This window comes from Gouania willdenowi, chromosome 2 (assembly GCF_900634775.1).
Source record: "Gouania willdenowi chromosome 2, fGouWil2.1, whole genome shotgun sequence".
Classification (NCBI taxonomy): Eukaryota; Metazoa; Chordata; class Actinopteri; order Blenniiformes; family Gobiesocidae; genus Gouania; species Gouania willdenowi.
Window position 1 is genome coordinate 11949591 of NC_041045.1, and position 72089 is coordinate 12021679.

Here is a 72089-nt window from a genome sequence, read left to right on the forward strand (position 1 = left end):
TCCTTTTCCTCTCCTCAGTGTCTCCGCTGAGAGCTTTTTCTTCTCTTCGTCGGCTGTTCCTGGTTCGACCTGCGATTTCTTATCGTTTCCTTTAATTAGATGCCACCAAATAAATAAAATAAACAGCCACCCAGAGGTGATCAGACGGCCACAGGCGCCTGGCATCTGTTTTACGGCCCTGCCATGCGATAATAGGGAGATAAAAACTACCAGATTTTTAAGGGAATGTGTATTTTGTCAAAGGTAAAGAGAAGAACAGATGTAAATGTAAAATAATAGGGTGACCATACGTCCGGATCATCAAAATGTACGGGTTTCCCAAGGACCCTGAATGTATGTAAGGGAACACGTTAATTTAAATGACCATAACTCCGCGAATCAGTTTCTGAAAGCTAAGGATCAGTATGTCAATATCGTAATTTTAGGAAAAGAGAAGAGACTGAAGTCCAAGACTGGGGACTTGTTGCTATGTGCAAAGCAAACCAAACATAGTGGTCTGGTTGCTACTTGCTAAGCTAACCAAACATGTGGGTATGGTTGCTACTTGCTAAGCTAACCAAACATTTGGGTCTGGTTGCTACTTTGCTAAGCGAACCAAACTTGTGGGAGTTGTCGCTATGTGCAAAGCTAACCAAACATGTGGGTCTGGTTACTACTTGCTAAGCTAGCCAAACGTGTGGGACTTGTCGCTATGTACTTAGCTAACCAAACATATGGATCTGGTTGCGACTTGCTAAGCAAATCAAACGTGGGTCTGGTTGCTACCTGTTAGGCTAACCAAACATGTGGGACTAGTCGCTATGTGCTAAGCTAACCAAACACAGTGGTCTGGTTGCTACTTGCTAAGCTAACCAAACATGTGGGTCTGGTTGCTATGTGCTAAGCTAACCAAACAAATGGGTCTGGTTGCTACTTGCAAAGCAAACCAAACATGGGTCTGGTTGCTACTTGCTAAGCTAACTAAGCATGTGGGTCTGGTTGCTACTTGCTAAGCTAACCAAACATGTGGGTCTGGTTGCTACTTGCTAAGTTAACCAAACATAGGACTTGCAACTGTATGCTAAGCTAACCAAAGATATGGGTCTGGTTGCTACTTGCTAAGCAAACCAAATGTGTGTCTGGTTGCTACTTGCTAAGTCAACCAAACATGTGGGTCTGGTTGCTACTTACTAAGCTAACCAAACATGTGGGTCTGGTTGCTACTTGCTAAGCTAACCAAACGTGGGACTTGCAACTGTGTGCTAAGCTAACCAAACACGTGGGTCTGGTTGCTACTTGCTAAGCTAACTAAACATATGGGTCTGGTTGCTACTTGCTAAGCTAACCAAAGATATGGGTCTGGTTGCTACTTGCTAAGCAAACCAAATGTGTGTCTGGTTGCTACTTGCTAAGCTAACCAAACATATGGGTCTGGTGCTACTTGCTAAGTTAACCAATATGTGGGTCTGGTTGCTACTTGCTAAGCTAACACGTAGGAGTGGTCTCTAGAATGGAGCTCTGTCCCAGTATTGTTGGTAGAAGCACATTTACCATCTACAATACGCAAAGAACAAACAAAAATATGAAACGGACACGCCACAGACTGTCAGAAAAAGCACTGAAAGACGTGAAGGAGACATTTTAGGTTCTTACAAACCCAACCAGCTCACAATAAGTAATTACTTTTTAAAGAAATTAAACTTTGTGGCTAAATTTGATTAGAATTCATCTATTTTAACTTGATAAATAGGATACTTAAGTAAACTAATTATCACCAATAATAATTCTTACACCCCAGGGTTGCTTTTTTTTTTTTTTTTTTTTTTTACAGTGCATACCTTCATATTTATTTAATGAAATGAGAGAAAAGAAAAGGAAAGGAGGAAGGAAGACAGACAGCAAGGGAGAAAAAAAAAAAAAAAAAAAAAAAACTTTCCTGCATATGGAGTGCTTCTTACAACTAATCAGCAGACTGTTGGTGATTGGGGCCGCGGGCGCCAGGTTGGCTGGGGCCGTGGTTAGCACGCTGCCCAGGTCTTTGCTGCAGACTGCACAGGTTGGCCTGCGCTCTGCTGGGGAGCAGATGGCGAGCCAAAGCTTGTAGTCACACTTACCTTCCCCACTAAATCCCTAATCCCTCCGAGGACGCTCCTCCAAGGCAGGTTTTTGGAGGCAGAAATAGGGGTTACAATCTGGACCGCCGCGACGCCTGCCAAAACACTCACAACACAGAAATGCAAATTAACTTATTTGTGTTGTCCGCCGGCCAAGGCGCCGCTTCTTTGGCGAGTAATTAGGATACCTTGAAAAATAGTTGTAAAAGATCAATAATTTGAAATGGATAAATAACAATGCTAAAAAAAAAAATGCTAAAGTGGGAGCGCCGTTCGCCCGGAGCGCTTTACCACGCTGGCAGCTTTTCACCTGGAGGTCCGGCCGCCAGGTGTGGCATTTGATCCGTGCGCAACAGCGTCTCTGTGGAGGCGCTTCAAATACGGCAGCTTGAATAAGCAGCAGCAGCAATAAATAAATAAATAAATTAAAGAAAGAAGCGCCCCCTGAATCAGTAACTGTTAGAGGAGGCGGAAGAGCCTCGGTGACACCTTTCAGCTGTGCTTGTTGGCTGAAGACACACACACACACACACACACACACACACACACTGTTATTACCCTGGTGTCAGCAGCACTCGATGGGCGGCAGATGTTAATGCACTGTTTTAGATACAGAGGCAGTAATAGAAAAAGGAGAGAAAGACATTGATTAGCCAAGAATACACAGTCACTCAGAGGTGAGGCCTTACGCACACACGCACACGCTGTGAGTGGAGTTTATGGCCTAAAAAATGCAGAAAGTGTAATTCAGAAATTAGGTAAAGGGCCCCTCAAAACATTGTTGTACTAGAATTACTACAAAGTTTTGATATGGATGTTTTTATCCTAAAAAAAATCACTAGAGTACAGAAGTTATGCTAAAAAGGCCAAAGTATGGATTAGAGTTTTAAATCTTTGCCCGAGGTCGAGATCGGACGCTGGCGCGGTAAATGAACGGTGAGGTGATGTGTTTCGATTAGTGCAAGAAAGACGCACAAAAGACGCAAAACGGGTGACTATAGTAAATAAAGCTGAGTTATTAAAAAAAGTCGCCTCCAATCATTCTACATGTGCACGCATGGATTTGAATCGTGTCGGACTCGAAAGTGCAGCCAGGCTGGCAGCAACAACAGGAGCTGAGGAACCTCAGGCCACCCCCCGCCCCCTGCCCCCCCACCCGAGAATGCCCCAAGGACCAAGCGTGCCCAACCACCGCCCCAACCCCTCACCCCAAGGCACCCGTCCAGCGCCCATCCCCGCAACCACGCCCCAGCACCCAACCAGCCCAGGGAGGCCACCGCCCAAGACCCAAACAAAGGAGCAGAGGACCACCACCGTGCCAGAAGGAACCGGAACAGAGGCAGCACCGGCAGCCCACCGCAGGTAGACACCCTAGATCACTCTTCATCAATATCCTCAGTGGAATGAGTCTTAGTTATTGTCAAAATCAGGCCCACCTAGGGGCCCCAGCCAAACCGTCATACCGGTATGTGGCGTGTACACGAGCAAGGCGGCGGAGCAGCAAACCCCAGCAATGCAAGGCACCAAAGGGGGGGGCTGCCCTGCGTCACACCCACAGGCATGCAAGGGAACGGAGGCCCAACACCACCCCCAAATGACAGGTCCAAATGTGTGATCCCACCAACCACCCAACCCCTGTGTGAATGCGTGTGTTTAGTGAATGTATGAGATGCAATTAAAAGGGGATGGGGGGTAGTGGTGCATCGTGGATGCACGTGTATGTGGTGCATTAGCTCTGGAGGGTACCTGGATTCCCTCTTCCCTTTCCCCTCACCTAGGTGTAACACTGCTCTCTCTTTTTATATCCTCCCTCTAATAAAGTTTTTCTTACCCTTCCTTAGGGAGGGCTGGTGATGGTCACAATTATGCAATAAAATTGACAGGTGAAACATGTCAGTAGATCAAAGTAAATTCTGTATAAATGAAACCATAACACATTCAAAAAGAAGTAGCTGGAACTAAAATCGATTTTTTTTTTTTTTTAATCAGAAAAAGACTAAAGTACAGATGTTTTTTTTTTTTTTTTTTTTATCCTAAGAAGACTAAAATACAGATGTTTGGTTTTTTTTTCCGAAAAAGTTCACGATGAAAAGACTAACATCCCCATAGTTTTTATCCTAATAAGACTAAAGTATGAATATTTTAAATCCTAAAAGCTTAAGTATAGATGCTATCATCAAGTACAAATAATTTTACAATAAAAAAACTTAAGTAAAAAAGTTTTTTTTTTATCCTAAAAAGTACAGACAGAGATATGTATATATTAAGATTACAGATGTTTTTTTTAATCTTGAAAAGCCGTATAGATGTTCACATCCTAAAAAGGTCAAATTACTAACATTTTTTTTTTTTTTCAATTAAAATAAAGTCCTGATGATTTTACCATAAAAAGAGGTTATTGATCTTGAAAGGATTAAAATACATATGATTTTATCATCAACAATATTTTACATTACAGTATAGATGTTTATATCTTAAAACAAAAAAGCACAGATGTTTTTACAATGAAAAATACAAATGTTTATATCTTTAAAATACTATTGAATAATATTGAAAAGGCAAAAGAAAATATGTTTTTAATCTTAAAAAAAATAAAGTACAGATGGTTTTGTCTTGAAAACATCAAGATGTAACCATTCTAATCATGGAAAAATTAGTGTGCAGATGTTTTTACGTCGTAAAGACTGAAGTTTGGTTAAAGTACAGATGTTTAATAATCCTGAATAATCCTGAACATCTAAATATATGACATTTTCTATTCTTTAAAGGTTGTAAGTTATGAAATAAGTGAGATGTGCATCCCGAACGGGTGTTTCGAGTGTGTGCAGAGGCAGAAAACGCTCTGCTGGGAGCAGCCCGCCAGATCGCAGCCCTCTCTGGTGGAGCAGCTGTCCCCTCCCGGTTGGTTCAGATGGTCCCAGCGAGGGAAAGGTCAGCATCACACCGAGGGTTAAACTGGACTCATTGGGAATCTGCTCCGGCTGCGTCGGCAGGGATTATTCCAATTAAGGCTCACGCTGGCTGAAGGCGGGATTACAACGGGATTCACACGTGGGCTGGGCATGGATTATCTGGCTGAGAAATGACAGACTGGCAGCTTCCATGGCAGCCAATAAAATGGAGACCGAAAACTCACAAAGCAATAATAAATAAAACACAACACCAGTTTAAATAATAATAATCAATCAAAGTCTGTGTAGTTTTCACATCTATTTTACAAGATGTATAATGGCTTTCAAAGATGTTTTGTTAGATTTTGTGTTTAAAATGAATCCAGGATCAAGATTAAACTAATTTATTGTTCTCCATCTGTTAGAATTTATGATAGTACATGTTCCTTATTTTAATACATTTTTAACTATTAATTCTAGTCGTTATCCACTCAAAATTTAAGTTTTAAAAAATGTGTCGCATAACTTTTAAAAGAAAATTGAAATCTGATGAGGAAAAAACATTTTTTTTCTTCTTTTTTTGTAAAAGCAATGACGTTTTTTCTAAAATCATTAGGTTTAGCAGCTTGTGTACTCCTGTCAGCAAACTTCCTCCAAATTAAATTAATATTATGTATTTGCTAAAATAAAAATTAAATGTAATTAAAATAAAATCAAGTTAAATCAAATGTATGTGAAGGGTGAGGATCAGATGTTCAAACTCAGTTCATTTCGCGGAAAAACTAAAAAAATATATATACATACAAAAAGCAATAATAGACAAAAGTACGGACTAAAAATTAATTTTAAGATCAACCAACGGAAAAAGGAAAATGAGAAGCACTCTAACAGCGATATGAAGCACTCGCCCAGTGCGCAAACACTCCTTAAGTAGTGGAAACAGGCCATCAAGAGACGAGCTACACCTGAATGTAACCAAGAGGAAGGAGAATGGCTACACAGTCTCGGAGTGTATAGTAAACAAGAAGGGATGACGACCCACACACAAACATGGAATAAATGTCCAAATCAAGACCAAACAACGCAAACAAATGTCTGAATGGAACAACCCACGCCATGAGAAGTTGTTGAAAAACTCTCCCACGCCTCAAGTCGGGACATCACGTAAAACTAATGTGTTGATGTGTTAAAGTACGGCATGGAAAGTCTTTAGAAAATAAAGCAGAAATACCTGAAAGACCTACAATAACCAGCCTTTCACACTAAATGCTTCAAATCGCTCTAATTCAGACACTTGTAGGCAGTGCGTGTGTGTGAAAGAGAGGAGAATCAATAGACTCCTGTGTGCGTGTTTCCACTGATCTGTACTTGTTATAATGTAAGAAGGTGGGAAACCTCTCAGACTGATGATTACCTCCTCAGACGTGCTGCTCCCCGAGATGAAAGAGGAAGGTGAGAGTCCGTGTCACATGCTGAGCGGTGAGCTCGACGTTTCTGCAGCATCACCAGATCCAATTAGACATTCGCAGCCCAGCTGTTAACATTCACAGCGGCGAGCGTCTGCGCTTTATCTGAGACTCATCGGGATGCGTCGGCGCAGCCGGTGCTGACTCACCTAATTGGCATCTAATTCCCAATTCTCAGGGAGGACCACATTTCAAAGATCAATTAATGGAGCGGTAATGTGTCTCATTTTCATACAAGGCGAAAGCCATGGCTCGGTAATCAGATACCGGCCACCTTCGGCTGGAGAAGAATTCAATACACAGATAGTTTGCAGGTCGAAGGAGGAGCTAAATATGGCTCTACAACAATGTTCTTCCTACTTAACAGTTCGGCAAAAGTTTCTGTTCACAGTTTTTGCAGTGGCCGTTTCATAATCCTCAGTTATTTTCAGGTGTAGACTTCATACAACAGACCTGTCCCACATATGTGGTTAGCTTAGGATGTAGCGACCAGTCACACATGTTCAGGTTAGCTTAGCATGTAGCAACCAGTCCCACATGTTTTGATTAGCTTAGCATGTACAGACCAGTCTCAAATGTTCAGGTTAGCTTAGCATGTAGTGACCAGTCCCACATGTTTGCTTAGCATAGTGTTGTACAGACCAGACCCACATGTTTTGTTAGCTTAGCGTGTAGCGATCAGTCCCACATTTGCTTTACTTAGCCTTGTACAGACCAGTCCCACATGTTTGGTTAGCTTAGCATGTAGCGACTAGTCCCACAAATTTTGTTAGCTAAGCATTTAGTAACCAGTCCCACATGTTCAGGTTAGCTTAGCATGTAGCGACCAATCCCACATGTTTGTTTAGCTTAGCATGTACAGACCAGTCTCGAATGTTCAGGTTAGCTTAGCATGTAGCGACCGGTCCAACATGTTTGCTTAGCACTGTGTTGTACAGACCAGACCCACATGTTTGGTTAGCTTAGCATGTAGTGACCAGTCCCACATGTTTGGTTAGCTTAGCGTGTAGCTTCCAGTGCAACATGTTTAAGTAAGCTTAGTAAGTAGCGACCAGTCCCACATATTTGGTTAGCTTAGCAAGTAGCGACCATTCCCACATGTTTAGGTTGGGTTAGCATCTAGCGACCAATCATATATGTTTGTTTAGCTTTGCATGTAATGACCAGTCCCACATGTTTGATTAGCTTAGCATGTAGCTACCAGTCCAACATGTTTAGGTTAGCTTAGCAAGTAGCAATCAGTCCTACATTTAGCTTAGCATGTAGCGACCAGTCCCACATGTTTGTTTAGCTTAGTGTGTACAGACCCGTCCCAAATGATTATTTAACTTAGTGTGTACAGATCAGTCCAACATGTTTGTTTATCTTAGCATCTAGCGACCAGTCCCACTTGTTTGTTTAGCTTAGCATCTAGCGACCAATCCTACATGTTTGTTTAGCTTGGCACGTACAAACCAGTCCCATATGTTCAGGTTAGCTTAGCATGTAGCGACCAATCCCGAATGTTTGTTTAGCTTAGCAAGTAGCGACCAATCCCACATGTTGCGGTTAGCTTAGCACATAACAACCAGTACGTCAATTTGTTAAGCTTAACATATAGTTTTGTTATCTAAGCAGGGTCAAAGGTTAAATGGGCGTGGCTATGTTATCAGGGCAACTTATTGGTTGAAATCGTCTAATCTAGTCCATAAACAACTTTAGAAATGTGTGATTTTTTTTTTTAACCAATAAGTTAATGGCCTGATCATGATCGTGCTTCCCAAATGTGGAGTTGCAATCCTGGGAATGTGTGCGCTGATTAAAAAGACAGGAAGGATGTCAACCCTTCAGATTGAAGTGCTTTGTAGGAGGGAGGTGCAGGACAGCGGACCTCCAGGAGTTAACAGAGACGAGTTAATCACAGACTTGACGAGTCTGTGAAGTAAAATGAGGCCAGGTGCTCAGCGCGGAACATTTCTAATCTCACCTGAGGATGAATAACATCCAACATGTTCAGCTGCTCTTAAACGGATGAAATATTGAGTTCCTGTGAAAGATTAATGCCCTCGCGGATGCTTTGCATGACAATCATCTCCATGTTCATGCATTCAGGTGTCGCTCGCAGACGTGTCACACTTTAAGGTGCAGAAAGGTGCGACGCCGCTGTTTTCTCAACAGCACTCGGCCTGAAATATGAATGAGGAGCCGCTTCATACATCATGTTCGCTGACACGCTGGATTAAAATTTATGAACGACTTCATCAAAAAGCACTTTCCGCCAGACAGGTTGGCTTACACGGCTGGTTAGAGAGGAGTGTGTAACTACAGAGAGTCTGACAGGCAGGTAGGAGACCAAACAGAGCCAAAAACTCTCTCTGTAAAGCTTTGAGGGCCTAAAATCTCATTTTTGTTTTATTTCTGTGCCAATTACAGACAGATTTAATGGTCAAATTAAAGAAAAAAGTCAAAAAATAAACACAGGCCTGCTTGTATGTAATTAAACATTAATGACTTTATACTATCAAACATAAAAAACACTAAACAGCTCTTACCTGCATCTGTCATTGGACAGAATAAACAATAATGCGTACATAAATCTTATTAGACTTAAGCATACCTGATGTGACTAATAATTAACATCACAACTTAAAAAAAAAAGGCTGTGTTTATTATTTACGACTTTATTAAAATCATTGATTGCACATTTTATCATATTTTTATGTGTTTTAAAGAAATACAGTCAGATTTCTTTAAGTTTTTCAATAAAGGTTGGGATGGGGGAGGGGGAGCTGAGGGACTGTAATATTTCCACTCTTTAAACAACAAAAAACTTGATATAATCATTTTACTTTGATTCATACAATTTCATAATATATTCTTAATCTAATATATCTTGATATATTTTGTGACTATATATATACACACACATACACACGTACATTATACTGTATATATATATTTTTTTTTCATATTATATTTTTCTATTTCTATTTATATAGCCTTTATTATTGCATTGTTTATTTTATCTTCATTGCAAGATTTATTGGGTGTCTTTTGGATTTTTCTGCGTGTTGCCTTAAGTTGTCTTTTTTTTAATGAGCTGTTATGACAGTAAATTTGAATAAAGATACTCTATTACTACTCACTAAGTCACTAAATAAGTTGTAGATATCTCACTACCTCCAAATTCTCAAATTAAACAAACACAACAGGACTTGCAAGTAATATTGAATAAGAAAAATACAAATTTAAAAATAAAATCTGCACAGAATTGTGGCAGATTACATTGCTAATGTTGCATAAATTGTTGCAAATTGTGCGAAAATTTGTTGCAAATTGTGTGAAAATTTGTTGCAAATTGTGCACAAATTTGTTGCAAATTGTGCAAAAGTTTGTTGCAAATTGTGCAAAAAATGTGTTGCACATTCAAGAATTTTACAGACAATCTATGCCCATTTGTTGAGCAGAGCATTTATGAGGTCAGGCACTGATGTTGGACAAGAAGGTCTGGCCCATTTGTCTGTTTTCTTTTTGATCAGACATATCTTGTTTACATTACATTGCAAACGTTGCAAAAATTGGTTGCAAATTGTGCAAAAATTTGTTGCAAATTGTGGACAAATTTGTTGCAAATTGTGCACAAATTTGTTGCAAATTGTGCGAAAATTTGTGGCAAATTGTGCAAAAAATGTGTTGCACATTCAAAAAATTTACAGACAATCTGTGCCCATTTGTGGAGCAGAGCATTCATGAGGTCAGGCACTGATGTTGGATGAGAAGGTCTGGCCAATTTGTCTGTTTTCTTTTCGATCAGGCATATCTTGTTTACATTACATTGCAAACGTTGCAAAAATTTGTTTCAAATTGTGCAAAAATTGGTTGCAAATTGTGCAAAAAATGTGTTGCACATTCAAGAATTTTACAGACAATCTATGCCCATTTGTTGAGCAGAGCATTCATGAGGTCAGGCACTGATGTTGGACAAGAAGGTCTGGCCCATTTGTCGGTTTTCTTTTTGATCAGACATATCTTGTTTACATTACATTGCAAACGTTGCAAAAATTGGTTGCAAATTGTGCGAAAATTTGTTGCAAATTGTGCACAAATTTGTTGCAAATTGTGCGAAAATTTGTGGCAAATTGTGCGAAAAATGTGTTGCACATTCAAGAAATTTACAGACAATCTGTGCCCATTTGTGGAGCAGAGCATTTATGAGGTCAGGCACTGATGTTGGACAAGAAGGTCTGGCCCATTTGTCTGTTTTCTTTTCGATCAGGCATATCTTGTTCACATTACATTGCAAACGTTGCAAAAATTGGTTGCAAATTGTGCAAAAATTTGTTGCAAATTGTGCAAAAATTTGTTGCAAATTGTGCAAAAATTTGTTGCAAATTGTGCAAAAATTTGTTGCAAATTGTGCAAAAATTTGTTGCAAATTGTGCAAAAAATGTGTTGCACATTCAAGAATTTTACAGACAATCTATGCCCATTTGTTGAGCAGAGCATTTATGAGGTCAGGCACTGATGTTGGACAAGAAGGTCTGGCCCATTTGTCTGTTTTCTTTTTGATCAGACATATCTTGTTTACATTACATTGCAAACGTTGCAAAAATTGGTTGCAAATTGTGCGAAAATTTGTTGCACATTCAAGAAATTTACAATCTATTCCCATTTGTTGAGCAGAGCGTTTATGAGGTCAGGCACTGATGTTGGATGAGAAGGCTTGGCTCATTTGTCTGTTTTCTGTCAGATCAGACTTGTTATAATAACCCAAAACTGTTCCAATGAAGCTGGAAACATCTGATTTAATATAATCTCATTTTAACGTGAGTGATTGTATCGTAGGCTAACTTATTCCCGCTGAGCTAGGTTTGTTTAGCCTGTGAACCTTGAGTGAGAGCTGCAGCTTTCCTTGGTTTTCAGCCTGTTTGAAGCTCCTTTGGACCCCAGGTCATCCTCTCAGATGGGAATGGTCTGTTTAGCGGCACAGACGACCGCTGACGGACACTTTCCTGCTCTCATTATCATTCTGTGGTGTGGAGGAGAACAGAAGCTGGTCCCCCCCCAACCCCCACCCCTCGCTGGTTCAGCTGTCTGGTCCATGGGACGGGGCAAACGGCCAAGCGAGCACAGCCAAACCTCCGCTCCTCCCACGACTCCCCCATCCAGACGGCCTCCTGTTCGCCACAGCTTCCAGCCAGGTCAGATGTTCGACACGGGCAACAACATGTTTGCTCCTCACCCCTGTGAGCGTGGCCCGACGCCAAAGTCCAATCAGGATAGAGGTCAGCGGCGGCAGACGTGGTTTGAGGAAAACATCAGACGTGGGATTTATGAGGAGAATCCTCGGCAGTGAAACTAATGAAGTCCCTGATTAAACATTCGCTACAGGTTTTATGGACTTCAATGTTTTCACCAGGTTTTCTCACAGCCTTTGACGAGGGATGCAGCGTCATTATTAGGTTGACCGTATCTTATTTCATTCAATCAGGGCGGTAACACATTTTAAATGGATAAGTCAACTCGGTAACATAGCTCCGCCCATTTACTTTAAACTATACATTTTCCATACAAATTTTTATAAATTATAGGCTATAAATGTATCCTTTTCATATGTTTTTCTTTAATTCAAATGCGTTCTTTGGCAAAATTGTTTATTAATTTTTTAATCAATTTTTTTATCCTGATTTTTTCAGATTTTTGGATAATTTAAAAAAAAAAAAAAAAAATTAGTAGCACAGTGATGTTTATTTATTTTTTTTTTTTATCAAAATGTATTTTAAGTACAGATAACTGATTGTGTTTTGTCTGATAACCTATAATGGCATACATTGAATTTTTTAAACATAATTTAAACCCAATCAGATAACATTTCCCCACCCCTTTACCCTGCTCAGTCAGTACCGCTACGTGCTAAGCTAACCAAACATTTCAGACTTGTGGCTATGGGCAAAGCTAACCCAAACATGTTATTATTATTATTATTATTATTATTATTATGTGAAACAATTTGCTACAGGCAATGCTAATTCAAACATTTGGGTCTTTTAGAGTTTCTGTGTGCTAAGCTAGCCCCAACATGACGGACTGGACACTACATGCTAAGCTAACCAAATCTTTGGGACTGGTCACTACGTGCTAAACTAACCAAACATTTGGGACTTGTGGCTACGGGCAAAGCTAACCAAAACGTGTGAGACTATTTGCGACAGGCGAAGCTAATTCAAACATTTGGGTCTTTTAGAGTTTCTGTGTGCTAAGCTAGCCCCAACATGAGGGAATGGCCACTACATGATAAGCTAACTAAATGTTTGGGGCTGGTCACTACGTGCTAAGCAAACCAAACCTGTGGGACTGGTGGCTAAGCTAACACACGCATCATGCTAAGCTAGCCAAACATGTGGGACTGGCCACTATATGCTAAGCTAACCAAATCCTTGGGACTGGTGGCTAAGCGAACAAACATGTGGGACTGATTACTGTGCTAAGCTAACCAAACATGTGGGACTTTTTTCTATATGCTAAGCTAGCCCCAACACGAGGGACTGGCCACTACATGCAACATGTGGGGACTGACCACTATGTGCTATGTGGGACTTTTTTTCTACAGACTAAGTTAACTAAAACATGTGGGACTTGTTACTACAGTCTAAACTAATCCAAACATGTGGGACTTTTTTCTACGTGCTAAGCTAGACCCAACACGAGGGACTGGCCACTACATGCAACATGTGGGACTGGTCACTATGTGCTATGTGGGACTTTTTTCTACAGACTAAGTTAACTAAAACATGTGGGACTTGTTACTACAGTCTAAACTAATCCAAACATGTGGGACTTTTTTCTCCGTGCTAAGCTAGACCCAACACGAGGGACTGGCCACTACATGCAACATGTGGGACTGGTCACTATGTGCTAAGCTAACCAAACCTTTGGGACTGGTGGCTAAGCTAACAAACATGTAACTATGTGCTAAGCTAGTCAAACAAGTGGGACATGTTGCTACAGGCTAAGCTAACGAAAACACGTGGGACTTATTGCTACAGGTTAAGCAAACAAAAGCATGTGGGACTTGTTGCTACAGGCTAAGCTAGCCAAACATATGAAACTTGTTGCTACAGGATAAGCTAATCCAAACATTTGTGACTTATTCCTACATGCTAAGCTAGCCCCAACATGAGGGACTGGCCATTACATGCTAAGCTAACAAACATGTGGGACTGGTCACTATGTGCTATGCTACCCAAACCTTTGGAACTGGTGGCAAAGCTAACAAACATGTCGCTACATGCTAAGCTAGCCAAACATGTGGTACTTGTTGCTACAGGCTAAGTTAACCAAAACATATGGGAATTGTTGCTACAGGCTAAGTTAACCAAAACATATGGGAATTGTTGCTACAGGCTAAGTTAACCAAAACATATGGGACTTGTTGCTACATTCTAAGCTAACCTAAACATGGAATTCATTTCCAATCTCAAAGGAAAACATAAAGAATGGTCCCACAAATAAATAAATAAGACACAAAATGACAACTAAAATACACAAAAAAATAAAATGTCACAAAACAATGAAGACACCCAAGATTGCTCTTCTCTCACCTCAACAAAATTACTGAGTTTGGACGTAACAGGAAAAAACGGCTGCTCCACAGAATGTCAGATTTATTAAAATGAAAAAAAATAAAAAAATATTTTCCCACACACCTTTTACTGGATCTTTCCTTTCCAGGTGCCAGTGGGATAGAGTTTCAGAGCAACCCAAAGCGTGGCGGTGGGAACAGCAGCTGCGGACAGAACAGAAGGCCTGGACATGAGAGAGTGAGAGAAAGTCCTCACAGTGCCGTGGATAATCCTCCTCCTGTCCTCCTCGGACTCTAACATCTGACACCTAATGCTAAACGTGCTGGAGCTCAATCAAAGGATGAAAAAATGACGCATGTGTTGGAGCATTGAGGGGCTTTTCCCACACATTCACCATTCATTTTGAACACACTCCTCACAGTCCATACACTTGGATTTATATTATTTATATCAGTGTTTTTCAAATGGGAGTAAATCAAGATGTGGAAATACGCATCCTTAAGGTAGACAGACAGGAACCAATCGCCCTGACGCACCACGCACAGCAGGGAGGCATGCGTACGCATCCTGAACCTGTATCTCCTGAGATACCTGTTGAGAACACGTAAATCCAGGACAGAGCAGATTCCAGACCCCCACAAAAAAAAAAATCTTAAACAACTGTATTTCTATTATTTCACTTTGTGAAATACAAATCCAGTTAAACTAAAATGCAGTAAAATAAAAAAATAAAAAAATCTGCGTTCAAACATGATCAAAAAAAAAGTCCTTGGGGTCGCCAGAATTTCTTGATATCAAAATAAGGGTCATGATCCAAAAGAGGTTTGGAACCACTGCACTGAGTATTGTTTCTTTTCACTTATTTACAAAATGAGATTATTTAAAATGCCTGTTTTCATCATTCCATCATTATGCTCTGTAGTTGTTTTCAAATAGTTTTCCAAGCAAAATGTTAGAGTCGGACAAAGGGGGGACTTGAGCCAAAAAAGTTTAAGAACTTTAGGTTATTACATAACCCTGGTTTTATGAGTAATATGAGTAAGATGTCTCACTTAGGATATTTGCCTCCGCGTCATATTCACAGAAGTCCTTTCTCATAAAGCCAACCTGATTTGCTGGTGAAATGTATTCATCGGCCACAGGTAGTCCTGCCCCCTATAAGTAGGGTGGGCGTTACCCTTGAGGAGCAATTTCGGATATTTCAATATTGAAATTTTTTCCGCAAATACACGCCACAAGACGTGACACACATGGTCACACGACCACTGCTCTCCGAGAAAACACGGCGCGGTACGTATAGACAGAAGAGGAGACCAGGAAATTTCTTTGTATTATACCTAAAATGTATTAGTGCCACATTAGATGTAAAACAACAAAGGTACACAGGGTGTTATACGGAGGGCTTTTTTTCTCGCGGGACGAGATTTCGCAGGAGTTACGAGGCTCCTGCTCAAAGCAACGTTCAATGGAAGCAAGAGTGATTATACTTTGTCGAAATGTAGAAATATCGCTTTTATTTTGCAAAAATCTGTAATGGAAACCCAGCTACATTCATGTTCATTTGGAAGAGAATAGAATATCTCTCTTGTCATACTGTAAAACAAATAAATACATAAATAAAGCCCTTTAGGTACCTGAAACTATATGAACAAAAGTAATTTTTAAATCTAGCACAGTGTAAAATCGGACATTTTGGTCATTTATCATACTGAAACTCAAACTACCTTTTCCTGCCTTATCTTAACCTCAACCTATCATCTTTTTCCATCTTATCTCCTCATGTTAGCTTACATCATTCTGTCTTATCTTGTCCCATTTTATTTTATCGCTTTGCAACTAATCGCGTCTTATCAGTTTTATCTACTTTAGTGCATCCCATCTTAATTCATCTTACTTTGCTCCTGACTTAAGGATTAAATAGTATCCAAACAAATCTTATTTTGGCTTAAGTTCTATTGTTTATCTCACTTTATGTGACCTCATCATATTTATTTGGAGTAGGTTTGCATTTTTTATGAGCTCTGTGGTGGTTTTCCTTCCAAAGCCTTTCAAAATAAAAGCGTGGTTACTGTATAAATCCTCGTCAGTGGCTGTCACACATGTTGAACAGTATTCCGCTTCAACATTTGTTGTTTGAGTCCTCGCAGATCACACTGAGCTGCAGCACGTCAACATACAACACTGTCGCCGACTCGCGCAGCAGCTTGTGGGATATTTTTTTTGGCGCGCAGATGTTGTCGGTCGACCTGCGAGACATCGGGACAACGGCTCGAGTGGCGCGTCGACCCGATGAGGACAAGACGATTTGCTGTGGGCGGCGACGGGTTGAAGCCGGCCGCCTTTGAGGGGAAGATTTTTTGGGCCGAAGCAGACGGATGGATGTGGACTGAGATCAGTGGCATCTGCTACACACACACACACACACACACACACACACACACACACACACACACACACACAGCTGAGATATGCAGTTAGGCAGCTTCTCTGCAAGTCTCCGGGACTGCAACAATCCCTTGCTTGATGCTCTTTCAGATATCCCACACTTGTTTCCTGGTTTCTTTTTAAAAACAGCTAAAATGTACACTTTTTCTAAGCTTATTGCCTCATACAAAGCACAACCTTATTGTTACAGTAGCATTCAACTATACATGGGGGTAAATGTTTACATTATTATACAAATTGTACCCAAAATGTCATTAAAATTTTGCAAAATTACAGTAACTCTCCTGTTATCCTTGGGGTCATTTTTGCTTCATATTTCATGACTTTTCCCTAGTTTGATCGATGCAACTTATAAAGCATAAAATATTCCTGATAATATTTTTTCAATGTGCTGAACAAATGTTGCTCGCATTGGTGTTCCTCTGGGGTCATTTTGACCCCAAGCTTGTATTAGCTGTGTAAAACTTGTTTCCGTGTGACCTTACATCCCTACACATACTTTTGAGTTGATAAATGACATTCAAGGCGGGGGAGACAATATTCTCATTTTGGAACAGCTCTTTCACAGTTGAAAGTGACACAGAGGAGGATGTGTGAGACAGAGTACTTTAAAGTGAATAACCTTAAATATGTTACAAAAAAGGAGATACAAATAAGTAAATAAATATGTTTATGAGAGGGAAAAAAAGGGGGGGGGGCGTCACCAACATCAATCAATGTGGTATTTCTGTGAGAGTCATGAATGTGCACCCCATATTAGAAAAATATTTGGATGAAAGATTTTCAAGATACACTAACTCTAAAACTGGAAGTTTGACCTGATGGTGGTGGTGCAGGAAAGGTCAAAGGTCATACCATTACCACAACCAATAGGGTTCATACTCTTGTGGTCATTAATGTCAGTAAATTTGAGAAGATTTGGATGAAAACTATTCAAGATAAATTAATTCTAACTTGAAAGTTTGCCCTGATGGTGGTGCTACAGAACAGGTCGAGGTTTCATGATCAAGGGGTTATTTATGTATTCAACAAATTTTACAAATTGCCTGACGCAAAAACATTTCTGAAAGTCATTTTCTGGGGCCAAATATCCCTGGGGTCAGATTGACCCTAAGGGTAAAATGTGTTAGTAATCTTTGAGGATAATATGATGGTGAAGTTTCTCACATTTTAAGTGAGGATTAGGTTCATGTTTGCACATTAAGGAACAGATCTATTCTCCATACATCTGTAACAACACCACTGTCCCAACAAGGGAAAAGTACACCTGTTTCCTCAGGTGATCTTCTGTTCCTGACTCTGATTGGCTCTGCCTTTTCCCTCCAGCCAATCAGACGCCTCACTCTTGGACCTGCGTCAACAGGAGGGATGAACGTGTGAAACGTTGCTGGCACTTTCTGCCGCTCGCATTCATCCTCCTCAAACACTCGGGTTCTTTTTGGCGGTTTGGTCCCCCGGCGGTGCTGACTGCACAATAGTCTCGCTGAGCGCTTACGATTAACACATAAAAGCGACACGGGGAATCTCGCTGCGAGATCCTCGCACACAGGAGAGGGCGAAGCATTCATGGCGTGCCAAGAAGTTCAGCGGGGGCTTCTCTATCTGATTGGTGATCTTTTGTTTTGCCGTTGCCCTCGATTCGAAAGGGAACGTGCCCAATCAGATTACGCCGTTTTCTATTTGCTATCTCCAAACGGATGCAGATAAAGCGTCTCCGTCTCATCTGCAACTTCTTCCAAAAGTGCATCGACACTAAAACCGGATTAGATCCCAACTTGAGCACAATCAGATATCCTCTGCTTTAATCCAAACCTCCACCAGGCACCACAAAGAGGGGTTTAACTCAGCTGTCCACAAAATAAAAGCTCATCCTGGACATCCGAGCGAGAGAGCTTTATTTTGGAAGTTACTCACTTGCACAGCCTCGGGTGTGTTTTCCCTCTCTTCTTTTTTTATCATCTCTGGCTTGAACTTCAGGAGAAATTTGGCTTTTACATTAAAAACCTCCAATGAAAAAAAAACAAAAAAAAAACAAGAGGATTATCTGAAGAGTGAGAAAAACAACAGATGAATTCCTGAAAAGTGCACCGACACCACCTGAGGCTCTAAGTCTGTTACACATTGTGTGTATTTTTGGCTTGTAATGGGTAATAGTTCTGATTGGGTTGCTTTGCACGTCACTAAGCTTATAAAGGTTGGATTTCTACAGAGAGCACACAAGAAAAATAAAACCCCTCCTCTCATAAACCTATTTATTTACTTCATCTCCCTTTAATATATTTAGGGTTATTCACTATGAAATTTTCTGTCTCACACACATCCTCTTCTATGTCATTTTTACTGTGAAAGAGCTGTTCCAAAATGAGGATACTGTCTCTTCAGCCACGTCATCAACTCAAAAGTACGTGTAGGTATGTAAGGTAACTCATGGGTCACTCACAGAGAAGTTTTACACAGCTATAACCGCTTGGGGTCAAAATGATCCCAGAGGAACACCAATGCATGCAATATTTGTTCAGTACATTGAAAAACTAATATCAGAATTATTTTATGCTTTATCAATTGTACCGATCAAATGAGGAAAAGTAATGAAATATGAAAAAAAATAAAGAATGATTAACATTGAATGGGGTCAAATTGACCCCATAGGATAATAGGAGGGTTAATCTTGACTCATTTTACTGAACAAAAACATATTCACTGAAAAACTGGGATTGTTTTAAAGTATTTTATTTATTCTCTCATCTGTTCATTATTCGTACAAGTCCTTCGAATATTATGTGACTGTCATTTTTCACATTTTTATTTAAAATTATTATTTTCCTCCTGGAATTCAATTACAATTTAATTGTCATATAAAGTTCAATTACAAATGATCATGAATGTGAAATAAATAACCCCATAAACCGTGACCTTTCTCCTGTGTTAGCTTTCTTTCAGCAATGCTAACAGTTATAAGAGATGCTAACTTAGCATCTCTTATAACAATTACAATTACAATTGACTCCAACCATGCAAAAGTCCCATTTCCACCTCAACATTGTTCACATGGAAAGACATTCAATGATAGTGTTTTTTTCTCAGAAATATTGATTATTAATAATAATGAACTGTATATATATATACTGTATATATATAGCCTTTCGCTATACTGCAGTGTATCCATTTACAAAATAAAATCACATTGAAGGCAATAATTGTCTTCATTGATTTATCACTAGGCTACTCAGTAAAAATGGCGAAATCATTCCTAATGCTCCGCCCCTTTACCCTTTGACCATGCTCAGCTCGCACCGCTACATGCTAAGCTAACCGATGGCGTTACTAAACCGATAAATGGTTCATAATCCGCAAGAAACATTAGAGTTCACCAGTTAAACAAGCTACAGTCATAACAAACTCGCATTAAATTTAAACCCCTGAATCGGGGGAGGAAGAAAAGAGTAAGTCATTCATGCTAACTTCACTAGCGTCCGAGGCTAGCTGAGCAAGCTAGCACAACAAAAAACATCCAGGTGATTACAGCTCTGCATTAAACATCCACTCACCTTCACAACAACATATTACAGAAAAAGATGAGAATTTGACTCAAAAAAGTAAAAAGATGAATACATTAAAAAAATAAAAAGGCTACAAAATAGCAAAGGCAAAGCAAAATGGCACCGAAAAAATGAAAAATTGGTGCAATTGGAAAGAATAAGAAAAGGTGTCAATGAACCACATGTGGAATCGACATGTTTGAATCTATTTCTGGTGTATTCTTTAGTTATTCATCCATCTTCCAACCCACTGTTCCTGTGTCAGTTCCTCGCATATTATATGTTTTCAAAGAAGGAGAAGAAGAAAAAAAAGAAGACGAAGAAGAACAAAAAAAGAAGAAAAAAAAAAGAAGAAAAAAAAACAAAAAAGAAAGAAAATAAAAGAAAGAAAGAAAGAAGACAAGAAAGAGAAAAGAAGAAAGAAGAAGAAGAAGAAAGAAAGAAAGAAGAAGAGAAGAAGAGAAGAGAAGAAGAAGAGAAGAGGAAGAAGAAAGAAAGAGAAAAGAAAGAAAGAAGAAGAAGAAAGGAAGAGAGAAGAAGAGAAGAAGAGAAGAGGATGAAGAAGAAGAGAAGAAGAAGAAGAAAGAAGAAGACGAAGAAAGAAGAAGAAAGAAAGAAAGAAGAAGAAAGAAAGAAGAAGGAAAGAAGAAAGAAGAAAAGAAAGAAGAAGAAAGAAGAAAGAAGAAAGAAGAGAAGAAGAAGAGAAAAAGGAAGAAAGAAGAAGAAGAAAAGAAGAAGAAATAGAAATGTTCCTGTCCATCCGATAGTTCATCTGTACTAAGCCCAACTAATATAAAGAGCTTTTCATTGATTTACATTTTATATTCTACCTTTAGATGATTTTGAATGTGTCAGTCTATTTATTTGCTATTTTATTCAGTGTCTTTCACAGTTATTTTATTAATGTATTTTTTTTTAATCATGCTTCTTTATTCATTCAGTTTTTACCTAAAATTGGACTTTTGATTTTACTTTTTAAAAATAGTTTAGTGTATATAATTTCCCACAAATTTTTTTATGTTTTACATATTTTAATTATTATTCGTTTACTTATTGATTTTTTACTTTTCACTTTAACAACAAATGTTTTTTGATATACACACATTTACATATTCACTTATTCACATGTTGACTTGTTTTCCTGCGTTCACTTTTTAGTTTCATCTTTTTAGCGCTCATTCACTCCAGTTTAGTTTAGTTTTTTTTCCTAAAAATTTTATTACATTAATGTTTTAAATAATTTGACTTCTCTGATTTGTCCTCATAGATTCCAAAATGCAAATCAATTTGGAATTTTTTAATTTTTTTATTTCAATTAACAAACATTTAAAATCAACAAAAATGTTTTATAAATCACACATTTTAACATTCTTTTTTTTTTCAAAAAATAATTTATTATTTATTTACTTACTTAATTTTGATAACTAATTATGTATTTATTAATAATCCCCAAAAATGATAGTATTTACTTATTCTATTCTTCAACATTGTTACTTAATTACTGAAAATGTTTAAATTAAACGCATTATGCGTTAATTATTTAATTACATTTCCTCCCATTTATTCTTCACAATAGAAAATCTCATGTTGGGAAGCTTTTATTTTGTAGTCCTGGATATATGTGAAATAAAATCACATTTAATGCACCTTTAGGGTGGAAATCCAAATTTATATAATAATAATAATAATAATAATAATAATAATAATAATAATAATAATAATAGTCATTAGTTTTTCTGAAACCACCTTCACTTTTAAATTCACTTTGTATTGATTTTTAATGATTGTCACTCCCCCCCCAATTTCTTCATTTTTGTCATTTATTTATTTCTATGATATTAAATTGATGTTAACCCACCAGCATCATATGTTCTATATTCTCTGTGACATCACTGACAGTAACCAGTGTGTTCGTAAGACTTGAAAAATTCCATTTTCGGACATTTTTGGTCATTTTCAAGATGAAAACGAAATATTTAGAGGGATAAAAGTGATTTCCAGCCAAAGCAGGGAAGCGATTTTATGTGTGTGTGTGTGTGTGTGTGTGTGTGTGTGTGTGTGTGTGTGTGTGTGTGTGTGTGTGTGTGTGTGTGTGTGTGTGTGTGTGTCTAACCATCACACCAAAATTCTTCTGAAATCTGATTTGTAATCCCACAGCACGAGAGAAACCACACGACTGTTCACCGGAATGTTGTTATTCTCGGATGTTACAAATACCACGGAAGCTTAAATTATTATAACTTGCGTTGGAAAAAAATTGATTTTATTGATCATATTGTGTGAAAATGAAAAAAAAAAATGTTAAAAGAGCCTTATTCTGACTAAATTAACATTTTTAAAGCAGACATTGACAAAAACTTATATTTGTAATGATTTCTAATGTTTTCAAATGTGTTTTTTGTGTGCATTTCTAGGATTAGATTTCTGTAACACAAATGCACACTTTATTTTTATCCAAACGAAGCTATAAAAATAAAATATTTGTAAGATATTTGCTTATTTTGTACACAAAAGAAATAGACATATTACTATGTACTGTACAATGTAATTATCTCGATTCAGGACTGAAAACACCAAATATTCTTCAGTTTTTCACCAAACTGGGGTGAAATGTGACAAATGGGTGAATAGAAAGATATATTTACAACGCTCGTGTTACATTTACACCATTAATTTTATGATTTGGTGAATTTCAGACGTTTTAGAGAGGGGAAAAACAGGAGAAACCACGACGGAGACGCAGAGAAATCCAAGCGGTGAGAGGCTGGGTTTCAACTGTAGGGAGCAGCAGTCGTCTTCACAAAAGGACCAGGAGGACGAGGAAGAGGAGGAGGAGGAGGAGGAGGAAGATCTGATGTGTAATTACAGACTACACACACCAACATTTACATGAAGTGATGTCAGCGAACAACATCAGAAGATGGTTTTTATCCATCGATAACCCCCAAAAAGGGACACACACACACACACACACACACACAAACAGACACACGGTTCAGCTCATTTAACAGTGAGGAGGCGTGTGGATTAAAGTCCAGGTGAGTGTGATCTTTGTGACCATCATTTTCATGTGAATCTAAGCTATAGTTCATCATCCTGATGATCCCAGGAGGCCAACGGAACAGTATCTCCAATTAGGTTAATGGCCATTTCTCAAAAAGGGCCTTATTTCGGGGAGATACCCCTCCCTCCCCATGGTAGAACAAAACCCAACTCTATTTTTTTCAACGTATGATTTAGAAGAAGTAAGAAACAGATTCTTGTGGTTGCCAGAATTGGTGCATTTTAGTGATATAGCCTGAGGAAGATTGTTGCGATCAACGAAAAACACAAGATTTTAAAATGAATGTACTTTAAATGTACTTTAAAACATTTGTTTATGTCATATTTGGTACCAAAATGTCAACAATAATGAGACATCTTCAGCAAAACAATTTAAGTCGCTTCTAAATCTATTTTTACCGTCAGATGACAAAAAAATGACACAATCATAGCCAAAAATATTTAAAGATTTTGGGAAAAATGTTGCGCAAAATTATCCATAACATTGTCATTATACACGACAGAGTATTAATATTAATAGGGATCGAACCGATGTGGATTTTTAAGGGCGATACTGCTGATTGTCTTAGGCCGATATTTGGAGCCGATACTACTCAATGACAATTGATGATAACAAATGGTACGAGTCTCAATTTTTTTTCAAACATTTATTGAAATTAACAACGGTGAGGTAGAACGACAACAAGTACAAAATATTTAACACATTTCGAAAACAGGTGACGTAAAACCAGAGCAAGTAAAAAATATTTAACAAATATGAAATAATGCGAATCGGCCAACGCAGCACTCCGCATCGGCCGATGCCGATTCACGTAAAAACCGCAAAAATCGGTCGACAATATCGGCCGGCCTATCTATTGCTTCATCATCGTATTTAACGTCTTAAAATCCATTCCGCAAACTTAGAAAATTTCGAAGAACAAACAATTATTGCGTGAATATAGTCCCCGAACAAACATTACCCCCTAATTTTCCGGCAAAACCAAAAAAACTCAAATTAACCTACATTTTAAGACCTTAAACAACACTCTATATTTACGGTAACAAAATAGATTTGTTTTATGGAAGACGTGTCATTGTCGACATTTTAACATCAAATAGATTCATTTGATAATTACGTGTTTTCGATAAAACGCAAAAATCATCACCAGGGTATATCGCTAAAATGCGCTCAAAAACACACATTTCGGAGACCACGAGAACCATTTCCTCACTTCTTATATATCATACTTTAGATAAAATGCGGTTGTGTTTTGTTCTACCATAGGGAGGGGTATCTGATTTTTCTTCTGACGCTGGCCACACAGACTTAAATGGTTTATCTTCACTCAGCGAACTGGGATTCATCTATCTGATGGATTTGTGATGGTTTGACACTGGGACACCAGTCAGCTTTTATACAGCCTCTAAAATACTATTTAACGATTTCTGTCAGCGTCACGCTGAATATATACTGAAGCGTTACAAAGAACAAGAGAGCTGGAAAAAAAAGGTACAAACCTGTCAGGAAATTGATTAATAAATGGATGGTCGTTTTTCTATTTTTATTCATTTATACTATTATTCTTTACTCTATTTATTCTTTAAGGGCTTAACGGGGACCGGGGGGACGTCATGACTTTTTCCGTCATGTTCATTCACATGATGTCAAAGAAAAAAACTTGAATTTTTAACAGAAATAGGTGAAATATCTTTTAAAATACAGCTTTTTTTTTAAAAAAAAAAAAAAAAAAAAAAAAAAAAAATCTTGTTTAGTGCCTGTTTATTTTTTTCTTTTACTTCATCAATCTAAAAATAGTCATTGTTTTTAAGTGAAGGCACAACACTTTTTCATTTATTTATTTTCATTTTTTTTAAAGAAAAATAACTTTATTTACATTGTTACATCATTGCAAGTTGTCAAACTGTTTTAAATTACACTTTAGTCACGAGGTGTGGGAATTGTATTCAAATGTGAATGAATGAATAATAATAATAATAATAATAATAATAATAATAATAATAATAATAATAATAATAATAATAATAATAATAATAATCAAAACTATTCAAAAGCCACAATCTATCTGGAAATAAGTCAATTTGCCAGTAAAAAATAAAAGATGTCTGCCATGTTTTTCATTGCAGGCTGGGGGCGGAGTCAGCAGTCACGTGACCTGAAGTCAGTTCGATAAAAAGACTGGGTGGAACCAGAGTCATATAGAAAGAGTTTCTCATGATCATATTGGATATTATTATTATTATTATTATTATTATTATTATTATTATTATTATTATTATTATTATTATTATTAGCGTATCTAAACTCATTAACGTGTGGTGCTTTTTTATGAACCCCCTTTTTTTTAAAGAAAATTTTAAAAAATTCAAAGCAATACATACTGTATATGACACATATTAACACATTTTTTTATCCAAATCAATGTTGGCCTTAACGACGTCAAAAAAGCAGATAAGCTAGCTTCTATAGTGAGGAATACAGATGTAAAAAAAACACTAAATTTGAGAACAGTTACGAAAGAAAGGTGCATTACAGTTCAGGGTGTCGGAATATGGAACAATCTAAATGATGACATCAATTATTAAGCTCTCTTTAATACAAAGACAACTTGACTCAAAGAAAATCACAAAATAACAACTACAACACAGAAAATGACTCCCAAAACTCTCAAAAATAACTACAAAAACACTGAAAATAACTCCAAAAACACATGAAAGATAATGAAATACCAAGTACACAGAAAATGACTCCAAAAACACACAAAATAACAACAAAAACACAGAAAATGACTCCAAAAACACACAAAGTAACAACAAAAACACACAAAATGACTCCGAAAACACACAAAGTAACAAATACACTGAAAATAACTCCAAAAACACACAAAGTAACAAAAACAAAGAAAATGACTCCAAAAACACACAAAAATAAGGAAATACCACATAAACAGACAAAATGACTCATAATTAAAATAAAGTTCAAAGCAATACATACTGTATATAATACATATTAACTCATTTTTAACCAAATTAATGTTGGCCTTAACTTTGTTAAAAAAAGCAGGTTTACACTAATCATTACAAATTTACATTCGGAAAAAAACCTATTCATGGAACTGCATAAACATATATTGTATATACTCATACTGTACATATGACGTGTGCTGTACAAATATTGTCAATCAATGCAGTTATTGACGAAAAATTCCCGAAAATCCCAGTTATGTTACTAGGAATCAATGGATTAAAATGGGCCGCCACTAACTTCAAGTCAAGCATTTTTGACTTCTGTTGTCGCAACTTTCTCTCTATATTTTACGGCTCTGGGCGGAAGAAACTGTAAACATATTACGTTCTAAGTTAAAATAATAGTTATTGTCCTTTAATAACACTTGTGAATGAATGTGGTTTGTTCTTACACAACAAAACACAAAACGTGTTAAAAAGTGTTAATAGTGTCCAGAAATATACTCCAAAAAGTACAAGTACCCATAAAAACAACTGAATTACAGTGAGGTTAGTTTTTGTAATCCATTATTTTCACCTCTGATTAATAAGACCAGGTTTGAACCTTAACATTTGTATCGGTTACGGCAGTGGAAAACCATCATGTTTAGATATTAGGGCCAAAGCTGTATTCACATGATGCATTCAGGCGTCGTTCCTAAAAGCAGGACGTCACTGTTCTACCTGCGCCGCTCACACGGGAAATTACATCCCTGCTTTGACTGAACGCTCTCAGTTCTCTTTCACCCCCGGACGTCGGTGGCCCCGGGGCTACGGTCGGCGCATACGTGGAGTCTGTTTGGGCTGTCACGGCGAGAAGACGCATTAGCAAATAACAGCGGGTTGATAACGGCCCGAACGCACCATCAAATGAACTTCATAATGCTTTACGGCCGCCATTGGCTGACATTTATATATCACCTTTTAGTGGCGGCCCAATGAAACGCCGGCTTTGAAATAAAGTCGGCCATGATTCATGTCTCCGCCGTGTCAGTCTTACATTAATATTATGACCATATCCATCATGTGGGCCATCTATAATCAACAGATGCTGTAAAACACTATTTGGCATGACAGCAGCGAGAGAAGGAGGAGAGGAAGTAAACGGCTGCAGAATTCAAGGATTTTATTTAGTATTATTATATTTATTCATTTCATTTGACATTATCGTATTTATTAAGTAATACATTTATTTATTTGACATTTTTGACCTAAGAAATGGGAAAAAGTAAAACAAATAAAAATAGAGGAAGGAAGGAAATTGGAAAAAAAAAAAGACTCAATTGAAGATTAATTCTCATCATATAGTCCAGACATGGGCAACGCAATAATTCTGTGGCGGCCCCCCAAAAACAAATCAATTAAAGAAAATGGAAGTCATATGAATCCCAACATAATACACAAAATAACTCCAGAAACACACAAAATGAATCCGAAAACACACAAAATAACTCCAAAAACGCACAAAATAACTACAAAAACACACAAAATAACTCCAAAAACACACAAAATGAATCCAAAAACACACAAAATAACTCCAAAAACACACAAAATAACTCCAAAAACACACAAAATGAATCCAAAAACACACAAAATAACTCCAAAAACACACAAAATAACTCCAAAAACACACAAAATAACTCCAAAAACGCACAAAATAACTCCAAAAACACACAAAATAACTCCAAAAACACACAAAATAACTCCAAAAACGCACAAAATAACTCCAAAAACACACAAAACTCCAATAATGCACAAAATAACTCAAAAAACACACAAAATAACTTCAAAAATGCACAAAAAAAAAAACTCATAATACACACAAAAGGACCACCTAAACTCACACTCAAACTGACACACTTGCATACAACACAATAATTACAGAAAAAACTCAAAACAATAAAAGATGCAGATTGACTAACACACAGTAAAAAAAAAAAAAAAAAACATATAATGACTCAGAAAACACACAAAATTACCCTAAAAACACACAATAAAACGGCAAAATGCAAAGAACATCAACAAAAATACAGAAAAAATTCCAAAAGTACACAAAAAAGACTCATAATACACACAAAAGGACATGAGAAAAAAACGTGTGTTAAATATATCAGAACGTCACCACTAGGAGATCAGATGGATCTGTTTTTGTTTTTTTTCTTCTTTCTGTTCCAGTCACAAGATAACATGACCACTTATCTTCCAGTAGTCAGGCCATAAATAGTATTAACAGCAGTGTTAATTTTGACCGCAAATTTAGATTTTGGAGTAAAATACAACTTGGTTTTAATCTAAATTTTAGGCTATATTTGGAGCAGCACTGGTGTCGATTTTAGGCATCGTGGTCCTCAGTAAAAACCCAAAATCATATGAAATACATCGACAGGTCCTGATGCAGGGATTTGCTAACATTGTAATAATTTTTGGCAATTTGTTGAAAGGTCTTTTAATTTTTCCAAAAAACCTGTCTTTGGAATTCTTGCAAATAATAATTCCACTAACTTCCTGTCAAGTACAATGATATTTCAGGAAATTGGTGACCAAAAAAATTCATTGAGGTACAGACATTGTAAATTACGTTATTTTTTTTTGTGGAGGGGGGAAAATTTAAGGTTTGGTGGTCAGTGGTGTGGCCAGCGGGGGGCAGGGGTGGCTGTTGACCAAGCACCACCCCCAAACCAGTGATAGAAACGTAAAACAGAGCATAGTCCCAACCCCCAACCCCCCCGCTTTGTCTGTGTCCACCCAGTATAAAGGTCGCTAATACGGCCCTGTACATCACATGTGTCAAACTCAAGGCCCAAATCCTGCATTTTTTCCTCAAATTTTCCACCAAATCTCCCCAAATTAAACAAAAATTGGTCAAAAAATAAATGAATCAAAGGACATTTGGATTTCTGTCACTTATTGCGATATTGTTGATGCCTTCCATACATTATGTTTAATTTAGAGCTGTAAGTGCAAATTAGGGCACGATAATGTTGAAATTCTCTGTTTACCTGTGGCCCACTTGTGACGGAACTGGTCCTTATTTGGCCATTGAACTAAAAAGAGTTAGCCACCCCTGCTGCACATGGACTGTTTTCCTGTTTGTCGCTTTAAAAAGAGCAAAAAAAAAAAAAAAAAAGTACGTCCTTGTGTTTGACTGCAAGTAAAAATGCTTTTTCATGTTCTCCAGAGGGTTTAAGACACACGTGGACTTAAACACAGACACTTAAATAATATCTTGCGACATATGCAAATGACCAAGACGACGCCCCCCCCCACCCCCCACCACCCTGTTTGCTTTGCTTCTGGATGAGTTCATATGTGAGCGTGCTGGGCCTGGAAGTGTGTAAATGAAAGCATGTGTCGCTGTCTGCTCCAGAAAATCAAAGCCGTCACGGCCGCTGTCAAAGAGCCATTAAAGGCATAAAAAAAAAAAAAAAAAGATCCTCACAGGCCAAAGACGCTCCGCTCTGACAGCAGCCACGCAGACCACTTCATCATCCTGCTCTCTATACATTAGCACATTATTGATCATGATGGCACAGGTGTGTACTGTTACTATAGACCAGTGTTTCTCAAATGGGGGTGTGTGTACGCGATGGCACTACAAGGGGTACATGAAAGCATTAAAAAATATGGGGTTTTATAATGTTTATTTTTAGTTAAAAAGTATAATATTACTAAATATAACCAGCAACTGCAACAAAGACAAGCTAAATGTGAGAAAAACACACAATATCGCCACAAAATACACAAAAATAACAGAGGATTCATTAAACAACTTCAAAAACACACACAAACACAGTGACAATCATTCAAATAATACCAACAACAACAAAAACACCCAAAATAAGAGAAAAATAGACAGACAACATGGACACAAAACACACACAAAATGACACAAAAAAAACCTTGTCTGCACTTGTCAAAGGTCAACACGACAAGAAGTGCAATCATTATGAGACAGCAATGCATGTTTTGGTATTGCAATTAAATAAATTGATTTATTGTATTGCTTAATTGTGACCATCACCAGTCCTCACAAGGAAGGGTAAGAGATTTTATTATAGGGAGGATATAAAAAGGGAGAGCAGTGTTACACCTAGGTGGAGGGGGAGGGGAGCAGAGAGGACCGTAAATTATAAAAACTATATGAATAAATTGATTGAGGAAGCCTAAATACTGTTTTACTCCACTTATTTAGAAAATAAGACTCTTTAAAATCTGTGTTATCACTCATTCATTCCATCATTATGCTCTATTGTTGTTATTTCATAGTATTTTGAGCAAAACGTTGTAGTCGGACAAAGGGGGTTCTTGGATTCAAAAGCTAGAGAAAGGGGGGTAGTTGAGCCAAAATAGTTTGAGAGTTTGGGTCCCTAAGCAGCCACCTACTAGGTTAAAGAGATTATATTTTACTTGAAATCGCCCCATAGTTACACAGTGTTAAGGTCTCTTTGATGCACAGGCACAATTATTGACGGTGCACAGGGGCCAAGGTGCCATTAGGGGCCCATGAAGGAAAAAAAAAAGAGCATTCTCTAGAAGCGCCAGATATGGCCCTGTTTTTTGTGAATGGAATAGCTTTGGGCGCGTCGTTAAAGTGGGAATTGGAGGGGGAGGGGAAATAGCCGGACCCTCCAGGAATCCGCAATGTTGCGATCGCAACTATTAATGCAAATTCGGAGAAACCTTGCAAATTCTGCGCAGCCATGCAATTCTCTCCAATCACTACAAATATCCGCAATTTTAACCAATTTGACTCAAGATTTCGGTCAATTTGGCGGGACAACGTGACTGAAGTTCGTCCGCTTTGTGAAAGCCACAATAACTTCCGAAGCCGGCAGCCGCCATCAGCCTCTGGGGGTCCCCGGAATCATCATTTAGTCTAGTTACAGTCTTTGTCACAACCACCGTGTCTCTCGAACGCAAGTGTCTAATGATTTCCTGCTGCTCTAGAAGGTGGTATTTACACGCACACATTTACAAATTGCTGAACACTCTCCTGCAGCAAAAGTTGTTTGTAGCAAAAGCCATGAGTGCATTGATGAGATTCTCACAGTAAAAGAACCATTTATTGATTTTACGATTTTGTTTTTGTTTCAAAAACTTAAACTGATTTAAAATGTGATGAAAATAATCCATATGTGGTTAAATTATTGTGAATCTGAGCTATTTTCTGTATTGTTATGAAATAATTCAAAGGCAATCAGATTTTTTGGCAAATTGACCAGTTTAGGCAAAGTTATAGAAAATAATAAAGCATCAAAATGACTCAACTTTTGCCGCAGGTTTTTTTTAAAAACTGCCGCAAAATCAGGCATTTTAGGCGACAACAATTACAGAAATTGGCCGCGAAATCCTGGAGGGACTATTTGTCCAATCACCTTGACACCTGTCAGTCAAGATGAGTCACAATGACTATCATTCAACACAAAAAAAAAGCGGCGTGCAGAAGAGGAAAGAAAGAATGAAAGGAATAGGATGAGAGTCAAGCTAAAATGATCAAACCCAGGCAACAGTTAGCATCCCGCTGGAGGCAAGCGCTAGCTTGCCAGTTAGCTGCACGGAATCGCACCGACGGCATTGTCGATACTACCTCCGCGTCCCGGTTCTCTGAGTGGCTAGAAGGAGGGGCTTCCCCGGCACTAGTAGACCCGTTGCGGGGATTATTCGGCCTGACTAATATCAACTGTACGACTTTACTCTGCCTCCTGACGCTAAGATAAAAAGCTATATAATAGTCGTAAGATGAGCTTCTGAGGGAGTACAGCTTCTCTTTGTTTTGAAGTGGGATTCAAACCAATAGGAATGCACTTGTAACCTTGATTTGAGATACTTGAAGAAAAAAAAACAAATTTGTGAAAAATGTGGTCTTGAGATGCAATTAATGAAGAAAAACAGTAAACAGTAAGATTCAAATCTAAATAGCGCAATAAAAACTGAATTTCACCTGAATTTCGAAAAAAAAAACACTCAAATATCATTAAAGAGTTTTTACAATTTCATGCAGAGGAATTTCAGACGTTTCAATATTGAAATGTTTTGCAATAGCGCCATGGAAACACGTGACAAAACGTGAAATACCTGGTCACATGACCACTGCTCTCCGAGAATTTTGGCTTGGAGTGTCCGCCTTTCTGCGGAGAAGTCTCACGGGATGCGATTTCACGGGAGTTGCGAGGCTCCCGCCCAAAACAATCTTCAATGGAAACACATTCAACGTGCAATTATACTTTGTCGACATTTAGAAATATCGCTTTTATTTTGTGAAAATCTGTAATGGAAACAAAGCTACTGAGATACACACCTAAAGGACCCATGTTACGCTAAATCAACTTTTCTGTGCTTTAAACATGATAAAGTGCTATTAGGGCTTCATACACATGCACAAAGTGTTTTTTTCATTGATTCCCTCAATCGTTAGTAAGAGGGTGATTTGCTCCTTTCTTACTGCAGGGTGAGCCCAAACACCTCGCTCCAATTTGATGACACGTTCCCACTTTGGTGACGAATTTGACGCAGCACTGAGCTGGAGAAGCCATGCCTCCAGGAAGCTCTCTGCCGTGATTGAAATGTACACAGACACGCCCACGAAGGTGAGCATTTCAGCGTCCTTCGTGCAGTGCTATGTATGTGTTTTCTACAGTTTACGTATGTACCGGCGAACGCCCCGCCCCCACGCTCTGTCTCCATGTTTATAAAGCAGCGTGAGCTCGGCTACGGAGTGGGTGGGAGGAGGGCGGGCCTTCCACGTCACCGTGTGGGCAGGAGGAAGTCAGTGTCCTGTCTATAGACACGCCCACTCATGAATATGCATAACTAGGACGCAAATCAGCCTGTTTGTGTAGAGTTGCTCAGAAAGTGACTTTTCAGAGGCTAAAACTCTGTAAAAAAGGCGAATTTGGGAAAATAAACCTCAAATATTATATTTTTGGGGTTCTTAGAACAAATGGAGAAAAATAGCATGAGATGGGACCTTCAAGTAGAGTGGAGAGGGTAATCAAGGACAGAATAACTCCTGAGTGGACACAAGCAGGAATCTATGACCTACACACAGGGGAAGGAAATAAAGTGAACCCCAACCATCTGATAAAACACCAATACGGCAAAAAAAAATAAAAATAACACAAGTCGCCAACCGCTGATCACGGCATTCCAACCCAAAATGTTAGAAATTTCACAAAATCCTCTTTACCTGGGCTCATCTCCATAGATCAGTAATGCTTTTTAAAATTGGACTCTGATGCTTGCGTGTATGCTAATAATGATATAAAAACAATGTCTTCATGTAGCATTACAAACACTTTATACATTTACTATTAAAGAAGCCTTCTCTCCCTCACTTTTTTACTTGTAATAGTCTACGTTTTACTGCTACTTAAGTAGAGCAGGTGAGTCTGTATTTTAATGCTACTTTCTATGCTGACTGCTCTGCATGTCTTTTAACGGCCCCCTGGGACCAATAAAGTTTTTGCACTTGTGTGTTTTTGGGAAACATGTGCTGACTTTCAGCGCAGAGCCAGATTTCCAGCCACGTCTCAGCTGTGATTTCTACATCGACGCCATTCTCCTGCATCTGTTTAGTGGCCCGTGTGATAACGCAGGTGGTGGACACACACATGCACACACACACACACACATACGCACACGTCTGCTTTTCTCAGAGTGTTAGCGGCCAATAAAGCTCGACCGGGCTTTCCAAAAATGACAGTGAAATCTGTTTTTGGAGTAGAAAACATCAAACGAGACGTTTAATCCTCCATTTAAAAGATGAGCAGCAAGAAGCGATCTGCTGATGTAAATATGAGTGATTCACAATGACTCATAAGTGATGGGAGAACCTTAAAACAATGACTCAAAAAGCTTATTTTAGGGTTTAGGACATGCTGAGTGAATAGAGCTGCAACTAACGATTATTTTCATGATTGATTAATCGGTCAATAGAATAATCAATCAGATTTTTTTTTAAAACACAGTTTATCTATAAAACACATTTAAACCCTGCTTACGCTGATTAAACTGAAATAAAAGTGTCTCATGCACAAACAAATGCTCGTGCTCGCAAGTTATGCACAAACACTGATGTGCGCACAGACACAAACACTTGTGGTGCACGCACACAAACACTCATGGAGCGCGCACACAAAAACACTATGCGTGCGCACACACACCTTCTGCGAGTGCGCACACACACCTTCTGCAAGCGCACACAAACACTTGTGCGCGTGCACACAAACACTTGTTTGCGTGCACACAAACACTCACGGTGCGCACACAAAAACACTTGTGATGCATACGCACACACAAACACTCGTGATGCATATACACACACTAACACTCTGCGCACGCACGCACGCACAAACACTCTGCGCACGCACACACACACACACACACACACAAACATTTGTGGTGCGCACACACAAACACTGTGCATGCACACACAAACCTTCTGCGTGCGCACACACAAACACTCGTGCGCGTGCAGACAAACACTCACGGTGCGTGCACAAAAAAACACTGCACACAAACACTCATGGTGCACGCACACAAACACTCGTGGCACACACACACAAAAACACTATGCGCGTGCACACAGAAACACCTGTGCGCGTGCACACAAACACTCATGGTGCGTGCACAAAAAACTCTCGTGGCGCGCACACATATACAAACACTAGTGATACATACACACACACAAACACTCATGCGTACAAACACTCTGCACACACACAAACACTTGTGGCGCGCACACACACACACTCGTGGTGCACGCACACAATCAATTTGATTATAATTTTGACTGAATACCTTCCAAAAAAGCAACGCAGTTCAAATTAGATTTTGTTCCATGTGAACGTTATAGCTCTCATTTTTATTAGTTGATGAAATTATCCACATATTTTGATTTAGTTTTTAATCACATATGTTTTGTAATTTGTCAGTCTCATTTTTTTGTCACTTTGAATAATGTAATTGACAAAAACTAGTACAAAATATTTCAGTCAACAAAATTAAAACTGTTTGAAGATAAAATATATATATTTTTGAAAAAGTACTTAAAATATGTTTTTGTTAAATAAATATGGACATAGTTTTTTTTTGTTTTTTGGCAATACATTAAATACATTTTACACATAACTAGTGCAGGGTAGGCTTTCATGATCCATCACATTGACAACAGTCTAATGTTGACCTTAGAGAAGGCATAGGCAGCTGGTGGCCTGGGGGCCACATTTGGCCCTCGCTCTAATTTTGACCGCTAAAGGAAATGCACAAAATAACTTAAAACACATACAAATTTACTATATACACTAGACAACACAAATTTCAGAAAAATTACACACAAAAATTAAAAATGTCTCCAAAATGACAAAAAAAAAAAATCAGAAATTGACTCATAACACACAAAACATCAAAAACAAATTCAAGAACATGTGTAAAATTTCTTCAAAAAAAACACAAGACAACAACTGAAAGCGCAAAATGAGAGAAAAATACACAAAACTACCACAAAAAAAAAACAATAAATTACACAAAAAACACAAACTCATTGTTCCTCCCTGTAGTCATGCTCAGATTGCTTTTTATTCTAAATAACATGGCCCTGAGATCAGAAAATCACCTTTTCGTAAAGGTTGCTCACCGCTGCCTTAGAGGAACATATGAAGGTATATATTTAACATTATAAGAACAATTCAAAGTTAAGAGAATAAAAAAAATACATCAATAACTCTGGACAAAGTGATAAAGAAATCCTTAAAATTCAATAAGTTCAGTTCCAGGATTGGAAAACTTCTCCAGCGCTCTGCTGTCCATCTCTAACTCCCCTCCTTCTCTGTTTAGCTCTGAAATGATAATTTCCTGAAATTTGTTGCGCAGATGCACATTTCCCCTCCTGGTCGTACCCTTCCTCTTCCTCTGGTGTTGACAATTACACACAGCCTTGTTTTGTATGCAAAGATTCCCCCTTTTTTTGCTCTGGGAAATTTTATTTGTACGCCGTCTTTTCCTGCTAATGCAACAAATGAGAAACGGCGATCCGGGCCTCGGGAAACGCTGGAACTGCCGCTGTGATGTTTGAGCGTAAGCCTCGGCGTTAAAGGAGCGTGTTGATTCTTCATACCCCAATATTGACCAACCGTCTGTGTTTGATGTATGCATGCTTCCCAACACACACTCGCGCGCACACTCATTAACCCCCCCGCTGCCAGGCAAGCTCAATGTTTGGGCTTAACTTGTTAGTTCTGCTTCCGAGGAGCGGCTGATGCCCCGAGATATTAGCGTACGACGGACTGCTGTGATGGACTGTGTCGGCGAGTTTGCACAAACAAACAAACTTTGATACATTTGACGGAAAACAACACTGCTGTCACCCAGTTGTAAAAGACCTTGTGGGGACCTTTTATCTGAATTTTGTTACACTGTGCAACTGTAATTAGCAGAAATCCAAGAAGACGCACAGATTCTTCACTGCACGGCTTTCTGTATTGAGCAGAAACTTGACCTTAGTTACTTTAACAGTCAGAACTTATCGATTTCTGCAGTGGTTCTCAAACTTTTTGGGCTCAAATACACCCTTTGTCCACCTACAACACTTTGCTTAAACAACTATAGATCATAATTATGGAATGAACGAGTGAAAGCACACATTTTTAAGAATCTCATTTTGTAAATAAGTGGAAAGAAACCATATTTAGTGCAGTGGTTCCCAACCTTTTTTAGATCACGACCCTATTTAGATATCAAGAATTTCTGGGGACCACAAATACATTTTTTTTCGCCTAGATTGAGTTTTTGATCACGTTTCAGAGATAGTTTTTACTGCATTTTAGTTGAACTAGATTCACAAAGGTGAAAGTATAGCAATAACATTTTTTCGGAAATTTCAGAGGAAATTAAACTCGAGCCGACCCCACGTGGCGTCTAGACCCCAAGGTTGAAAAACACAAATTTAGTGGCACCTGAAGATATTTATTTCTTTAGTTTTTCATCATTTCCGGTCATCTGAAGCCTGGGGAGGGATCAACACACACACACGCACACACACACACACTATCCATTGATAAAGATACTTATGTGAATGTAATAACAGGAAAGAGAAGAGAGTGCACCAATGTGTGTGTGTAAGTGTGTGTTAAAAATAGAAAGCAAAGCTCCACGCAGCACAAGCGACAACGTAGACACAACAAAACCTGAGTGCACGGAGCTGGAGGTTAGTCACAGCAGATAGGTATCTCCTCCACATCCCATAATCCCTCACCAGGAAAACAGTTTGTGTACCACAGTGGCTCAACAGCGTAAACCTAATTACTCTCAACTAGGTCACAAATGAGACACTGAGCAAAGCGCCTTCAAAGTGAATATCAGATGGAACAGATTCAGCAGGGAAACGCCTCATGAATGGGTTTCCTATTGTTTCTGATACAGGAACCAAACTCTGAACTTTTCAGTGTTGGTTTGTAAGGCTTCAATAACAAATCAATAAAATTGATAAAAAAAAATCAACTATTAAAAGCGTTGGCAATTTCATGAGCTTGTGTGTGCGTGCCACAAATTTGTGTGCGTGCGCGTACAAGTGTTTGTGTGTGTTCGCACACGTGTTAGTGTGTGTGTGCGCTCACCACGAGTGTTTGTGTTTTTTTTCACGCACAAACAAACGCGTGCGCACGCAAGTCACACAAACACTGGCACGCGCGCACACAGACACTCATGCGCACACACAGACACTCCTGGTACGCGCACTCACACAAACACTCATGATGAGCGCACAAACACATGTGTTGCGCGAACAAACACTCGTTGTGCGTGAACACAAGCACTTGTGGTGCACAAACACACAAACACTTGTGGTGCACAAACACTCATGGTGCACGAACACACAAACACTCGTGGTGCACAAACACACCCAAACACTCGTGGTGCACGAATACACACAAACACTCGTGGTGCGCGAACACACACAAACACTCGTGGTGCGCGAACACACAAACGCTCGTGGTGCGCGAACACACAAACACTCGTGGTGCGCGAACACACAAACGCGCTTGGTGCACGAACACACAGACGCTCGTGTGCGCGAACACACACAAACACTCGTGTGTGCTTGAAAGACACTTATTTCAGTTTAATCAGGCATTTGATGTGTTTAATAAACTTTTTTTATTTTTTATCTGATTCATCAATTAAATGAATTTTTTTTGATTAATTGATTATGAAAATAATCACTAGTTGCAGCTCTATTTGTTTGCGTGGTTAAATCTTTACAAAGCAGAACTATATTACTCAATGCATCTTAAATTAAAGATTTTTACAGATTCAGAAACTTTGGATTCTAAGCTTTCCAATTGTGACACACAGAAATCAAATGATATTTTGTAAAGTTATGGAAGTTTGAAATTACATAAGGGAGAAAACAGCTGTCAAAGAATGAGCAGCCAGTTGAGGTAGTAACAAAAGCTGTGTATTTGCATAAACCCAATGCCCCAACAATGGTTGTCAATAAGTGATTTAACTATTTTAATGTTATTCACATTCACAGTTAATACTTTTGCCAGGAGATTAAGGTTGAATCAAAGCTCAGCGTTCAATTCACTTGTTTTTTTTTTGGTTTTTTTTTTGGAGTCAAAGCGCTGCTGCAGTAGAAAAACAATAGGCTGAAATGGAGTATTTCTGTGGTCAGAAAAGAAATGAGGAGGCAGCAGCGTTTGTCTCAACTCATAATCAGAATAGATGCTTAGTAGCCATGTGTTTTACTTCAATGTGTAGTTTATTAGCCCAGACCAACAACAACAGCATCTGTATATAGCCAGAGAACGCTAGCATGGTAATCAAATGTGGTTTTTTTTCAACCCCTGAAGCAAGGAAGCCACTTAGCACAGGTTGACCGTTTTAAAACAAGCATGGAGTCATTTTTTTATGACTTCAACTAGCATATTTTGCAAAAAAAACAAAACAAAAAACCTGATCTATTTTCTCAGAATAATAAGGTTTTTGTGCTTTTTCTTCGCTTCTCTCATGTCGACTTGTTCCTGGTTTTACCATTGGGCATCACAAATGTGCTGTCTTCCTCTTAGACTGGAAAGGAACTACATACATACCAGACACCAGTCATACATGTCTGGTTAGCTTAGCACGACGCACCATTGGATGAATAGGGTCAAAGGGTAAAGGGGCAGAGCTATGTCAATTCATATTGTCTTAAAAAATGAAGAAATGTTCTCTTTTGGACCGATATGTCATTATGATTATTGACAGTCCCATTCCTTGATTTTTGGTTGTGTTTGAAGTGGTTTTAATATGGACTGGTTTACCAAAAACCATTGAAGTTCAGAGACCTTTGAACCAAGGCGGTGCCAGAAGCTAAAAGCCGCCCGTGTGAGTTTTTCTATAGGTTCTCCTCAGTTCTCCGTCTGTCTTCACTGAGCAGGTCACCTGATGGAAGCCGAGCGGTCTGCTTGTGATAAAAAAGGAGCGATGAGCAGCTTTCTATTAATAGATGAGAAGACTTGTGGCCTGCAGATGACAGGAAGAGAGCTCTGTCATGTGGAATGTCTTTGTTGTCCTCCGTCCAGGGAGGAAATGAATTTCTTGTGATTTGGTTTCAGAAACGCTGCCCGTGGCTCGGGCAGGAGAACGAGGAGAGCCGGTGGATGTGGTTTGATGAGATGATGAGCAGCTTCCTCTGACAGACAGAGAGAAAGAGCGTCTTTGTCAAGTCCAAGAACGCATTGTGTCGCCATTGATGTTCCTGCTGGAGTGCGATGAAGAAGTTCTCGCATTGGACGCATCCAGTAACTTTTCCAGGAAGAGGCTCCGCTTTGAAGTGCACGGCCAAACTCTCAGTGTACCCTATAAAATATGGCTTTGGAGCACCGTAATTATCACGTTGGCAAATAAAGTTTACTCAAATATAGGAAAAAGGATGAAAATTAGGTCATGTTACCTTTTCTTGTGTACCATTACTTTCCAGTGCTGTATCTTAATATCACTGAAAAAAGTTAACACTCTGAGTTGGTGAGTGTCTAACTCATTTATTTAAGAGCTCATCTGCAGATAATTATAATATCCCAACCAAAAAAATCCTGGTATTCATTTCCTTCTTATTCTCAAATGCCAACAGCTAACCATAACTACAACCCTCACCTTAATAATCATCACTGTAACAGTAACCCGTAACCATAATTACTAAGTTTGACTAATGATTACTAGTTTTTTTAGGTTGGTGATGGTTTCAAATTTGTTGAGAATGTCAGAAAAGTAAAGACCGCTTTGTTGGTACAAGCATGTGACTGTGATTTTTGTTAAATGTAAAGAAAAGTAAAGGCTGCAGCGACAAATTGATGAAATCAATAAAAATTGACTATTAAAAGAGTTATCAACACATTTAATTATGGATTCGTTGTGTTGTGCGTTTTATGTCACTGATCGTGACACAGAGCCGTTTGTGCGCGCACACTACGACTGTTTGTGTGTGCGCGCAGAGTGTTTGTTTGTGTGCGCACACACCACGAGTGTTTGTGTGCGCGCGCACGACTGTTTGTGTGTTTGCACACCACAAATGTTTGTGTGTGTAGTGTGCGCACACAAACACTGCTTGCACACACAAAAACACTTATGGTGCGCACACAAAAACACTGCATGGGCACCACGAGTGTTTGTGAGAGCACACCACGCACAAAAAACACTCATGCCTGCCCACACACCAAAAGTGTTTGTGGTGTGTGCGCACAAGCACTTGTGGTGCGCACACACAAACTCACTCTGCGCGCACGCAAACACTTGTGGTGCGCACACACAAACTGGGCCCACACACAAACACTCGTGGTGCACACACACACACTCGTCATGCCCGTGTGTGCTCACCACGAGTGTTTGTGTGCGCACACACCAAAAGTGTTTGTGGCGTGTGCGCACAAGCACTTGTGGCGCGCACACACAAACTCACTCTGCCCACACGCAAACACTTGTGGTGCGCACACACAAACTGGGCCCACACACAAACACTAGTGTTGCGCGCACAAAAACGCTGCATGGGCACCACGAGTGTTGGTGTGCGCACACCACACACAAAAACACTTGCGGTGCGCACACAAACACTCATGCCCGCCCACACACAAACACTTGTGGTGCCCGTGTGTGCTCACCAAGAGTGTTTGTGTGTGCACGCACCACGAGGGTTGTGTTTGCGCGTCAATGTCACTTCCGTGTGCGAGCGTCTGTGCATGATAGACACTTTTATTTCAATTTAATCCGCTTGAGCAGGGTTTAAATGTGCTTCATAGATAAACTGTGTTTAAAAAAAAATCTCATTAATCAATATAATCTATTATTTTATCGACCGATTAATCAATTATGAAAATAAATCGTTAGTTGCAGCTCTTGAGAAAAGTAAAAGCTGCTGGCCATATTTAGGCTTTTTGTTGCAAGTATTTCAAGGCAAAATAAATGTAAACAAACCCTGGTACTGGTGAGAAATACTGCTTCAGAACTAGATAAAGACTTGTTTGTGATTAAGAGTCCGTAGCTTGTGACATCTGAGCCTTTTCGAGCCCAGTTTGTCCTCCCGTGTAAACTTTTGTTCCTTGATGAACTGGGCAGTGATTGCCGCTGAGATGTGATTGATGTAAAGGGAGCAGGTTGAGTCCATTAGCATGATAATAAAACGTGTCCACTCGGCAAAGAGACCATGTGGTCTATGAAAGGAAGGCCAGATCCGCCAGCGCTCATTGGTGTAGTCTGCTTTGGCTGCGTCTCTCCTTGTTCTTGGAACGCCTATCAAATGGCACATGAACACTATAATCGGAGCAATTTTGCAAACATCTTCAACTTCCACCGCACAGAAACGGATCCAGGAGTGCGGCAACAAAACCGGGCCTTATGTCAGCGTCGGAATCCAAAACGTTAATGATGGGGATCAAAAGGAGCTTCAGAGACGACGGGCTTTTGTGTTTCAAACGCAGCCTTTGAAGGTTGAACACGAGCCCAGAAAAGGTTTGATTGAACAGGTACACGGAACGCTCCAACACAGTGAAGACACTAATTACTACTGAACGCTCTGCGTGTGAGGCTGGATGGAGATGATTTCAAATGTTTACAATCAATCAATCAATCAATCAATCAATCTTTATTTGTATAGCGCCAAATCATAACCAATGGTATCTCAAGGCACTTTACAGTAGAGCAGTCTTAAGGACGGACTCTTCATTTTATGGATACACACATATGCATATATACGTATATACACATACATATGTATCCCACACCCAACATGAATTCATCATGGCGGCAAGGAAAACCTTCTGTTAAGCAGCAGGAACCTTGTGTGGATCCCATTCCTATGATGAACAGCCATCCACGTTATGCTGTGTTGGGTGTGTGCAGAGAAAAGGGTGGAGAAAAGGGTGGAGACAGTTTACAAAGAACTCCATTTACGTCCCCTAACTCACACTCATACATAGACACTGAAACATCCATACATCTACATATTCCCATCAAAACTTTTCAGCTTTTATGGCTAATAACTTTCGCAAAACATAGATTTGTGCCAAATTTTTACGTTTTTATTCCTCTGTGAATCTGTATCAATGTGTCCATATCTGTCTTTGTGTCGATATCAGTTTTTAAAGAATATATAAAGAAAGAAAAACGTACAACGCTCACTGACAAACATGTATTTTTTTTAATTTTCGTTTAAATTACTTTGTTGAACAATAACTCAAAGGCAAAGTCTCATTACTTTTGTTAATTTCAAGTTTTATCTGTGACTACTGTTTTTGTTTTCCATTATTGATAGAAGTCAACACATTGTTCTACCATTGTATGTATACATTTTTATGTATCTATATCTGTAGATCTACTCTATGTATCTATATGTATATATCTGCATCTATGTATGAGTTAGGGTGCATCAAACCCCACAATGTTTTAAAATCAACCTGTCCTTAGTTTAATTATGTTCCAAAATAAGAAGCCTTGCAAAATATTTGGTTAATAAATTTATAAAGACAAATTTGATCTATTTGTTTTCTCATGATTTTCAGAAAAAACAACAAAATAATGCATATATTCTGTTATTATTGGCGTTTTTTTTTTTTTTTTTTTTTTTTTTTTTTTTTGGTAGAATTGGGTCCATTAAAAATTTTTAAAAAATAATAATTAATTTATATCTTATATCTTTCTGTCCACAATCTAAATTTGTTCCAATACCAAAAAAAAAAGAAAACCAAGAAAAACATTAGCCAATTCTATCAATGTTTGAAAAAACACCAATAATAACAGAAAATTTGCATTATTTTGTTGTTTTCCTCAAAAACACAAGAAAACAGAAATGACAAACTACTGCTAGATCATTAATACATCATGCTAATTGTGTAAATGTGTCAATTTTTTTCATTTCTATATCATTAATTGTAGCAAATAAATAACCCAAATGCTATATTATAGGTAAAAATCACTCATAAATGGGACATATGTGAACATTTCAACGTTGATGTGGACCTTATAAATATAAATTGATTTACCTAATATTTTGCAAGGCTTCTTAATATGGTCATTTGAACATAATTCAAATAGGTACAGATAGACTTTAAAACATTGTGGGGTTTGATGCACCCTAATACGAGTCTGTCATTAAATGTCATGGTGATGTGTGAACTTGTTGTTGAATTGAAGCTAATACATGTTTTGAATATTCCTTATATCATAAATTAAATGAACTTTCATGCAATATATCTCTTGTAATATGTCTTTAGTGACTGTTATAGATGTGATTGAGTAGATTTAACAGGTGCACATGTTGAAGGAAGTGTGTACTCTCCAACCTGCTTCCTGCGGCCTTTGACCTTTGCCGAGTGTCACCGAGCGGTGTCGCCCCGACACATGAATAATCACATTAAACCAGCACACATGAATGCACCCGTGTGTAATTATTCATGGCTGTGATTTGAATAAATCATAGGTGAGTCCCTCCTCTGACTCCCGATGGCGTTTGACTTTGCTTTTCGGTTCCCTCATCTCGCTGTGATGTGGACCGCGAACACTTTTGACACATTTCTCCAAACACACTTCTAATTTGCCCCGCGGGCTTTGGCGATGACGCGCGCTGACACCGAGGCCTGACAACATGACTTCTTTCCTCCTCTGGCCAGAGCTGCTGCCGACGACCGGCGTGTGTTACGGCTCGGTTAATTCGCTTCGAATTAACGCCGGCGCCCTTCTGACAGCTGTGACGCTCAAGTACACACCAGGTGCTTCTGTTTCTACCGAGGTGCTCGTGACACCTACCTGTTTTTCAACCGTCGACCTGTCAAGGGAGCCAGATTTAATTAACGTAATGATCAAAGCAGGAACAGCAAGTTGGGCCCTGAGGTAGAATTCCCAGTGAGCTCGCCTGCTAATTATTTAGCATTAAGGTAGACGGCTCCCCTTCAGAGATTTGATTGGGATTGGTTGGCTGCAGCCCGGAGCGTCCGGTGCTGACATGAAAACATCAGTGCGTATAAATCTGCGGGTGTAAAAAGCCACCAGGTTACCTTTCCTCATCTCCTCTGACAGCGCCGAAGGGACGATCAGGAGGAAAGTTTTATTTTAAGACACACTGAGGACACCAAGTGCTCGACAATAAAGATCCTTCGCTGTTTGACAGTAATCAGAGACATGGAGCATTCCTACTCATACTGAGAGAACAACATTAGCATTTATTTCTTAAAGGGGGCAAATTATTCTAACTTTCACCCATCTCCATTTTGTTCTAAGAACCCCAAACCCGCCTGTTTTCTGGAGTTTTAGCCCTCTGAAAAGTCACTTTCTGACCAATTCTAAAACCGGGATGTTTGAGTGGGCATTTCTATAGACACGGACTCCACATATGTGTACAACAGTTGATCAGTAGCGACTTTATTTTATATTCACACACTCTTGTTATTGTTTTCAGCCAAAAAACTGCACATTACAGTAAAACACGGATATTTAAGCGGCTATTGTGATTGTGAGTCAGCAAAAGCAGCTGTTTGAGCTGTAGATATTACAGGAATAGTCCATTTAAAGTGATAGTCCACTGTTTTGTCCAACCGCTGCGTCGCATTGTGTCACAAACACAGTGTTGCCAGATTTGTGGTTTGTGTTTGGGCTGTTTTTTTGGAATGGGCGGGTTCTAAGATGCGATTGGGCTGGAAATTGTCAAACTGATATGGCAACACTGATTCCCGATTTTACTTGTGATGTCACAAATGTAGAAAATTTGAAATGGAGCAATTTTCTCTGCGTTATAAGACGTACACAGACCACAAACAAACGACTGGATGGTTTTATTTCACATTTTTTTGTGCTGTTGGACACTCAAGTTACTAGATGTGATCAAAAAACTGCAAAAGTTAATTTTCACAATATGTCCCCTTTAAAGGTCCAGTATTATGCTATTTTTCACCCATCTCCATTTGTTGTAAGAACCCCAACAACATAGTATTTGAGGATTATTTTTTAGCTCTCTGAAAAGTCACTTTCATGACACTTCTAAAAACAGGCTGTTTTGGGGCCTTTATGTATATGCATGAGTGGGCGTGTCTGTAGATCACTGTAGCAATTTTATTTTGCTATAAATACACTCTTGTTATTGTTTTCAGCCATAAAACTGCACATTAGAGTAAAACACATGGCTATTTAAGTGGCTATTGTGATTGTGAGTCCAACAAACACTGCTTCAGGTGGTGTGTGTGTGTGTGTGGCAGCAGCGGAGTCAGTCACTTGTTTCAAACACTCACTAGAGTGTTAAGCTGCTAAGTTACTTTCTTCTCATCACCTCTCCTGACCACAGGAATAGTGCATTTAAAGTGATAATCACCTTTTTTGTCCAACCTTTGCGTCACATTGGGTCACAAATACCTCAGATATGTCAAAGGTGATACGAGGCAATATAACGGCTACTAAAAGTGGAACTGCTCAACAATTTTAATTTAATTGTGAGAAATTATGTTAAATATTTTTAAAATATAATGCAAATTAAGAATTATTTGAATTATTTGAGATACAAAATGTAATTAGAGAACAATTAATGTTTTTTTTCTGACAATTTTGTTTCTCTTTGGATGCTCTTAAGCAGTGATTCTCAAAGTTTTTTGGCTCCCGTTTCCACTTTTTCTTATATCTGAAACCATGTCCCCCCTTTGACCAAATACAACATTTTGCTAAGAAAACAATTTAAAAACAACAATAGAGCATAATGATGGAATGAACGAGTGATTAAAAAAAAAAAAAAAACTAATCTCATTTTGTAAATAAGTGGAAATAAACACTATTTAGTGCAGTGGTTCCCAAACTTTTTTAGATTGTGACCCCATTTTGATATCAAGAATTTCTGGCAAGACTAAAGACATTTTTTTCTAGAATTCGTTTTTGATTATGTTTGAGCTCAGATATTATTTTTTACTGCATTTTAGTTGAACTAGGGAAAGTATAAAAATAAAGGTGCTCAAGACTGTGTGTTGTTTTAATAATCATTTAAAAAAAAAAAAAAACATGAAAAAATGTCAAATCTATTTGAATTTTTCAGAAATTTCAGGTGACCCTACATGGGGTCCTGACCCCAAGGTTGACACACCCTGATTTGGTTGCTCCTGAATAGATTTATTTCTATAGTTTTTATCATTTACGGTCATCTCATGCCTGGGGTGGGACCAATACTGACATTTTATTTGTTAATTTTACACACAATCTCTCTCTCTCTAGTACCTTCTGTAATGCCATCGCGTACCCGTTGGGGTACACGTACCCCTATTTGAGAAACACTGCTCTAAAGGGCTGGATTTGGCCCCCGGGCCTTGAGGCCTAGCACGTAGAGATCAGTCCTATTGATTGGGTTAGCTTAGCACGTAGCAAAGGGTAAAGGGGCGGAGCTTTGGTATGATACAGTTAGATGGCGTTAAAGATCCTTATCTCTGTGGGTTAAGGTTCTAATATCAGGTGTGCCACTTGATCCAGGCCTTTTAAGCCGAGATGATCCACATAAAGTCTTTACACCCTTATTCCCTCAGAGCCCTGACATCAGGACTGTCCCAATCTCAAATCTTCCTTCCGAAACAAAAGGCTGCCTGTGTGACTGACGGCACAGTTGATGAGGGCAGATGTGGAAAGAACAAATTGGCTGCAGATTTGGGAGATTTTCAGTGTGAGTGAAGGGCCACTCTGTGAGTTAATGAGTTAATTGTGCTGGACGAGTAAAAAGCAGGCCTTCAGGGTCTTCCCCTCCTGTGTGCGACACGAATAGACGAGAAAAGGACATTCCTCAGTGAGTCATGTGAACAGGACAGGGGGAGTTTATGATGGTTTCTGTGCACGGACAAAAGAGCTCAGTGTGTGCAGCGGAGAGCACAGATTTACCTCCGGGCACGGCCGAATGTGGAGAACAGAGAAGCAGAGAGAAAGAGTGACCTCGGTGCAGGACCTGAGCAGGACTCCATTGTTTGTAAAGAACCTCAGTAACCTGTTCACCAGCAGCTGAGGACTCCCGTGGAGCCCACCCCTCTGGCTTCTCTGTGATGTGTTTTCATTGGGCATAGAAAATTGTTTTAAAATCATTTTATAGCCTATATAATTGCATTAGTTGAATTACAATGTATAATAATAATAATAATAATAATAATAATAATAATAATAATAATAATAATAATATTATAAGTTAATGTTATATAGAATTCTTATACATTCTAAATAATTTTCTTGGGTAAATATACAATGAATACATTTATTTAATATGTATTTGTTTATTTTCTTAACTATTATTTTGAGGAAAATGTAGAAAGATGTACATTGGTGTTCCCAAGTTGTCAAAATTGGGGAAAGTTTATTTAATAATATTTATTTATAAAATAAACAACATGAAAATTCCCCAAAAGCCAAAAAAAAAAAAAACACAAAGAAAATTACACAAAATGATAGAAAAAGAAACACAAAACGACACAAATGACTGAAAATGACAAAAAAAAAACACTTGAAATAACAATTCCCCAAATGCAGAAAAACACAGAAAATGACTCCAAAAACACACAAAATCACAAAACAGCAACGAAACCACACAAATGGGCACACAAAACAAAATCACATGACACAAAAAACACTTTAAAAAACAACAAAAATGCAGGAAAACAAGCAGAATGATTACAAACATCAACAAAAATACAAAAAAAAAAAAAAAAAAAACATTAAATTTAAATTATATTAAAGCCGCTATCCGGAGTTTCTGAGAAACGTCTCGACATCTACACTTCCTCCCACTGCCTCTGCCAATCTACCAAAAGCCACGCCTCTACTTTTCTGCACGCACATCGCGGAACATAACAAGGTTGCATTGGGTATAGATATCGATATAGATCTATGGGTCAGGTATGAGCCAAAATCATAATTTACCCGTTTGCTGTTGTGACTCGTCTCAAAAACAGGAAGTCGAAGCCTATTGGCTGGGCGCAGTCGGCGATTGTTTTTATTAGTATAGGGGTCTATAGGACAAAGGAGGGACTTATATACATTAATGTAAATGAATGCCCACCAGCAGTAGACCATAGTAAAAGGCCAGTTAAATATTTTTTCGCATTTCAAAAGAATCATACATACTGTAAACAGATTTCTCAGAAACTCTGGGTATCAGTTTTAAGTTTTCAATGTGTATAAAAATATGTATTTTTTATTTTACAAACTTTCATATATAATTAATACATTTTCCATACATGGAAAACTTAAAATAATTCCTAAATCAATGTTATCTGAAATGTTCCAGTTTCTTATAATGCTGAGTGACTTCAACCTGCATCTTAACCTTTGTGCCTGTTTTGTTTCATATTGACATTTGGAAAACATTTTGAAAAGTTCAAGTATATAAGTTCATAGTATTCCATGACTAAAGACTTGGGTTAAATCGTCATGTGATCAGTAATCAGCTCTAAAAACCCTAATTGGAGCACCGCTACTTCAGTTTCTCTGAACCTTGGTCGGACACAACAACTGTAGCGTGAGCAGAAAGAAAAGATGGAGATGAGCTGTGACCTCTGTCCATTTTCCCCTCAAATTATCCAATTTGGCCTTTATGAGCTCCAGTAGCCTGGGAGCCTCAAATTCCTGATCAGCGTGAACAAGAGACGCTGTTGTGCTGTTGCAGCCAGCAGAGATAGAAAACAGATATTAATCATCGTTTGGACACACCGAGCGGAAAATAAAAATCCCCTGGTCACAGTGAAATGAGTCAGAAATGCAAAAGTGCCAAACACGGCGGCCCTTTGTGTCGCAGGAATGCGGCCGTTCTTGTGACTCGAGGTGGGGTTTGGGAGGTGAATGACATCACATCTGAGTCCTGACACAGTGGCACCTTGTGTTCTTTTCTTCCACATAAAGAATCCCTGCTTTTCTCTGCCTAACAGCTGCCTGTGTATGAAGAGGAGAAAATGACAGTTCGTCTCATGATGAATGGTACTTGACCTTCGCGACCCGACCCCATCCAAAGAGGCTAAACTTGGAAAACACATTTCCATAAAGCGCCAAATCTCACGCATATCCCACGTAAGATGATGAAAATAAAGATTAAGTACTTTATTGATCAACCTTTCCTAATGTCTCACGCCTCCGGGCTTGAAATTTTTTTGGGGTCGCCTAGCCGAGAACTTTTCCTTGCCCAAGAACTTTGCCTCACCAAGAATGTCATCTAGCTGAAGTTAGTCTACTCTCTATGTACTGTATATATGTCTCTGTAGGGACATTTTCTGTCAATTAATTTTGAGCTACAATACTACATATCTATCTATCTATCTATCTATCTATCTATCTATCTATCTATCTATCTGTCTAAGTTCACAGCTCCATCTCTCCAAAAATGGAGAACTTTGCTTGCTGAGAACCTTGCCTCACAACAGTGTTGGTTTTGTCCACCAAAGATATTTGTGTGTGTGCATGCTACATCTTTAAGGCAGTGGCTATTTGTACGGTTGCCGTATCAATATACCGTCATTCTATCCATACGCAACGCCCATCATTGGCCAGTTTAGGTCACGTGACTAAGACTAAACCTAACCGTAAACCTAACCCTAAAAAACTGTTGCGATACAGGGTTATAACCTAACCCTAACACGCTACGTACGTGTACTTCGGTAAACGTACCAATAGCACCGGGGGTTGTCCGTACGGCAACCGTACCAATAGACACTTGACTAATTTGAAAAAAAAAAACATGGTGAAAAAAACTATATCAAAATATATTGATATTTCTGTTGAGTATTAAAACAAATTTCGTCACATGCCTTGACACTGACTTGCAGAGAACTTTTAGTTAGCAACAGAAAGTTCTCGGCTTGGCTCGAAAGTCTTAAATTACTTGTGAGTTAGGCTTATCCTGGATTAAAAAATGTCTTCTTATTGTGTAAAAAGAAATGTACTTCAAAGTAATACACAACATCTGTTTGTTAAAGATGGGAGAAAAGTTATCCACGTAACCAGTAGTCAGAGATACCAATAGCGAGATACGCAATGAGCTTGAGTGTGTCGCTGTAGGGTAGCAAAGTTTGTTTGTCTTATCTAAATTATTTTTTTAAATGAGATTTAAAAATATTCTATTTGTATTTCTATTTTCCATAAGTGTGGGTTTTAGAGTGAAGTAAAGAAACATTTTTCCTACGATTTTAGATAAAAATTTTTGATCCATCTCGCCATAATTCAAAACTGAATACACAGTTGCACACATGAAGTTGTGTTGAAAACAATGATACGCATGAAGAGGAGAAAATGCCAGTCCGTCTCATGATGAATGGTACTTGACCTCTGCGACCCGTTATGGAGAGGCACATTTCCATACAGCGACAGATCTCACGCACATCCCACGTAAGGTGGTGAAAATGAAGATTAAATATTTGTTGATCAACCTTTTCCTTCTCCGTTTGACACACATCGGGGTCGCCTCGCCCACAACTCCTTTTGTTCCATGATTAATTACTCCCCGCAAACTGTAATGGCTGGATTAACAATTAGCTGGTGCTGTCAAACATTCAGTGGAAGACGTGGGACTAATTGAGCGGCTGGTTGGTTATTGTGTCCGGCGTTAAGGCCCGGGAAGTGGGAATCTCTCAGTAGCCTTTCATCTTTTTCACAGGCCCAACACAGGAGCGCAGAGTCATTTTCACTTTTCATGAATATTCATGGGAACTATGAACTTTGCAAAGTTACCTTCACGGTACATCAAAGCGCCGACTGTAGAAAACTTATTTCATTGTCGATTTCAATTTGAGTAAAAATACATTTTACTTCTTTAAATGTGTACTTATTAATGTTTTTCTGTTTTGTTTCATTTGCATATATTCAATATATAACTTTTTTCATAAATTTAAATAAATTTTTTTTGTAGTTGAATCAATCTGGTTCATTTGATAATATTGTAGGAATGCTCGCAATATGTAGATAAAGGTAAATCTGCATATTGCGAGCATTCCTACAATATTTTTTTTAATTTTTTTTATTGTCATTAATCAAAAATCATTGGTGGTAAGGAAAACAAATAACAGATACAGTACATCATTTAAAAAAGGTTTCATAGACTACATGTCGACTTTCCTTCGAGCAACTGTGAAATATTTAAATATTAAATTTCAGCTGAATATCTTATTAATGGTCAATGAAAAAGACCTATGACTCTATTGGGGAATTTTACCTAATATAAAGAAATACCTTAAAATCATGAAGACATATTGTTTTGATTCTTCCATGTGATCGTTGCTAGAGAGCACATGAACCACCTTACTTCCTCAAACCCAATCAGCTTACCCCCGATTGGATCCCTTACGGGCTTGTCCCGCCTTCCACGCAAACAATGTCATTTTGATAGGATACTTTCTTTGCTGGTCAATAGCTTCCGAAGAACATACAGTTCTGATTGGATTTCGTCCAGTGTGAACATTGGGGTTTCCTTTTTGTTCGTTAACCAAAGTATCAATACATTGATATGGTTTAATTCACTTGTCGTCTTGTTTGTGTCGCATGAAAAATTCAGTCTACGAAAACTGGTAAATAACGGTGTTAATTTTGACACTAAAATTTGATTTAGTTTTAGTCAGTCTTTTGACTGAAATGCAACTTAGTTTCAGTCAAAATGTATTCATCAGAACAATTTCAGTTGTAGTCTAGTTTTAGTCAACTAAATGGCATTAAGATTGTAGCCGACTAAGTGTGTTACAGATATAGTCGACTATAATGTACAGCCAAGAGTTTATGCGTTTTTTAAAGATTGATTACCATTGATTGGCATGAAATAGTATTAATATTTGTAAATACACAGATTTGAGGCGATCACATGAGTTCTGATTGGATCCCGTCCCTTGTCAGAAGCTAATTTTTGCTTTTATCTTAAACAGATCTTTGTGGACAAGAATAACTAACATCTAGCAACTAACAATTAGTTTCATAATCGCTCAATTGGTCAATAAATTAATCGATTAACCAGATTTTTTTGAAAAACAGTTTGACAATAAACTGAAATTAAAAAGTCTCATGCACAAGCGCGCACACGCAAGTCACACTTAAACACTTGTGCGCGCGCACAAACAAACTCGTGCGTGCACACACACAAACACTTTCTGTGCGTGCGCACACGAGCACTATGCGCATACACACACAAACTCGTGGTGCGTGCGCACACAAACACTCAAGGTGCGTGCGCTCACAAACACTCGAGGTGCGCGCAAACACACTCGTGCGCAAACAAGGCGCACACACACTAACAGCGTGGGGCGCGCACACACAAACACTGCCTGCACACACACGAACAGTCTGCCCGTGCACGCACACTAACACTCATGGTGCGCGCGCACTAACACTCGTGGTGTGCGTACAAACATTCATGGCGCACGCATGCGCTAGCACTCTGCTCTCGCACACAAAAACTTGTGGTGCGCGCACACACAATGCTCTGCAGGTGAAGTAAACAGCTCTGTGTCACAGTCAGTGACATAAATCCCACGACGCTACAAATCGATAATGAAATTTGTTGCCAGCACTTTTAATAGTCGATTTTTATCGATTCGTTGTTGCAGCCTTAGACAAGACTAAACAAAATAAACCCACAATGGCCTCCTATAAAATCTAAAGGTGTCTTCCATCAAGCTATAGAAAGTAGCAACAGGATTGGCTAAACGGCTAAATGGCTCTCAATGAAAGGTTTCCCCTGAATGCGGGAGGCCGACCACTCTACGCTGGAGGCTACATTCTGTGGCACACATCAAAATATTTGACAGACGTGATGAAAAACCTTTTTCCTCCCGCAGGTTTTTTGTTTTCCCGGCAGTCACATCCCCGACCGCTCAGAGTCATTGTCGGCCCTTTGGGAGCCGCTCAGTGTGCACCCACACCATGTAATGAAATTAGCGTTAGCTGCTAAACAGGTTTCAATCACAGACGGCCGGCCAAGACCTGCTGTTCACTGATCATGAATCACCTCTTTCACAAACAGAGTGGGACTTTCTTTGAGCCGTCATTCAGACAGGTACTCCCACCGAGAACACACACACACTCGGCCCCGAGCGCCGCAACAAAACACACAAAAGCACAAAAAGCATGCGGCTTGTACCAGTCAAGTGTTATGAAAGTGAGCAAACATGGGTAATGGTTCGAGTTGACGTTATAAGGGAGCATCTGGAACATTAAAAAAAAAAAAAAAAAAAAATATTTGTCATAAAATCATCAACTCAAGGAAACACATTTCGTGCCGACATTTCGGAATTTACGGTAAACTTCAAAACAAGAGCCCTATTTACAAAAGTGTTACAAACTGATTGAAGACAGGAAAAGATGCTTTAGATGTTTGATTATTAGCTTGAAGCAGGACCATTTTACACTCCGTCCACATTGCATCATGGGGCGGTTAAGTATGACTAGTGTGCACTGCTCACCATGCATACTTAAAAAATGCCCCCATATAGTATACACCCGGGTATTTCTCCCATACTCAATTTTTTCATAATATGTAATGTGAACACACTAAATATTCATTTTGACGTCACACTTAGTATGAGTAGCACGTTAGTAAGCCATTTCAAACACAGCCATTGTCTGTTCTGTATAATATCGACTAAAGTGACGCGTACCTACTGCCACCTACTGGTTTGGAGGTCTGCTGTGTATCACAAAATAATAGCAGACGGATATAAATAAATAAAAACATGGGTTTCTAGTTTTCTAAAATACATTATTATTGTTTATATTATTATTATTATATAATCCTTCTCCTTTCTGGTTCACGTAAACTTAATTTTTTTCCCTGTTGCAGCTGCCTTTACCTGCTTCTTTTAGGCCTAGTGTGTGTGTGTGTGTGTGTGTGTGTGTGTGTGTGTGTGTTCCTGTCTCCTGAAGCGCACATACACCAAAAACTGATGGCTTTGAGTCACTGGCAACCCCCGCTGCTAATTTATTAGCACAGCGCAGTATGGGAATTAATGTACCTGACATCCAGGGACAACAGTCGGCTCTTAGTGGCCTTTTCTTGCGCACGCACACGCACACACACACACACACGCACACACACAGGCTGTTAGCAGTGGCTGATGATAGTAGTGAAACATTAACATAATAATTAGTGTCTTGTAATTGTTTCATTAAAACCAGTTGTTCATTTCTCCTCTTGTTCTCCCAGAAGACGACAGACGGCGTTTGGACGCCGGCCAACGGGAGCGTCGCTCCACCAAGATGTTTGCCTGTTCACCGGCGCCATATGTGAAGGGAAAACAAACGCAGCGATCAGCGTGCGAAAGAGAGAGAGAAAATTGCGAATTTGCGCAAGGAGACGCTCGACGACGAAGGGAATCCTGTGGAGTGACGTCAGTGTCAGGTTCATGTGTCTCCTGAGGACTGCAGTGTAACACAGATAATTCAGGTTTAGGTATAATGTGAGACTTTTATGACATGTACCTGAGTACCTGGAGAGTGTGGTGTACATTTTAAACACCCTCAGGCCTGAGGAATCAGGTAAACCTCATTTATCAGGCCAAACGGACTCATGACTCAGGAAAAAATCCGTCAAATCTAACGGCCTCACATGTCAAACCAAGCGCTGTCAAATGGCACAGCCTCAGGCTTCAAAATAAAAGGGTTAGGCCTTAAAACACGACATGGCGTTTTATTTTGAAGGAACCGGTAGTACACATGATGAATCAAGTTGAAAAGCCTTTCTTTCCTTTAATTTTTTTTTAAGTAAAGATATATCTACACATTGTTTGATTAATAAATACATAGTTAAACAAAACATTTATATATTTTAAACTTTAAAAATAAATAAATATTAGAACTGCTATCAAAATACACATACGGAAACACACATGACGTCATCAATACGTGCTGCTTCAGACGAGAGTAAGACAAAAGCAGTTATTTATTTTTCAAAGGTTAAAATAAATCAATGTTTCATTTAACTATGAATTTATGAATGAAACAATACGTTGATATATCTTAACTCCTAAAAATTAAAGGAAAAACGGCTTTTCAACTTATTTGGTCATATGTACTTTCTGTTCCTTCAAAATCATCTCGTGTACTTTTGGTTCCTTCAAAATAAAACGTCATGTTGCAGTTTAAGGCCTGAGGCCGTTGAGTCTGAGGACTTTTATTTTGAAGCCTGAGGCCATGCCATTTGACGGCGCGTGTTCTGTTAAGTGACGCCGTGTAATGTGACGGTGCTTGGTTTGACATGTGAAGCCGTCAGAGGTTTTGCTGAGTCATGAGTCCATTTTAGTTTGATAAATGACTGAGGTTTTCCTGATACCTCACTCTGAGACCTGAGGATGTCCTAAAATTTCGTCAACTTTATTTTTAAAGTGACAATAACTAGACTATGACTAAATAGAAAAATACTTGCTAATGAAAACGTTCAGAAAACGCATAAACTTTTAATATTTATTTATTTTAGTCGACTGTCTGCAACAGATTTAGTCAACTAAAATATTAATGTCATTTTGTTGATTAAAACTAATTTTGACTAAAACCAAGTTGCATTTTAGTCAAAAGACTTTGGTTAAATCAAAATTTGCTCAATTTGCTCTAAGGCGTTTTGATTAAATTGTTAAGTATTATATTTGGACAGCTGTGTCCTTTATTGAGTTGAAATCACTGGAAATTTCATTGTAAACACAAAGTTGTATGTAACAACTGAACGCGAGTGAGGAAGAGAGGGGAAAATCAGGCCACGCCCCCACACTGCGTCTAAAATGTGATTTTTGCGCAAAAATTGCTTCTCTGTCAGCCAACTAAGGCGGTTGGATTTAAAAAGCTTTTTCAAGCCAATAAGTGAAGTTTGTAAATGTTACGACTGCTCTACTGTAAAGTGTCTTGAGATACCATTGGTTATGATTTGGCGCAAGGGATGTAACGATTCACTCAACTCCCGATACGATTCGATTCACGATACTGGGTTCACGATACGATTCTCTCAGGATTTTTTCATTTACAAAATGGGACTGTGGACAATTGTAGAAAATACTGTATTATTTTCCTTTTATTTTTCATTGTCAAAAGAATTCCTTGATAAACTATTCAAAACAATGCAATTGAACTAAAGATAAATCTTGAATTAAATAAATAAAGGAATAATACAAATGAAAATGAAGCCTATTAATTTAAATTCTGGTTCTATAATAAACAATGCAAAACTGCATAACAGTTCTTTTAAAAGTGCAACTGAAAATGTATTTTGTGCCTTAACAATTGGACTTTAAAAAAAAAAAAAAACCGTCATTGTACTGATTTACATCATATTTGTTTGGACCAGCAGAGGGCGCTGGTAACACAGTGGTCGGTTGGCATGGAGATATCTTGCAGTGAAGAAGAGAAGCTATGCTAGCAGACAGAGCTAATAGAAAAACGTGACTTTTACAGATATTCAAGTAATATTACAGATATTCTTTCGGTGCTAAAGGGGTAATGAATCATTTATTAACATATTTAAGAGTAGAAGGCGGCCGGAAAGAAAGTATTAGCAGACTCCGCCCACCGCCAACACTTCCGGATGGCGCCCTCTGCTGGTTAAAAAAAGTACTGCGATTCAATTTTCAGAAAATTGATATCAACCGTGATACCTATGAATCGATTTTTAACTGCCTTACGATTAATCGTTACATCCCTATTTGGCGCTATACAAATAAAAGATTGATTGATTGATTGATTGATTGTATTTGTGGGTTTTTGTGTTGTTTACTGACCTTTGTGATGATTTTGCGATGTCCTTGGTGCTGAAACACGGCAGATTTGACAGTTGTCATTTAGAGAGAGAGACATTGCGCTTTGTAACGGTTGATCGTCCGTGCTTCTTTAACACTGATTCATTTTTTTTTTTTTTTTTTTAATTAAACATTTAGGTTAATTGGTTGTTTGTGTTCAATTGATATTATTGGCTTATTTAGTTAGCAAAAGGCGCTTTAAAAACTGGTCATGGTAACATGGTAAACTCAGGATTACCATGACTACCTGTCAACATTGAGCTGTGCTACCATGACTAGCTGTCAACATTGGAAGCTGTGTCGCCAGACGAGCCGTCAACATTGAGCTGTGTTACCATGACTACCTGTCAACATTGAGCTGTGCTACCATGACTAGATGTCAACATTGAGCTGACTCTCAGAGAACCTATGACATCATCAACAAGAAGTTTCACTGTGTGGAAAATGATATATATATATATATATATACTACATATGTGTAGTTAACAGTTTCCTAGATTTGCGTGAAATTGTAATTGACCATTTCTATCTCATTTTCATGGCAATTACAATTACAAAATCAATGATCTCAACTCAATTACAATTGAATTATGATTATGACAGCAACAATTTTTTTTAAATTACAAATATACCGTAAAAGTAATGAATTATCAATGATGCAATTACAATTATAATTGACCCCAACCCTGTAATAATTGGATGAATGGAGGATGTCAAGAATGTCCTCCATTGTCATGAAAACTAGTATGCGCGCGCGCGCACACACACACACACACACACACACACACACACACACACACACACACACACACACACACACACACACACACACACACACACACACACACACACACACACACACACACACACACACACACACACACACACACACACACACACAGTCAGATTTGAGTGGCTCCCTATTTGCATTTTAAAGAGGAGTGCCACTCGTTTACCGTTTAGTACCTGCCAGTCGGCATTTGTGAGCGCCATCGAGCTGCCAAGGTACTGAAACCTGCGACTCTATTAACATTTAAATTGTACAGCTGTGTGTGTGCGTGTGTGTGTGTGTGTGTGTGTGTGTGTGTGTGTGTGGGTACATGAATAAATATATCAGAGTGAGCCTCAGGTCACACTTAGACACTATATGCTCTATATGCTCATATTTGGACATGATGTGTGTAATCCACTGCTACCTGAGCTCTTCACTATAACACCTGTGGACACACAAAGAAAAACCTAGATAAACTGAATATATAATATATATAATGGAGTGCTGAAAAAAAACTGGAATAACTCAACATAAATCTCAGATATTCTCTTACTTCTTAAAATCTGATTTTGTTTTCTAAAAGAGATTAAAAGCACATAAAGGTCTCCGAGTGTCAGAATTCTCAAAAGTCTTTCCACATATTCCCGACACTTTTTCCAGAACTTTGACTTCTTTGTAACAATTCAGAAAAATCTGTGTTCAGAATGACAAAAAAACTAAAAACTAACGAAAAGGCCACATTTCTGGCTTTCCTTTTTGACGACCTAAAGTTGACATTACACAATTTCTGGACTTTTCTTTCTTGATTTTAAAAAGTCTTTATTTTCAGCGATCCCTGAGTTTAAAAACTTATTTCCTTATTTTGAAATTATGATTCATTTCAGAGGTGTTACTTTTCAATTTTGAGATTTCTTCCTTATTCAACCACCGTCCGGTTTTAATTTGATTTTATATTTTTACGTTAAAGATTATAAATTAAATAAACAGATTCCTATCTTCTTTTACAAACTTTCAAAATGAATTTTTTTAAAAATCTGATGTTTTTGCTAGTTTTAAGGGGAAAAAACTGAAATTTTCTTCAAATTATGACTTTTTTTCTAAGAAAAACTTGAATTTACTCTGACTTTTAATTCAATTGAAGTTCTGTGATTTTGTGCCAAATACAAACAAGTACAAGAATTTGTTTTTTTTTCCTGAAATCTGACATCATTGACTTCTAAATGTTAATTATAATCAGCCAATTCTCCAATTATTAGATTTGTAACATTTTTATTTCCATTTTTGGGGAAAAAAAAAGAGACTTTTCTCCAAATTTCATAAATTCAACGATACACACTTTATCCGGAAACACACCTGTGTGAGGACCGAGCTGTAGAGATTCTCAGCTTTATTGTGTGTGTGTGTGTGTGTGTGTGTGTGTGTGTGTGTGTGTGTGTGTGTGTGTGTGTGTGTGTGTGTGTGTGTGTGTGTGTGTGTGTGTGTGACATTTAGTGTTTTTTGTCAAACTTGTGTGGATCATTATCAAAGCATTTCTGTCGGGATAATCAAGATGAATGTCTGGGAACGCCGGGGCCGCTCTCCAGGATGTGTGTGTGTGTGTGTGTGTGTGTGTGTGTGTGTGTGTGTGTGTGTGTGTGTGTGTGTGTGTGTGTGTGTGTCCTTAACACATGCATTTCCATTTCCCCACACACAGATCTGCTGGCAGTGTGGATGTAAAGCGACAGTGTGTGTGTGTGTGTGTGTGTGTGTGTGTGTGTGTGTGTGTGTGTGTGTGTGGAACTTATTGAATCGGAGTAGTGTCGGAGTGCAATCTGAAACATTGATAAATAAAAACGGGAGCTTCTGAATGCGTTTGTTTGTTTGTTTGCGCCGCAGTGTCGATTTAATCCCCGCTCGCCTTTAGAAACTGATTGGTGTCGTGCACTGCAATTAACTCCCCCGGCGTCGTCTATAAATCAACTTCCTGAACTCGGCGAAGAAGGAGATGATGTTTTTGAAATTACGGCGAAGGAAGAGGGCGGGTTTTCAAAATAACGGCCTCGCTAATGCCTGATATTCAGGAGAGACAAGTTTCAGGAAATCACGTTCATTCTTCAACGCGGCGGGTGGGCGGGCGGGTGGGCGGGCGGGTGGGCGGCGACGCACTTTGTTATTGGAACTGATGGACTGTTTGGTTGCTGTTGAAACTGCTGCGTTATGAGGCGTTTGGTTATCGTTCCATAACTGCTCGGATCAGGAAAAACACACATTTGTGGTCTGAGACAGGGTTGGGGTCAATTGCATTTTTTCAATTACAATTACATCTTCATTTATTGATAACCAGCATTTTTTTTTTTTTTCTAATTACAAATAAATTATAGTTATTATCAGGGTTCCCACAGTTTTTTCATTACGATTTTCCAAAACTTTTCCAAAATATTTTACCAAATTTCCATGTCGGTATGCAGCACAATCACTTTGAGATAACAATTAACATTTTTGGGGATAACAGATGTAAAACATCAGAATAAAATAAGCTATATTTCCAAAAAAAATTTCAAAACAGTTAAATAATTGTATTCCTCTTTATTTCAGAATAAAAGCTGAATCCTCTTTAAACTGACCTTGTAAACACTTAACTCCTAATGCAAATTTTATTATTTATTAAACACACACACACACACACACTATGGTTGTGCCACTCCCGGTGGACAATTTCATGAAATAATTTATAAACGGTATCATTGCAGTCCAAACAAATCCGATGTTGCACACCTTTGAACCAAGCAGCAGCCATGTTGAAAGTCTCAGGACAATCTGAGCCTGATTTGCAGATTTATTTGAGGAACACACACACACACACACACACTCCTTGCTTTATAAATAGACTAGTACAGTGCCCGTCAGAGGTACAGTATGTATTCATATTGACAATAACAGGAGTTCCACAGTGTGGATGGGAAAATGAATGGGATATATATATATTTCTTTTTTGGTAATATTTCATCAAAATCCATTCATAACTTTTCAAGTTATCGTGTACAGACAGACAGCGTCACACTGGATTAGCTTAGCATTAGCATAGAATAGAACACTGATGATGACATCAGTTTGAACATTCTGATTGGAACTCTGATGACGTCACTGTTGATGACATCATCAGTTAGAACATTCTGATTGGAACTCTGATGACATCACTGTTGATGACATCATAAGTGTTCTAAAACAATGTTTGACAGGAGTTCCACAGTGTGGATTGGTCATTTCAACTTGGTTTTAAATTACGGATGCACACACTGGGGGTATGCGCAGGCTGTTGACAAAGTTTCAGGTCGATACACATGCACGCAGACGGTCCTTGCTTTTATAGATAGATGTCTTATGTACAAGTCCAACTAGGGCCTAGAGTTGGAATTTAGTAACTGTACAAAACATCAGTTAAAATCATATTATTGTTACTCTGTAAAATGATATCGTCCCTATTTAAAATATTGATTGTATCCCAACTCTAACGCACTAACCAACTATTTTGACCTTTACCACCAGTATGAGTGTGAAAATTCACTGGGAAAACCTATAATGAAACATATTTGAATAATTGTTAACTACATACGGTGTGTGTACGCCATAGCCCTGTTTCGCGTTTAATTTAATTGTAATTGACAGTTTTTAGTTCATTTCCATGACAATTACAGTGACAAAGTCAATAATCTGAACTCAATTACAATTAAACTGACTACAGTCAAATCACATTTTTAAAATTACAATTGTGATTATAATTACGCAATTAATTATACTTGACCCCAACTCCGGTCTGAGAGGTGTAATATTTCACAGGCTTTGGTATCCCAGGGATGCTTTATTGCTTTACTTATTCATGTTTCATTTGCAATTCTGCGTGTGTGTATGTATGTGTGTGTGTGTGTCATGAAAGTGCAGCAGATAGCGCTAATCCTGTTTAGCCCTGTCCTTCGCCTCTCAGGATTTCACACACCTTCTCGGCTCCTGCGAGGGGAGCCTCGGTCCGGGCACCGCAAACACACAAACACACAGCCTGCAGAACAAAAGGCGCCCCTCGCATCACTTCCCCTCTCTGAGTATGGAGAAGGCAGCGGCAGAGTCGACTCTGGAAATGAGCAGAACTATCTGGGCCAATGACAGGCCTCCCCTGTGGTCAAATGGGCTGTTCCTCCATCAACCCCCTCCGCTGCAGATAACCGCTCATGCTCCCTGTAAGGACCGTCACAGGGAGAACCTGAAAGCTGCTCCCTGCTCTGAAAACTCTCTCTGAAAACTCCTAAAACTGTTGTTCAAACTTTGATGTGTGCCTTGGAGAAAGCGTTTTCTTTTAGCCCGTTGAAGTATTTCTATCATTTTTTTTTTTTTTTTCCAAATCCTGTTAAGACTTATTTCAACCCTCCAGGTTTGAAATGTTTCTTTAATCCGACAGAATGGCTAAAAAAATATGAACTGGACTTTTACTTTGAAAGACCTTTGAATGGCACACAAACACAAACTATGCCTTTAAAGATGAAAGGCATAGGAGGGCTTCCATGTTTGATGGTCTTAACCTTCACCTTCAATGGTTAACACTAACATGTGTGTACATGTAAGTTTTCTTGTTCTATTACAGATTTAATTATTTAAATTTGTGGATTAGGATTAGGATTAGGGCTAGGGTTATGCCGGGCTCAAAACGCCACTCACTTTGTTCTTTTTCTTGTTGTTGTTGTGTACACCAGTTAAAATCACCACTACTCTGTTATTCATGAATGGATCGAGCTGAAATTGGTAGTTATAACCTAAGGATGTGTACGCATCAACGCTCGGAGCCTAATTTTCAATTTGGGGCCCGGGGGGGCCAAAAGAAAAAAGAAAGAAAGTAAATTTCTCATTTAGTTGCAAGCGAAATATTACGACGGTTGGTGGTACCAAATCACTGGCATATACTAATATATACCCCATTACCCCGTACGTGTCATGGGGGCACCAGGGAGCCCCATTTTTCAAATGACTACACCTCCGTTAGTTCTCTTTAGGTCGGAATGCAGTTTTGTATGAGTACTCTATGAATGGATATGATGAGACCCTCAGGGCCTTTTTTAAAAAAAAATGGGTCCCAGGGGCCCACCGGCCATTTGCAGTAATTTCCAAATTTATGGGAACATAGTCGTGTGACATATCATTTTAAAGGTAATTCAACGTAGATTATGATTATGCCTCACGAATTTTGATTAGGGGGTTTTTTGGGTAATTTCCATGGAAGTTGTTTTCTCATTTATTCGTGGGTCAAATAGTACGACAGTTGATAGTACAGAATCGTTGACATACCAATATATGAATGGGGCCAAATACTCAGTATGTGCCACGGGGGCGCCAGGGGACCCCATTTTTCAAATGACTACTTCTCCTTTAATGCTCATAGAATCGGGCTATAATTTGACATGGACAATCTATGAACGAATGTCAAGAGCCTCTCGGGGACCTTTTAGAACAACATTTTCCAGTAATTTCTGAATTTATCGGAACATAGTCGTGTGATATATCATTTCAAAGGCAATTCATTGTAGATTAGCATTTTACGTCGCACAATTTCATTTGTTTTACTCAGTGGAACCGAGTCATTTCACTGAATTCTCTGGAAGGTGGTACGTGCATTTTTTGGCACAGATACGTTCCGCGGGCCCGGCAGTAGTTCATCAGAACTTGTATCATTAGAAATGCATGCTGTTAAAAATGTAGACATAAGAGCTTGAATCCTTCACATTTATCTAATTCCAATTTAGTTTGGTTCAGTGTTTCTCAAATGGGGGTACGGGTACCCCTAGGGGTACACAACGGCACTATAGGGGGTACTTGAGAGAGAGTGTGTAGAAAATTACAAATGAAAGCATTAAAAATATGGGGTTTTCTAATGTTTATTTTGGTTAAAAATGATAATCACACCAAATTTTATCAGTAACTCACAAAACGACAACAAAATCACACAAAATAGGAGAAAAATATACTGAATAATAAAAAAAACACACAACAAAATCACACAAAAAACACAAAAAGATAGAAATGATCTTGATTAGAACATGAACTGAAAATACAAAGCTCAGTCTTGGTTCCACACCAGGTGGGAGATGACCGGAAATGATAAAATCTACAGAAATAAATCTATTCAGGAAGCACTAAATACTGTTTCATTCCACTTATTTACATAGTTAGATTCTTGAAATTGTGTGTAAAATGTAATGTGCTCTGTTTTTTAACTTTCTATTAAATCCAACATATTCCCGAGGCTGTAGTTTCACATACAGTATTTTCTTTAGTCCAACAAAATGGTTAAAAACTATCGCAAAAAAATATTTTGGTTTTTGTAAGAAATGTTTTGCTATTTTACATTTCCTACTGCAAATGAAGTTTCACTCATGCAGGAAGTTATGTAATCAACAAAATATATTAGGATTTTATTAAGTCGGAGGGGAAAAACAAAAAAAACAAAAGCACAATCATATTTATAAGCTGTTTTCTACCAGACAGGAAGTGGCACCCATAAACAGGAAGCAAAGATTACACTTTTGTAATCAAGGTATGACATTGTATTGTTATAAATGTATAGATAATAATAAGGTATAGTTGTTAAAAAACAATCACTAACAAAGTCTGATGGAATTTGCTGTTATTGATTAGCTGCCTTTGAACTCTTCTATCACACAGGAAGTTGTGCCCATTCAGTTAGAGAACAAACAGAATGAAAGGATCTATAATTAGGAGGAAAATGGTTGATCGGAGGCAATATGTTCTGTTCCTGTGAATCATTGATGAGGTAATACTGGCTGATGAATGATTGATGGAAACATGTTGCCTTTTTCTTTCAGCAGGACAATGGGATCCGTTTCTTAATCAGGAGCCTCTGCTGATTGGACACATGCCATCACGTGACCCAATGAAACATGTTTCATTGAACCCTCGGAGCATCTTTGTGGCCAAAAGTGACATTTTGGGTGTTTTTAATTGTTTGCCTCTCAATATTCTGGTCATTTCTAAGGTTAGTTGTATGACATTTTGCCACTATTGTTTTTTTTTTTTTTTAATTTGCTTATTTCCAAAATAAATTTTTATTGCACTTTTATGAAATGTATGAAAAAAAAAAAGTGTACACAAATTTAAAGGAGTGGACAAAGGTTAAAAATTTGATGTAATGGGTGTTTGGCTACAAAATAAAATAAATAAATAAATAAAAAAATAAAATGATATGAAAAGTTTATAGTGATAACTATGATGTGATTCATTTCCCTTAATACAATTTGCACTGATAAGTGAACTTGATGTCAAGGCCCCGCCCCTTCACCCTTTAACCCTGCTCAGCCAGCACCGCCACATGCTAAGCTACCCAAACATGTGGGACAGGTTGCTAAATGCTAAGCTAACCAAACATGTGGTACTGGTCACTACATGCTAAGCTAACCACACATGTGGGACTGGTCACTACATTCTATGCTAACCACACATGTGGGACTGGTTGCTTCATGCTATGCCAACCAAACATGTGGGACTGGTCACTTCATGCTATGCAAACCAAACATGTGGGACTGGTTGCTTCATGCTATGCTAACCAAACATGTGGGACTGGTCACTACATGCTAAGCTAGCCAAACATGTGGGACTAGTTGCTACATGCTAAGCTAACCAAACATGTGGGACTGGTCAATTCATGCTATGCAAACCAAACATGTGGGACTGGTCACTTCATGCTATGCTAACCAAACATGTGGGACTGGTTACGTCATGCTGCGCTAACCAAACATGTGGGACTGGATACTTCACGCTATGCTAACCAAACATGTGGGACTGGTTGCTTCATGCGATGCTAACCAAACATGTGGGACTGGTTACTTCATGCAATGCTAACCAAACATGTGGGACTGGTTACTTCATGGTAAGCTAACCAAACATGTGGGACTGCTACATGCTAAGATAGCTAAACATGTGGGACTGGTCGCTACATGCTAAGCTAACCAAACATGTGAGACTGGTTGCTACATGCTAAGCTAACCAAACATGTGAGACTGGTTGCTACATGCTAAGCTAACTAAACGTCAAGATTTCACAAAAAAACACTAAAGAGACGTACAAGGCCAGTAGTGATTAAAAAATGATACATTTACCATCTAGAGCAATGTTTCTCAAATGGGGGTACGAAATGGAACTATACAGGGGGTACTTGAAAAATACACAAGATCACTACAAAATACACAAAAGTAACAGAAACACAAAACGACATAAGAAACAACCAAACGACACCAATAACACACAAACTGAGAGAAAATATTTTAAATAATACCAACAAAAAATACACACAAAAAATAGAACAAAAACATGCATAATAAAAGAAAAAAAATTAAGTTGAATGATAAAAAATTAGACTAAAAACACAAAATGATGATAGAAATCTTGATTAGAACATGAACTGAAAGCACAAGGCTCAGTTTTGGTTCCACATCAGGAGGGAGATGAATAGAAATGATAAAAACTGGAAATAAATCTATTCAGGAAGCACTAAACACTTATTTACAAAATGAGATGTGTTAAAATGTGTGCTATTAATCCAATAATTCCATCATTATGATGTTTTATTGTTTTTCACCGAATTCTTAGCAAAATGTAGTTGTCCGACATATGTTTGAAAACCACTGATCTATATCATGTAATTCCTCACCTGAAAAGATAAACATGATGACGTTTGGAAGGAATATGAAACAGCCACTGCACTGATAGAGAAAACCTTATTGATTTAGACAAGACAGTTCTCCCTTAATTGAATGTATTGCATCCAACGTGTACATCAGCGTACGTTGTAACAACTATGAATGGTTATAGAGCAAACGTTTGACAGTTGTAAACTGAAAGCAAAGCCTCTTCAGAAGCTGAACCGTCCTGAAAGAGCGATTCTTCTCCCGCAGGGATTGATGAGATCCTTAAGAAACATGGTCACAGATTTCGCTAAACTTTCTCCTTTTTGCAAATGAATAAATTACAATGCTAATGATTGAAAGTTTGTTTCTCTTCTGTGGCGGATGAACTCTGGAAAAGCCGATGGCCATCTGCGTCTGAGTGAGAGCGAAGGTCCGCGTCCGCCGGGACCCTCGGCTGCTGCCCCACTTTTTCCCGCTCTCACGTCGCACCATCTGACACGGCTGAAGACCAGCCTCACATGTCGTCACATATCTCCCACAGCCAGGGCAGTTGTTTTCCAAAAACCGATGGAAAATAATGAGGAAGGAGACTTTAATTAGGGCCGTGGCAACCTGGAGACACCATGCGGGTGTCGCTCTGCGGGGGGTGTCGGCGCTGACGGGAGGGGGGGTCTGGTCACCATCACACCTCCTGGTGAAAGTCTCGCTGCATTTTTAGGAGGAGATTGAATGGAAAGTGCCCAGAAGGCATCGCCACAGTGAAACTTTCCTCACATTTCTCTGAACAAATGTCACCGATGGCGCCTCGTGGCTGAATGTGGATCGCTCCAACGTGCCGAGTTTAGGCTCCGCGGTTGAAATCCACAAACTGACTCGACACAGTGCAGCTACCAGGCTTTGCATACGACTATAACAGTTTTCTTTCCCTTCAACCAATCCAATTAAGCCTAACTTCTATGGCCTGTATCTGATCAATTATATTTTGTCTTGAATTTGTTACTTTTATAAGAAATCCAAGAGATATTTTAATGGTGTTTATGGCTTTTTATTTCTGGCTCAGTAAAATGTTGAAGGGTATTAAATTGGGAAAAGTGTCTTCTTTAAAAAGATAATGAAAACATTTCCATCTTTTCTCGACAGACATAAAGAATGGAAATCCATGGCACAATCTTAAACGGACCAAATCCCAAAGAACAAAGTCTGTTTTTCTCATAAAGTGGCTGGAATTCAATCTACGTTAGTATTTTGTTTGTCACCAAAGAATAGACAGGTTCCTATCAATGTTAAATGAACAAATGTGAACCAAATCCTCCATGAAGGCACATCATGATGCAGCTTTTTCATTACAACAATCAAAAAAACGTCTCATCCACGGCTTTTTCTGACCGTTTCCTTCCAAACTTCAAGGCGAATCTTTACATTCCAGGTGATTCCGACGGGAAAAGTGCTGTCTTCCTCTGAGTTTGGGAAGGAACTCCATACCTGAGACCACTCCCACATAGGGGTGGGAACCTCTGGGTACCTCACGATATGCAATACACAGCTCACGATAGCGATTATCTCACGGTATGACGATACTGCGATTATCGATATATTGGTCAGAAATCAACCTACGATAATCTGACATAAGAAAAAAAAAACACAATTTTTATTTTTAATCTCTGAAAGACAATAAATTAAAAAAAAATGTGGCCTACGAACAGTGACTTTAGTTTAGTTTTGAAAATAATAAAATAAATCTTAAATACAAAAAAAACAAAACAATACTCGATAATTGAGAAATCGCCACATCGAGATATCGTCACACTCCTACTCCTACATGATTGCTTAGCTTAGCTTTTGAATCCAAAAACCCCCTTATGTCGGACAACCACATTTCACTAAGAATTCTGTGTAAAACCTCCACAATACATCATAATGATAAAATGCATGATTAATAACACATCTCATTTTGTAAATAAGTCAAATGAAACAGTATTTAGTGCCTCCTGAAAATATTTTTTTCTATAGTTTTTATCATTTACTGTCATTTCCCTCCTGATGTAGGACTAAGACTTGTATTTTCAGTTCATGTTCTAATCAAGATAATTTCTTTCATTTTGTGATTTTTATTGTGTCATTTTGTGGGTTTTTAGTGTAATTTTGTGAATTCTGTTGTCGTTCGTATGTTCTTTTTATTATTCAGTAGAGTTTTTCTCTTATTTTGTGTGTTTTTGTGGTCGTTTTGTGAGTTGCTGGTAATATTCAGTGTGATTGTAAATAAACATTGTAAAAAAAAATGTTATTTTTCCTCTCTCTCTGAAGTACCCCGTGTGGTGTCATCGCGTACCCCTAGGGGTACACGTATCCCCACTTGAGAAACACTGGCTTACCACATAGCGACCAGTCCAACATTTTTGGTTAGCTTGGCACGTAGCAGGGCGTCCCACCTGTTTTGAGCAGCGTTTTTTTCTGCTCGAAGCCAAACGAGTAAACACTACACACTTTCTTCTCATTGAAGATTTTAGATGAAAAAGGACTGATGTGAGGTGAATCGGCTAATTTCTGAAGAGTGGAAGTCCCAGTCCCAGAAGGCTCAGTCCCACGTCTTTTGGTTAGCTTAGTACCAAGGGATCAGGCTAATTAGGAGAACGCCAGAAAGTCAACCACAACCAAAAAACAGTGGTAAGACAAAGTTCTGAGAAGTGAGCTAAATGGTCTGAACAAAGTCTGAGACATCAACATGTACCCAGCTGGGATCATAAGCAGGCCAAAGGAAGAGACATTGGCCATGGTTGATTATTCCGAATTGAGGTTTACATGGATATGTAATTCCGTTTTAAGTCTGGGGGTTGGGAAGGCTCAGATTGGACAAGGGGTCAACATGACATATTCACATCTATTGGGATAAAACACACAACAAACCTTTTCTTTCCAGCTACAACATAGAAAACCATATAATAAAAAGAGTTTTCACTTTTATTTTGATTGTAGTTTTGAAGCAGCAGGTCGACAATAAAATACGGTTTCACTTTGGTCCGCGGAGCAGGAGAAAGAGATAGAAGACATACTTTGGTCAATCAAAGCCAATGGTTAATGCAACGGTTGCTCTACCCCCACGATACAGGACGTTGAGTGAAAAATAATTTTGTTTTGATCCGTGGATCATTAGTGAAACTCTGGTGCTTCACGCCAATGAAGCCTGTTCCGTTTGCCGATTTCCGTTTGTGAGTAGTAAGTCCATGTATCCGTGTGAACGTCCGCATGTTTATTATACCATTCATTTATTAGTTATATCTGTGTCTTCTAAGGCTCTTTTTAAATAAATAGTTTTGACTTGAGTCTCGGCGGCCATCTTGGATTATGTTGTCACCAACACATCATTGCGGCAAGTCGCGCATGCACAGAACGACCTGAATGAACTTAAAGTGGAATTAAGTGTTAAGTGAGGAATTATTTAATTCAGATTTAAAATCTGAATAAACGAGCCACTTAATTCAGATTTAAGTTTAATTTGGAATTACATTTGCATTACGACAAGCCCCCTACAACTGGCAGCACAGAGACAATAAACATGGCAGCACGGGAACAGAGCCATGGAGACCAGACTCTACCACAGCAGAGCAGAACCAATCCAGCACAAAATGATAGGGTGAAAGATGAAGGTAGGATCCGCCTACTCTGAGTGGCACCACCAAGTGGCTGGGATAGTGTACTGGAACATCTAGACCCAGTGTGCGTCCGAATAGTCCCTCCTATCTCAGGTTAGCGGTGGAAAGACTAGACATTTCCAAAAATGGACTCCAAAAAGTGCATTTATAACACTTTCCGCTGATATAATCTCAAAAATCACAAGGTTTGAATGTAAATCAAAGGAAAAGAGGCTACCAGGCTACGTTTTATGTCAGTTATAATCTGATAATATGGCTTACATACAATAAAATATGGGTTTTAGATTATTTAAAGTTGTTTAAGGCATATTATTGCATTGGTTGCTCACATGACCTCCGTTACTTGTCAGTCACCTTGAGTTTCCGTGAACGCTCGGGCGTGCGTGCCCCTTTAAATGTTGTCGCCGCAAGGAATTGTGGGTCAGCATTATCGGCTCTCCTTTGGTAAAGGATGCATCAGTGTTTCCGAGGCTAAAGGAGGTTATAAAGGAAGCATTGAGCCTCCTTTCCTCAGCTTAAAGACAATGTGAATGCTCTTTATCATGGCCACCACTTAAACACTTAAACAAGGAACAGTGGATAGGAAAGAAAATAGGAGGGAATATTTGGACGCAGACACAGTATGTGCTGGAAGCTCCCACATCCCGAGACTTCAACTTCCAGGATGTTTTGTTTTTATATATTTGGTTTTATTTTTCTCACAATTGTCCTTACTGAGGTTCTGACATTAGTGCATTTAAATGAGGCTCTACAGGGCATAAAGGTTTGATTTAATGTAACTTTTACTCTGCATGCAAGGCAAAGAGAAATAAGCCTTGCGTGAATGACATGCCTGCACATTGCAGACACGCAGGCCGGACACGCTCGTCCCGGCCTTTCCCTGCCATGCCTGCAGGTCATTATAAGCGATTTACACATTGTGAAATCAAGTGATTAAAATAAAATCAAAAGAGCGCCAAACTCCTAACACAACAAGAGATGTGCCCTCGGAGGAGAACGGACGGACGTTTGGAGATGAAACTCATTAACCGTTGAGTCGTTTTAAGCGAGAAACTGAAGGAAACGTCTGTGGATCCCAGATATAGGGCTGCTTAGGATTAAAAATTGATCACCTCATGGGGGATTTATATGATAATACGCCCATCTTGCTCTACATTTACAGGTCTCTCAGTTCACACACACATCCGCAGATCGACGTCTAATGAGAAGGAGAGAAGAGGAAACTTTGACTCTGATCACCGGATCACATGCAGAAAGGAGGCCTCCATAACAAGCAATGCTTTTGTCTCTAAAATGTTTATGTATATTAGAAACAGGCAGGAAAATAAATCTTTCATGAATCTAAAAAGTTGTATTTTCCAAGCCATGCACGTTGGAGGAAAACAAAGCAATAAACTCCCTGCCACTGTATTTAATATTCATCCTACATCCTCGAGCAAGCGCTGCGCAAGGTGTGAGGAGGAAGGCCTGCGCTCGGCTCGCACGGCTGCAAACGTTGGGGTAAACTGCATGAATTGTCACCGGCATCGCTAATAAAAGTGTAAAAACAACAGCAAGAAGAAGCTGGCTGCCCCATGCGAGTGCTGCACCTCATGAAAAATGAAAACCAGGCCGAGAACCTGCAAAAAAAAAAAAAAAAAAAAGCCAGTGGCGAGTGCAGCGCTCGTCTCGCTAATCAACTAAAGGCAACATCAGAAAGAATAGGTAATTTCAGCCACAAAAAGA